This window comes from Balaenoptera musculus, chromosome 12, assembly GCF_009873245.2.
Source record: "Balaenoptera musculus isolate JJ_BM4_2016_0621 chromosome 12, mBalMus1.pri.v3, whole genome shotgun sequence".
Taxonomy (NCBI): Eukaryota; Metazoa; Chordata; class Mammalia; order Artiodactyla; family Balaenopteridae; genus Balaenoptera; species Balaenoptera musculus.
In genome coordinates this window covers 8847679-8919767 of record NC_045796.1, presented here as the reverse complement: position 1 = coordinate 8919767, position 72089 = coordinate 8847679, and the positions used below count along the sequence as shown (strand labels likewise).

The window sequence follows — 72089 nt, the reverse complement described above, 5'->3', positions numbered from 1 at the left end:
TCCCCTTCCGGGACTCAGCCAGCTTCAGGTTTGCTGGTCTGCAGTGGGGTGGCAGAGGCCTGGGGCTGGTGTGTCGGGCCCTTCCTCCTTTTCTCCCCCAGTCTCCCCAACATGCTGTGAACGCCTGTTTCTGACCCCTCCGAGCCCGGGCCAGGGAGGGGGAGACCCCCCCAAGGTGGGCAGCTGTGCTCTGCCATCAGGGCCCTCTGGACGGTGGATGTAAGGGCTTGGCTCTTCCTCTCACACTGACTGAAGAAGTGGGCTCTGCCATCAGCCGCTGGGGTAGCTCTGAGGGCTGGCGGGCCATCCGGGGCTCCAGCCAGCACTTTCGCCTGCCAGATGCTCAAGTCACCGAGCTGTTGGTCAGTGGGGTGGGCGGGAACAAGGGGCATGGTAGGTCCTGCCCTAAAATGTCCTGAGGGGAGTCTGAAAGCTCCTGTCCAGCAGCTTGTCACTTATGACATGCTGTGTAAATCCATTCTTTATTATTTGGTGATACTTCTTAAAGTTTGCTATAAACCCTCCAACGGCAATTAACTCCAACTCCAGGGATTGTGGGTCAAACTCCTGAGTGGTCCCCGGGAAGCCTCCTTCCGGCCTAGAAACTGCACAGCACCCCAGTCACCCCCAAAGGACCCCCACTCTGGGGTACTTGGCTCCCTGCAGCTCCTCGGGGCCCTGCTCCAAGCGCCCCTGCTCCCCAGGCAGTAGCCCTGCACCTCCTGCCTCTTTCTCAGCGGCCTCAGCGCAACCCCTGAGAACAGAGTCCAGTTTACCACCCTGTGGCATGACTGCTTTACAGAGAACACAGAGACTCAACCAAGAGGCAGTTAATAAGTTTACCTTTAAAGCACTGAGTAACTTAGTTTTATCCAACACGGTAACTAACAAAAATGAGTCACTGATTAACTTAATTGCCAAAATTACTTTTGAAACGAGTTTTTTTTTAGGTGATGTTAGTAACACATCCGCAATAGTGTATCTTATTGATTCATCTTATTAAAAAAGTGATCAAGATACTAGAAATTTAGGAAAAACCAAAGTCATAAGAAAGCATGAAAATTGGTTGACACAAAAATATTACTAGGTATATGAAAAAGTAAACAAGGCGTTGGTCATTTGGGCAAGCACTGTTCATACACTACAAGTGTGATGTATGAGTTGAGGTGAATTATAAGAATGGGTACCGGCAAACCAAGGGGTCAGAAAAATACGGAAAACAATTAAATGAAGTGAGCTTGATGTAATAGCTTTGTTGAAGTTTAAGCCAGACGAATGTTGGCTAATCCTTCCTTGGTTTTGTTCACGTGGTGGACATTTGTTGATGCCCACGATGTGGAACCGAAAATTCAAATGCAAAGCATATCTTGGTCCTCAGGGAGCTCACAGTCTAGTGGTAGAAACTGGCTGATGAACAGCGATAACACCACGTGACGGGGGCTGAACCTGAGGTAAGGTAGTGCCAGCAATGGACCTTTGGCCCTGGGGCTGAGCAGGCCATGCTCAGTGTGCCAGGATGACAGGGGTGCCACTGGAGAATGCTTGAGAGCAACGCTGCTGACCTCAGAGAGCCCATTCTCATGGCATCGCTGTGCCCACTGCTGGCGAGAATGGCCACTGACCAACTGATCTCTGTGACTACACGTGACACTTACCCAGAGCAGCCGTCCCCCGGCCCCAGTGTGAGTGGGCAACCTTCCTGTGATGGTGGAATATTCCGGTGGGATATAGGAGCCACCACAATTGCTCAAGTGGCTTCATGCTTGGCTGGGGGTAACTGAGCTGGCAACAGTGATACCGATCTGTTAGCTGTGCTTGGACAAAGAGCCAGTGAGATTTTCCAAGGCATAAAGATCCAGCAGGCTGGCCTGATTCCTTGGCCAGGGTGGTTCTAGATAAGAGGATCGCTCCTGACATTCTGCTGGCTGCCTAAGGCTGTGCCTGTCTGCCCACTGGCCAACACGTCGTGTTGAATGTGGATCGACACCAGCAGTGAGTTGGAACAGTCAGTCTCCCACGTATAAGAATGAGAAGGATGCTTGTTTACGATGTTCCAGGGAACACTCTGGACAGGACTGGCTACATGAGTTTGCGGGTGCAGTGCAAAATAAAAATGTGGCGCCCCTGTGCAAAAACTATTAACAATTTCAAGATAGTGACAACAGAGCATTAAATCAAGCTTGAGCCCCTATAAAAGCAATGGGACACAGGTGCCACACCCGTGATGCTGGCTCTGATCTTGTGACCTCTTTTCTTGCCTGGATCTGGACCTTACGGCCTCTAGGCTGTTCTGCAATGCCTCTTTAGAGTATGTCAAGGACTGGCATCTCAGTCCTCGTGAGTGAAATGGTATGAGATGCTGAAGGAACAAGGAATGAGGCAGCTTTTGGATGTAGGAAGGTGAACTGAGGTAGGGGTCAACCTATCCAGGACTCCGCCTCTGCAGAATTGGCCTTTCAGAGACGGAGTTGGCTTTCCATGGAACAGGACCACTGGGATCTTCGATCTGCGCTAAGGAAACTGGCCACAGCTGGGTGCTTAAGGCAGTGCAGTCAGTCCTGATGGAATGCTGAGTGGCAGATCAGAGCTGGAAATCACGGATCCACCACGTTATACAGCTGCAACTATAAGGCCTGGATCCCAGACCCTGATCATGCTAGCGGAGGGCCTAATACTTACCCTATTATGCAACTGATCAGATGCATGTCATAACACAGGGCTGAGGTTTCTCTCCTGGAGTCTAGTTCCAGCTCTGCTCAATCCCTGTCAGCTACCCCAGATTGTGATGGAGAATGGGGAAACTCTGCACTTTACTACTACTCCTGTTTCTAAGTGTTCCTCCCATAAGTACTATTCAGGCTGGTATGTGTGCTGCCAGAACGCTACAGTCCTAAGGCAGGCTTCATGAAGTGGGGACACTTTAGCTGAGTATTTAAGGATGAGAAGTTTGCTAAACAGGCAAATGGTGTGTGTGTACGTGTGTGCGTATGTGTGTGTGTGTGGCAGTGGTTGGGGGAGGTTTATAGACAAGAGGAACAACACGTGCAAAAGCAGAAAGCAAACCAGAGGAAATAAAAATCAGGAAATCATTAGTAATTTGATTTGGTGAGAACAAAGGGCTATGTGTGCAAGAGTCATGGGAAATGTGCCTGGAAAGATAGGAAGAGGCCAGACCGCAGAGGGCCTGCATGTCCTATTAAGGACTTTATACTTTGTACACTATGGTTAAGATAATGAAGGCTTTTCGGGAGGAAAGTGACACGATCAGATCTAAAGTTCTGATGGACTGCCAGAGTAGAAGTGAGAGGACGCTAAGACTGGAGGCAGGTGGTGGCAATGGTCTAGAAGAAAATGACGGGAGAGGGAACACTGTCGAGTTGAATGACTGCACATGTGATCAAGCCAAAGAGACCCTGAAGCCACAGGATTGTGGAGCCACAAGACAGGAACAGCCTGGATATTTGGTTTATTTTTTTGTAAGGGAGATTCTCAGGAGAGTCACCATCCCAGGAACATCTGAACTGGGTTTTACATAAGAGTAATACAAAGTTTTATTGTGTTTAAGCCATTGAGATTTTTTGATTTGTTTTTAAGTATTTCAGCTTTTCGCCTATATTGATGTATAGAAGTAAGGAAATCAATGGTGGGTAGTACCACTAATTCAATATAGTGAAGACAGAAAGGAACCAATTCAGAAGATGATGATGAATTTGTTTAACTATGTCTTGAATTTGAGAGGCCGGTGTGAGAGCAAAATGGAACTTGTAAAGAAACAATTCTCTATGAGTCACCTGAGTTTCTGTGCATCTTGAGAGCAAGTCATGGACTGTCCTTTGTTTCAGACTATCTTTTCAGGGATGTTTAGATAGCAAATAACCTTTGAAGAAAACTTGAACAACTTTTTTTTTTTTTTAAGATTTTTTTTTTTTTTGATGTGGACTGTTCTTAAAGTCTTTATTGAATTTGTTACAATATTTCTTCTCTTTTACGGTTTGGTTTTTTGGCCGCAAGGCATGTGGGATCTTAGCTCCCCAACCAGGGATCAAACCTGCACCCCCTGCATTGGAAGGTGAAGTCCTAACCATTGAACCACCAGGGAAGTCCCAAAACACTTGAACAACTTTTGAAGAAAAAGATAGTGTCTCCCTCTGGAGCAAAGAGCAGGCATGCTTGCTGCCCACTATAAAAGACTGGAGTTCTCTAAGCTCACGTTCCTCTCCCATAAGGCCACTCACCACATGTGCAAGTTCCATCAGGCCTTCATTTTGCATTGTGGGAACTAGGGTTCCAGAACCAGCACAAAAACGCTGATATTCTGGGTACAACTCTTGCCGTGAGTAACACATCACCCTATGTCTCTGACTCAGGAGTCTTATGCCAAAATTTACCAGCATCCATGAATCTCTGGCAGGCTGATTTGATAACTTGGAAGTAGTTCATAGTTCTGGACAGAGCTATCCAGAGATGGTTAGAGATACAGATTTGGAGCTTAGGCCCGAGGTCTCATCAGAGTGCAGGTGGGTTGAAGTCGTGGGTGCTGATGAGATTACCTGCGATTTGGGGAGTAGAAGCACTAAGTGAGAGATGAGAGAGAAGAGAACCTTGAAGAACACTGACTACCAGCAGAGAAAGGAGGGGAGAAGAGCACATGGGACAGACCAAGACACAGACACGTGAGAATGAGCTTCAGCTTCACACAGGAGGGCTTAGGAGTGTTAATTACTGTGAAAGTCAGTAAGATAAGCAAGTCTGTATCTGAAACTTGAGAAATCACTGGAGACTTTAGGATGACCAGTTTCAGAGGAGTGATGAAGACAAAATCCAGATTGCCATGGGTTTGAAAAGAGTAGGAGGTAAGAATGGGAGGACAAGTGCAGTCCCTGTTTCAAGAAGTGGGTGTGAAGGAAAGGAGGGAGAGGATTGATTATACTAGTGAGGTGTCTAAGGTTTGGAAAAGTGTCTCTGATATGATTTTATATACATATATATATAAAATACACACACACACACAGACACATGGCTATACCTTATCCTTATATCCAAGCTTTTCCAGCCTGGCTCCAATTTACTTTTCTTTTTTCTTTTTTTTTGGTGTGGCTTGCAGGATCTTAGTTCCCTGACCAGGGATTTGAACCTGCGTTCTCGGCAGTGAAAGCACGGAGTCCCAACCACTGGACAGCCAGGGAATTCCCTCTAATTTACTTTTCTAAACCAATTTCATACTGGTTTCCACCATGAAATGTTAGTGTAAGTCTAATAGGTTTACTAACCCCATACTTCCTTCCCAAATATTTTGCTTATTCCTACCTTAAAGCCAATACAAACCCTAACCATTGTTCAAGGCCCTATTAAAATCTCCCCCTCTTCATTAAAGGTTTCCCTGTTTCTCTGCAGTCCACATTGATCTCTCCTCCCACTAGCACTGCAGGCTCTGGTCTCTATCTCTCTTCTGGCACTTCGTATTTCCAGATGTGTCTCATACCTTACAGTCCAAATAGATGGGAGGCAGCACAGTACAGGGAGTTGAGAGCCTGGGCTTGAGGATCCGGCAGAACTGGAATCAGGTACTGGCTCTGCTGTGCACGAGCAGGCCAGCCATAGGCAAGTCACCTAAGTTCTCACAGTCTCAGTTTCCTCTAATGTAAAATGGGAATTCTTATCTTATAGGACTACTGTGATAATTAAATTGATGCATGCAAAAAGGCTTGATATGGTACCTGGCATATATTAAGTATGCAATTTTGTTCTCATAGGTACTCATAAACCTTTGCTGAGTAAACACTTAATTGTTTATTATCAAGGACAATTTTTATAATTTTTGCTTTAAACAGCTATAAAACTTACACTGTATAAAGAATTTAAAAGTGGAAAAAGCAAAAAGAAGAAAATCATCTTTTGCGTGTCTCGATATTTATCCTTTCTCATCCTCTTTATTATTTTTTGAGGATCCAACTTTCTATCTGGTATCATTTCCCTTCAGCCTGAAGAACTTCTGTTAGCATTTCTTGAAATGTAGGTTTCTTGGTGATAAATTCTGTCTTCTTTGGTCTGAAAATGTCTTTATTTCACCTTTACTCTTGAAGGGTATATATTTCCAGGTCGATTGTTTCTTTCACACTTTAAAGATGTTGGTCCATTCTCTTCTGGCCTGAATAGTTTCTGATTTGAACTCATTTGTTAATCAAATCATTTTTCCCCAGTATGTAATGTGTCATTTTCCTCTTATGACTTTCAACATTTGCTATTTAGTTTTGGCTTTCAACAGTCTGACTATGATGTGCCCTGGTGTGAAATTTTTCCTGTTTATTCTGCTTGGTGTTCACTGACCATCTGATATCTTTCACTTTTTTCTCTGTTCTTCACACTGAATAATTTCTATTGATTTCTCTTCAAGTATACTATTTATTCTGTCATCTCCATTTGTCTGATAAGTTCATCCAATAATTTAAAAACTTCAGAAATTCGTCAGTTCTAGAATGTCATTTTGTTCTTTCTTTAATCATTTCTATTTTTCTCCTGATATTTCTTAGTTTTTACTTATTGAAAGCATATTTTATTTTACTTCACTGAAGAAGACAGCTGTTTAAAATCACTGTCTTCTAGTCCCAGTATCTGGAACATCCTGGTGTTGGACTCAGTTGATTTTCTTTTACCTTGAGAATGTGTTCCATTCTCTTGGTTCTTTATACGACAAGTAGGTATCGACTGTACCCCAGTAATGATAAATATTAAATTGGGGAAATTCTGAATTCTGTTATTTTTCTCACATGATTGTTTCTTTTGTTTAAGCAGGCAACTATCTTGTCTGTGCTTGAATTGTAAAATCTATTTTTTGGGTGACAGTTCCAGTCTCAGTTCAGATATTTTGTCCTTAGATGAGCTGCTCAGTTTGGTTTATATATACATGGTTCAGGGGTCACTCAGATGTGAGTAGACATATTTGGTGGAACCCTTTCTTGCTCTTTCCCTTCCAAGATTCCTCTACTCTCTTCAGTGGCCATGATTCTCTGGCCAAAGAGATTGCTGTTTTCAATTAGCACCTCCTCCAAGACCATGTACTACTCATAGACCACATTTAACCCCAGAATAGAAGCCATAAAACAGGGAACTTACTTTGTGCAGCTCCCTCCTCTCCTACTCTGAGCTTGTCCTTTCCACCAACTTCTGTCTGCTCTGTTCACTCTCCAATTCATTGAGATAGTTGCTTTTTGTATTATGTCTAGGGCTTACAGTTGCTTTCTGTGGGGAGTTCTCCAGTCAGGTCTTATTCTGTCATTACTGGAGGTTGAGATTCCTATTTGCCTTTTAGCTTAAAGGTGATTTATTTCAAGAAGGTAAAAATACAACATCCAAATTACACTGACCTTGATGGGAGGGTTAAAAGCTGGGGCAACCTTTCTGGAAAGCAGTTAACATCAATATGTATTGAGCCTAAAGTTCCTCAAGGACCAACAGTAGGACATCATTAAACCAGTAATTGCACTTTAGGTACTGTTTGTAAAGAATACTGAATAAAGTGTGAAATGCAAAAGAGATTAAATGATAACAGCAGAAAATGAAACTATGTTCAACATGATCCCAATTTGGTGGAATTATAAACATACACATTCATGTTTAAAAAAAAAAGACTGGAAGAAAATATTATAGGTGATAACTCCTATTAGCTTTTGGTGGTGAGATTATAGGTGATCTTTTTCCTTTTTAATAATGTTTAATAACTTCCAAATCGTCTCAATGAAATAAAATAATGGAATAAACAACAATAAAATTACTTTTTAAAAGTTTATAGATCCTTGGACAACCTAGAAGAAATGGATAAGTTTCTAGAAACATACTATCTCTTAGACTGAATCAGGAGGAAATAGACAATCAGAGCAGACTGATCACTAGTAGTGAAATTGAATTAGTAATTTAAAAACTCCCAGCAAACAAAAGTTCAGAACTGGATGGCTTCACAGGGGAATTCTACCAAACATATAAAGAAGAGCTAATACCTATCCTTCTCAAACTATTTCAAAATATTGAAGAGGAGGGAACGTTCCCAAATTTATTCTATAAGGCCACCATTACCCTGATAACTAAAATCAGACAAAGACACTACAAAAAAGGAAAATTACAGGTCAAGGGCTTCCCTGGTGGCGCAGTGGTTGAGAATCTGCCTGCCAATGCAGGGCACACCGGTTTGAGCCCTGGTCTGGGAAGATCCCACATGCCGCGGAGCAACTAAGCCCGTGCGCCGCAACTACTGAGCCTGCGCGTCTGGAGCCTGTGCTCCGCAACAAGAGAGGCCGCGATAGTGAGAGGCCCACGCACCGCGATGAAGAGTGGCCCCCGTTTGCCACAACTAGAGGAAGCCCTCGCACAGAAACGAAGACCCAACACAGCCAAAAAATAAATAAATAAATAAATAATTTAAAAAAAAATTACAGGTCAATATGTATGATGAATATAGATGCAAAAATCTTCAACAAACTATTAGCAAACAGAATTCAACAATATTTAAAAAGGATCATATACCATGATTAAGTGGGATTTAATTCCAGGGATGCAAGGATGGTTCAATATCCACAAATCAATTAATCTGACACACCACATGAACAAAATGAAGGATAAAAATCACATGATCATCTCAATAGATGCAGAAAAAGCATTTGGCAAAATTCAACGTTATAAAAATTCTTATCAAAGTTGGTATAGAGGGAACATATCTTAACATAATAAGGGCCATTTATGACAGCTAACATTATACTCAATGGTGAAAAGCTGAAACCTTTTCTTCTAAAATCAAGAATAAGACAAGGATGTCCACTCTTGCCACTTCTAGTTGACATATTATTGGAAGTCCTAGCCACAGCACTCAGACAAGAAAAAGAAAAGTCATCCAAATTGGAAGGGAAGAAGTAAAACTGTCATGTATTTGCAGATGACATGATACCTTATATAGAAAACCCTGAAGTCTCCGAGTCTCCACCAAAAAACTATTAGAATTCAGTAAAGTTGCAGGATACAAAATTAATATACAGAAATCTGTTGCATTTCTGTACACTAATAATGAACTATCAAAAAGAAAAAGCAATAAAACAATTCTGTTTAAAATTACATCAAACAGAATAAAATACCTAGGAATAAACTTAACCAAGGAGGTGAAAGGCCTATACTCTGAAAACTACAAAACACTGATAAAGGAGACTGAAGATGATACAAAAAAATGGAAAGATAGCCCATGTTTATGTATTGGAAGAATTAATATTGTTAAAATGCCCATACTACCCAAAGCAATCTACAGATTTAATGCAATCCCTATTAAACTTTTCACAAAACTAGAACAAATAATCCTAAAATTTATCTGGAACCAGAAAAGATCCTGAATAGACAAAGCAATCTTGAGAAAAAAGAACAAAGGTGGAGGTATCACATGCCCTGACTTCAGACTATACTACAAAGCAACAGTAATCAAAAAGTAATGGTACTGGCACAAAAACAGATACGTAGATCAATGAAACAAAATAGAGAGCTCAGAAATAAACCCACACAATTATGGTCAATTAATTCATGACAAAGGAGGCAAGAATATACAGTGGAGAAAAGACAGTCTCTTCAATAACTGGTGCTGGGAAAACTGGAAAGTGAATGAAATTTGAACATTTTCTCACACCACATACAAAAATAAACTCAAAATGGATTAAAGACCTAAATGTATGACCTGAAACCACAGAAGAAAACACAGGCAGAACACTCTTTAACATAACACGTAGCAATATCTTTTTGGATCTGTCTGCTCAGGCAAAGGAGACAAAAGCAAAAATAAACAAATGGGACCTAATTAAACTTAAAAGCCTTTACACAGCAAAGGAAATCACTGACAAAATTAAAAACAACATACGGAAAGGGAGAAAATATGAAAATATTTGCAAATGATATGACTGACGAGGCATTAATATCTAAAATATATAAACAGCTCATAAAATTCAATATAGAAAAAAACAAACAACCCAATTAAAAAACAGGCAGAAGACCTTAATAGGCATTTTTCCAAAGAAGACATACTGATGGCCAATAGGCACATGAAAAGATGCTCAACATCACTAATCACCGGGGAAAAGCAAATCAAAACCATAATGAATATCACCTCATACCTGTCAGAATGACTTTTGTCAAAAAGACCACATATAACAAATGCTGGCAAGGATGTGAAGAAAAGGGAACCCTAGTTCACTGTTGATGGGAATGCAAGTTGGTGCAGCCATTATGGAAAACAGTACGGAGGTTCCTTAAAAAACTAAAAATAGAGCTACCATATGATCTAGCAATTCCAATCCTGGGTATATATATCCAAAAACCCCACAAAAACACTAATTTGAAAAGATACATGCACCCCAATGTTCATAGAGCATTATTTACAATAGCCAAGATATGAAAGCAACCTAAGTGTCCATCAACAGATGACTGGATAAAGAAGATTTGGTATATCTATGATGGAGTATTATTCCGACATAAAAAAGAATGAAATTTTGCCATTTGCAACAACATGGATGGACCTGGAGGGTATTATGCTTACTGAAATAAGTCAGACAGAGAAAGACAAATACTGTGTGTTATCACTTATATGTGGAATCTAAAAAATAAAACAAATGAATGAACATACCAAAACAGAAACAGACCCACAGATATAGAGAACAAATCAGTGGTTACCAGTGCGGAGAAGAATGGGGAGGGGAGGGGCAAGGTAGGGATAGGGGATTAAGAGGTATGAACTACTATGTATAAAATAAATAAGCTACAGGACATATTGTACAGCACAGGGGATATAGCTAATATTTTATAATAACTTTAAATGAATTACAATCTATAAAAATATTGAATCATTACGTTGTACACCTGAAACTAATATAATATTGTAAATCAATTACACTTCAATAAAAAAGTCTATAGATCTTGAAAGTGATACTAGAAAGTAAAATTTCAAGCCTCCTCTCACTCCCAATGAAAAGAATTTCTGCTAATTTCATTTATAGGATAGGAATTATCAGGAGTTATTAATATATGTACTCTACTCAAGAGACGAGGGAGGTCTGGACAAATATTCCTACATTTTTAGATTCCACAGACTCATAACTTTTAAAAAACAAGTTTAAGAATGCACATGTAGAGGGAAAAATCCCAAGCAACTACCCTCTGTTACCTTTATTTCAATAGCTTTCATCACCCCCTTCCCAAATATAATCTCAGAATTAAAGATCTTTAAACAAAAAACTCATAGCACTGTCCTTATTTTTCGACGTTTGCCATGCTTAATGAAGAGTTTTTGAGGACTAAATCGAATTTTGAGATCCACAGGATTAGACAGGTTCTCAAGTCTCTTTCTGTGCTATGATTATATGGTCTTCAACTCATTTTTAGGGCCTGAAATCCATACATGATCAATGTCCTGTCATAAATCATTAACTTTATTTGCTTGCTGAATTTTGATGGCCACGAAAATTCTTTCACCTTGAAATGCAGAAATTCTTCTGGTAGACTCACAGTGAACTCATAGTAGAATGGGTTAGAAACCATCATGTGGCAAGAAGGATTGACTTGTAAATAAATTGGTATTGTATCTCAGCCATCTCTAGGGTTTAAAACTTTAAGTTTTTCTTTATTTTTTTGGAATTTTAATAATATTTACTATTCTGACAGTTGGAATTTCCTAATGGATTTAAATATTTCCTAAATGACTGAGACATAGTCATATACCCTAAGTCAGCATAGAATATTTGCAAAAAAACAATTCCACTTGTAGAAAATTAAAAGCAGTGTGTTTGCTGGGTTTTTTCCCCATGTATATTTTGTTGTTTTAAAGGGGAGAGCTTTTTAGTTATTGGTTACTTATTAGGTGGTGGAAATCTGCTCTTTTGAAATTCTTTCATGGAACTCTTTACCCTAAGGTAGGTATATCTGAAGGAGCAACAATTCAAAAGACTGAGAATATGATGCTCTTTCTTTGTGCGACAGCAAAAACTAGTTTATCTATAGGAAGCCTCAATTACTGAACATATTTGGGGCAGAAAAACAGTCTTTCATCTATCCAGGAAGACTGAAGAATAAATTATTGTGGACAGCAAAATTGTGCAGTTGTCTGATCTTCAAATTTTTCTATAGAGCATTACACACTAAGAATCTTACATGGAATGCACTGAACATAATTTCACTAATTTTTTGATGCTTCAAGGTCATCTTTATAAACATTAACTTTTTTATGCCAGCTGTATGGAGACATAACTTACATATAATAAAACTCATCCTTTTAAAATGTACAACTCGGTGCAACTATGACCATTATTTAGAGCATTTTCATTACTTAATACCCATTAGCAGGCATTCCAGTTACACCCTCTACAGCCTCTGGCAACCACAGATTTACTTTCTGCCTCTAGCATTTGCCTATGCTGGACATTTCATATAAATAGAATAACATAATGTGACTTATGACTGGCTTCTTTCTACAGTATAATTTATTTTCAAGGTTCATCCATGTTATAGCATATAAACAGCACTTCATTCTTTTTATTGCCAAATAATATTGCATTGTTTGGATATACTACTTTTTGTTTATCTATTCATTGATGGATATTTAGATTCTTTCCATTTTTTGGCTTTCATGAATAATGCTGCTATGGACATTCATGTACACATTTCTGTGTGGATATGTTTTTATTTCTCCTGGGTGGAGAAATGGAATACCTAGGAGTGGATTGCAGGGTCATACGTAACTCTATGTTTAACATTTTAAGAAACGGCCAAACTGTTTTCCAAAGTGGCTGTACCATTTTACAATCCCATCAGCAGTAAATGAGCTTTCCAATTTCTCTTTATCTTCATGATCTCTTGTTATTGTCTGGCTTTGATTTTAGCCATCTTAGTGGGTATGAAGTAGTATAATAATGTGATTTTGATTTGTATTTCCTTGTTGACTAATGACATTGAACCCCTTTCATGTGCTCATTGCCCATTTGTTTAAATTCTTTGGAAAAATGTCTATTCAAATCCTTTGCTGATTTTTAAATTGGGTTGTCATTTTATTGTTGAGTTGTAAGAGTTCTTTGTATAGTTTGGATATAAGTTCCTTATTAGGTATACGGTTTGAACATGTTTTCTCCCATTCTGTGGTTTGTCTTTTTACTTTCTTGATGGTGTCCTTTGAAGAACAACATTTAAAATTTTGATGAAATCAAATTTATCTATTTTTTTCTTCTGTCATTTATGCTTTTGATGTCATATATAAGACACCATTTTCTAAACTGTGGTCACACAATTATACTCCTATGTTTTCTTCTAAGAGTTTTAAAGTTTTAGCTTTTTACATTTAGGTTTTTGACCTAAATCCACATGAGTTCATCCATTTTGAGCTAATTTTTGCATATGGTGTGAAGTTGGGGTCAAACTTCATCCTTTTACATGTGGATATCCAGTTGTCCCAGCACTATTTGTTGAAAAGACTATTCTTTCTCCATTGAATAGTTTTGAACACTTGTTAAAATGAATTGGCCATAAATGTATGGGTTTATTTCGACTCTCTGTTGATCTATACATCTATCTTTATCCCACACTACACTGTTTTCATTACCGTAGCTTTGTAGTAAGTTTTGAAATTGGGAAGTGTGAGTCCTACGACTTTGCTCTTCTTTTTCAAGATTGTTTAGTGTTTTTTTGGTTCTCCTGAAATTCCATATGAATTGTAGGATAGGCTTTTCCATTTCTGAAAAAAAGATTGTTGGGATTTTGATTGGTATTGCATTGAATTTGCGGCTCACTTTGGGGAGCACTGCCATCTTTCCAATATTGTCTTCCAACATGAACATACAATGTCTTTCTATTTATTTAGGTCTTTGATTTCTTTCATCAGTTTTGTTGTTTTCATTATGTACGTTCTGCATCTCTTTGGTTAAGTTTATACTTCAGTATTTTATTCCTTTTGATGCTATTATAAATAAAATAGCTTTCTTAATTTCCTTTCAGATTGTTCATTGCTAGTGTATAGAAATACAATTGACTTTTGCATACTATTGATTTTATAGGCTGAAAACTTGCTGAACTCATTTATTAGTTTTAGTCGTCTTTTCGTAGATTCCTTAAAATTTCTGTACACAAGACCATGTCTTCTGCAATTAGAGATAGTTTTACTTTTCCTTTCCAATCTGGATGCTAGATGCCTTTTATTTATTTTTTCCCGCCTAACTGCCATTGCCAGAACTTTCAGTACAATGTTGAACAGAGGTGGCAAGAGTAGACATTTCTGTCTTGTTCCTGATCTTAGGGGGAAAAAGCATTCAGTCTTTCACATTACGTTATGATGTTAGCTGTGGGGTTTTCCTAAATGCCTTTTATAGGGCTGAGGGAGGTCTCCTCTATTCCCAGTATTGTTGGCTGATTTAATTTAAAAAATTGAATTTTGTCAAATGCTGTTTCTGCATCTATAGAGATGATCAGGTTTTGTTCTTTATTTTATTAATATGGTATATGACATCAACTGATTTTCAGATTTCACAACTTTGCATCCTTGGGATAAATCCCACTTGGTCATGATACATAATCCTTTTTATATGTTGCTGGATTCAATTTGCTAGTATTTTGTTGAGGATTTTTGCAACTATGACTTTAAAGGATGTTGATCTGTAGTTTTCTTTTGACGTCTTTGGTAACAAGGTAAACTAGCCTCATACGATGAACTGGGAAGTATTCCCTCTTCTATGTTTTGAAGAGTCTGTGAAGGATTGGTATTACTTTTTCTTTAAATGCTTATTAGAATTCACCTGTAAAGCTATCTTAGCCTGGGTTTCTGTGAAAAGTTTTAAAAATTATTAGCTCAGTCTTTTTATTTGTTATAGGTATATTCAGGTTTTCTATTTCTTCTTAAGTCAGTTTTGGTAATCTGTGTCTTTCTAGGAATTTGTCCATTTCATCTAGGTTATTTAACTTTGTAGCATACGGTTGTTCATAATATTCTCATAATAATCCTTTTTATTACTGTAGAGTTGGTAGTGATATCCTCTCTTTCATTTCTAATTTTAGTAATTTGAGTCTTCTTGGTCAGTCTAGCTAAGGGTTGTCAATTTTGTTGATATTTGCAAAGAACCAACTTGTGGCTTTATTGATTCTATTGTTTTTCTATTCTCCATTTATTTCTACTCTAACCTTTATTATTTTCTTCCTTCTGCTTCCTCTGAGTTTATTTCACTCTCCATCGTCTAATTTCCTAGGTGGAAGGTTAGGTTACTGACTTAAGATCTTTCTTCTTTTAAACAAAGGGAAATCCCTGGTGGTCCAGTGGTTAGGACTCCACGCTTTCACTGCTGAGGGTACAGGTTCGATCCATGGTTGGGGAACTAAGATCCCACAAGCTGCGCAGCGTGGCCAAAAACAAACAAACAAACAAAAAAAGTAGGTGCATCCCATAAATTTTGGTAGTTATATTTTTGTTTTCATTCATCTCAAAATACTTCCTAATTTTCCTGTGATTTCTTCTTTGGCCTATTTATTTAGGGGTATGTGTAATTTCCATATTTGTGAATTTCCAAAATGTCCTTCTGTTATTGACTTCTAATTTAAATGTATTGTGGTTGGAGAACATACTTCGTACGACTTTAATATTTCAAATTTATTAAGGCTTATTCTATGGCCGAACATCACCTATCCTGGAGAATGTTCCAGGTACACTTGAAAAGAATATATATTCTGTTGCTGGGTGGAGTGCTCTATGGATGTGTAATCCTAGTTGGTTCATAATGCAGTCCCCATGTTCTATTTTTTTGTTGATCTGCTGCCTAGTTGTTTGATCCATTACTGAAAGTGGGGTTTTGAAGTCCTCAACTGTTGTTTTTGAATTGTCTATTTCTCCCTTTAGTTCTGTCAGTTTTTGCTTCATTATTTTGGGGTTCTGTTGTTATATTCCTATGTGTGTATAATTGTTATGTCTTCCTGGTAATTGATACTTTTATCATCATATAATACACTTCTTTATCTCTTGTAACAATTTCTGTCTTAAAGTCTATTTGGTCTGATATTAGTATAGCCACTCCAGTTCTCTTTTAGTTACTGTTTGCATGTCATATCTTTTTCTATCCTTTACTTTCAACCCATTTGTGTCTTTCAATCTAAATTATGTCTCATAGATAGTATAGTTAAATTGTTTTTTAAAAATCCATTTTGCCAATCTCTGCCTTTTGATTGTAGCATTTAACCCATTTAATTTTGATGTAATTACTGACCAGTTAGCATTTCCATGTGCCATTCCATTGTTTTTTAAATGTTTTTCTTGTGCCTCTATTCTTCTATTACTGCCTTTTTTTTTTTTTGGTATTAAATGGATATTTTTTACTGTACCATTTTAATTTTATCTTGTTTCTTCTAGTATTTTTTTAAAAAGTTATCTTCTTAGTGGTTTTTCTGGGGATTATAATTAACATCTTAATTTAACACAGTCCAGTCCAGATTAATACCAATTTAATCTCAATAGTATACAAAACATTTTCTCTAATATCACTCTGTTCCCTCCCTCTCCTTGGTGTTATTATTGTCCTATAAATTGCATCTTTATACATTAGAAGCCCATCAACAGTTTTATAATGATTGCTTTATGCAGCTGCCTTTTAAATGACAAAAGAGTGATAAAGAAAAATACATTCCTACTCTTTTATATACATATATACTGTCTTTATTGCTGCTCATTACTTCTTCATGTGGATCTGAGTACTGTCTAGTGTCCTATTATTTCACCCTGAAGGACACCCTTAGTATTTCTTGTAGGGCAGGTCTGCTAGTGACAAGTTCTGTTTTTGTTTATCTGGAAATGTCTTAATTTCTCCTTAATTTTTAAAAATGTTAATAACATTTTAAAAATAGATTTTATTTTTAGAGCAGTTTTAGGTACACAACAAAATTGAAGTGAAGGTACAGAGATTTTCTGTATCTCCCCTGCAGCCAGACACGCAGAGCTTCCCCCATTATAAGCTTCCCCCTCCGGGGTGTTACATTTGTTACAACTGATGAACCTACATCGACACATCATCACCCGAAGTCCATAGTTTACATAATGGTTCACTCCTGATGTTGTACATTTTATGGGTTTGGACAAATATATGACATGTATCCATCATTATGGTATCATGTAGAGTATTTTCACTGCCCTAAAAATCCACTGTGCTTTCTATCCATCCTCCCTCCTCTCTAAATCCTGGCAACCACTGATTGATACATATATATATATATTTTTTTTTTTTTTGATGTGGACCATTTTTTTTTTTAACCTTTCATTTCTTTTTTTAAAAAATTAATTAATTAATTAATTAATTAATTAATTTATTTTTGGCTGTGTTGGGTCTTCATTTCTGTGCAAGGGCTCTCTCTAGTTGCGGAGAGCAGGGGCCACTCTTCATCGCGGTGCGCGGGCCTCTCACTATCGCGGCCTCTCTTGTTGCGGAGCACAGGCTCCAGACGCGCAGGCTCAGTAATTGTGGCTCACGGGCCCAGTTGCTCCGCGGCATGTGGGATCTTCCCAGACCAGGGCTCGAACCCGTGTCCCCTGCAATGGCAGGCAGAGTCTCAACCGCTGCGCCACCAGGGAAGCCCGATGTGGACCATTTTTAAAGTCTTTATTGAATTTGTTATAATATTACTTCTGTTTTCCGTTTTGGTTTTTTGGCTGTGAGGCATGTGGGATCTTAGCTTGCTGACCAGGGATCGAACCTGCACCCCTGCATTGGAAGGCCTTCGAAGTCTTAACCACTGGACTGCCAGGGAAGTCCCACCACTGATATTTTGCCTTAAGTCCCCATGATTTTGCCTTTTCCAGAACATCATATAGTTGGAATCATAGGTATGTACCCTTTTCAGATTGGCTTCTTTCACTTAGTAATATGCATTTAAGGTTTCTCCATGTTTTTTCATGGCTTCATAACTCATTTCTTTTTAGTGCTGAATAAAATTTCATTGTTTGGATATACCACCATTTATTCATCCATTGACCAACTGAAGGACATCATTTTTGCTTCTAGTTTTGGCAATCATGAATAAAGCCACTATACACATTCTTGTACGGTTTTTGTGTGTGAACATAAATTTTCAACTCTTTTGGGTAAATATCAAGGTGCACAATTGCTGGATTGTATGGTAAGAGTATGCTTAGTTTTGTAAGAAACTGCCAAACTCTTTTCCAAAGTGACTGTACCTTTTGCATTCCCACCAGCAATGAATGAGAGTTCTTGTTGTTCCACCTCCTCACCAGCATTTGTTGTGTGTTCTGGATTTTGGTCATTCTATTAGGTGGGTAATTGTATCTCATTATTGTTTTAATTTGTAATTCCCTGATGACAAATGACATGGAACATCTTATGCTCATTTGCCATCTATACATCTTCTTTGGTGAGGTGTCTGTTAAGGTCTTTGGCCCATTTTCAATAAATTGTGTTGTTTGTTTTCTTATTGTTGAGTTTTAAGAGTTCTTTTTATATTTTGGATAACAGTCCTTTATCAGATATGTCTTCTGCAAATATTTTCTCCCAGCCTGCGGCTTGTTTTTTCATTTTCTTGACAGTGTTTTTTTTTTTTTTTCAGATCAGAAATATTTAATTTTAATGAAGTCCAGATTACCAATTCTTTCTTTCATGGATTATGCTTCTTGTAGTATAGTAAAAAGTCATCACGAAACCCAAGTCAACTAGATTTTCTCTTATATTATAGTTTTATAGTTCTGCATTTTACATTTAGGTCTGTCATCCATTTTGAGTTACTTTTTGTGAAGCATGTAAGGTCTGTGTCTAGATTCATTTTTTTACCTGTGGATATCCAGTTGTTTCAACACCACTTGCTAAAAAGGCTATTCTTTCTCCATTATATTGCCTTTGCTCGTTGTCAGGATCAGTTGCCTATACTTGTGTGGGTTTATTTCTGGACCCTTTATTCTGATCTATGTGTCTAGTCTGTTACCAATTTCAAATTGTCTTGATTAGCTTTATAGTAAGTCTTGAAATTAAGTAGTGCCAACTTTGTTCTTACCCTTCAATACTGTGTTGGCTCTTCTGGGTCTTTTGCGCTTCCATATAATCAGTTTGTTGATATCTGCAAAATAATTAGTTGCGATTTTGATTGGGATTGCACTGAATCTATAGATCAAGTTGGGAAAAACTGACATTTTGACAATATTGAGTCACCCTATTCATCAACATGAAATGTCTCTCCATTTAGTAGTTTGATTTCATTCATCAGAGTTTTGTAGTTTTCCTCATACAAATCTTGTACATATTTCGTTAGACTTATACCTAAGTATTTCATTCTTTGGGGGGGGGATGCTAATGTTAATGGTATTGTTTTAAATTTTAAATTCCATTTGTTAATTGCTGGTATATAGGAAAGTGATTAATTTTTGTATATTAACCTTGCATCTTGCCACCTTACTATAATCACTTATTAGTGTCAGGAGTCTTTTTGTTGATTCTTTCAGATTTTCTACATAGACAATCATGTCATCTGCAAACAAAGACAGTTTTAATTCTTCATTCTCAATCTAAATACTTTTTATTTCCTTGTTTTATTGCATTAGCTAGGACTCAGTATGATACTGAAAAGGAATGGTGACAGGGGACATCCTTGCTTTGTACCTGATCTTAGTGGGAAAGCTTCTAGTTTCTCACCATGGTGTTAGCTGTAGGTTTTTTTTTTGGTACATATTCCTTATAAAGTTGAGGAATTCCCCTCATTCCCAGTTTACTGAGAGGTTTTGTTTGTTTGTTTGTTTTTTCAAATCATGAACGGGTGTTGAATTCTGTCAAATGCTTTTCCTGCATCAATTGATATGATCATGTGACATTTCTTTTTTAGCCTGTTTCTGTGATGGATTACATTAATTGAATTTGAAATGTTAAACCAGCTTGGCATTCCTGGGATAAATCCAACTAAGTCATGGTATATAATTCTTTTTTTTAAAAAATAAATTTATTTTATTTTATTTATTTATTTTTGGCTGCGTTGGGTCTTCATTGCTGTGGGCGGGCTTTTCTCTGGTTGTGGCGAGCGGGGGCTACTCTTTGCTGTGGTGCGCGGGCTTCATTGTGGTGGCTTCTCTTGTTGCAGAGCAGGGCTCTAGGCGCAGGCTTCAGTAGTTGCGGCACACGGGTTTAGTTGTTCCGTGGCATGTGGGATCTTCCCGGACCAGGGCTCAAACCCGTGTCCCCTGCATTGGCAGGTGGATTCTTAACCACTGTGCTACCAGGGAAACCCTATAATTCTTTTTATACATTGTTGTATTCAGTTTGCTAATATTTTCCTGCAGATTTTTGCAACTAGGTTCATGAGAGATATTGGTCTGTAGTTTTCTTGTAATGTCTATGTCTGATTTTGGTATTAGAGTAATGCTGGTCTCATAGAGTAGGTTAGGAAATATTCCCTCTGCTTTTATTATGTGAAAGAAATTGTAGAGAATTGGTATAATTTGTTAAATGTTTGGTAGAATTCACCAGTGAGCTCATGTGGGCCTGGTGTTTTGTTTTGTAAGGTTATTAACTATTGATTCAATTTATTTAATAGATATAGGCTTATTCAGATTGCCTACTTCCTCCTTCATTTTTAAGAACAGTTTTGTTGGATATAAAATTCCTGAATGACAGCCTTTTTAGCACTTTTGAGTACATCATTCTACTGCTTTCTGACCTCCATGGTGACTGAATAAAAATAAGCTGTTAATATTGAGGAGCCCTTGTATATGATGAGTTATTTTTGTCTTGCTGCTGTTGAGGCCCAGGGCATGCTGCCCCCAATTATGCCTCAGTGGCATATTGATTATTTTGAATTAAAGTTACTTGAGAAACAGTCAGTGAAAAAAATGATATAAAAAACCCACTATGCCCCCAACTCCTTACCCCCTAAAAGTGGGAAATAAATCTCCCATGTGAAGAAGGTATCCTCCCTGTACCAGCAGGATAGAAAGCATCCTTAACAACGGAGTTAGGAAATTCAAGGTTAAGTAAGCGTTGTAAACAAACTTTGTTACTTCCTTTCTTTGCTACTCCAAGCACAAGCCCCTTTATCTTGTTAACAGGCACAAATAATTGTTTCTTTGTCTAAAAATGATATTTAAACAATCTGCTTTGGTGACTTTGGGGGTCCCATTTATATGAGACCTCTGTGCATACAAATTCAACTGATTTTTTTTCCTATTAATCTGTCTTATGGCAGTTTAATTATTAGACCAGCCAAAAGAATTCAAGATGGGTAGGGGGAGAATTTCTCCCTCCCCAGCACTGTCTCAGAATTGTCTTTGTCTCTGTCTCTTGGCAGTTGGACTATGATGTGTGCAGTTGTGGATCTCTTTGAGTTTATTATACATGGAGTTTACTGAGCTTCTTGGATGTAAATATTAACTTTTTTTTCCATCAAATTGAGGACGTTTTCAGCCATGGTTTCTTCAAGTGTTCTTTCTGCCCCTTTCTTTCCTCTCCTTCTGGGATTCCCACTATGTGTCTGTCAGTGTTCTTATAGTGTCCCACACGTCTCTGAGGCTCTATTCGTTTATCTTCATTCATTTTTCGTTCTGTTCCTCAGAATGGATAATCTCAATTGATTTAACTTCAATTTCATGGCTTCTTTCTTCTAACAGTTCACATCTGAGGCCCTCTGGTTAATTTTTCATTTCAGTTATTGTACTTTTCAACACCAGAATTTCTATTTGGTTCCTTTTTATGATTTCTATCTCTTGATATTCACTCTTGGGTGAGAATCATTCTCATACTTTAAGTCTTTAGACATGGTTTCCTTTAGTTCTTTGAACATATTTATAATTGCTGATTAATGTCTTTGTTAAACAGGTTCAAAATTTGGACTTTCTCAGGGACAGTTTCTATTGACTGCTTTGTTTTTTCTTCTGCATGGGCCATACCTTCTTATTTTTTGCAAGTCTTGTATTTTTTTGTTGAAATGTGAACATTTTATTTTATTTATTTATTTTTAGCTGTGTTGGGTTTTCGTTGCTGCGTGTGGGCTTCTCCCTAGTTGCGGTGAGCGGGGGCTACTTTTCGTTGCGGTGTGTGGGCTTCTCACTGCGGTGGCTTCTCTTGTTGCAGAGCATGGGCTCTAGGCGCACAGGCTTCAGTAGTTGTGGCACGCAGGCTCAGTAGTTGTGGCTCGCGGGCTTAGTTGTTCCACGGCATGTGGGATCTTCCCAGACCAGGGCTCGAACCGGTGTCCCCTGCATTGGCAGGTGGATTCTTAACCACTGCGCCACCAGAGAAGCCCGAACATTTTAAAGAATTAAAATGTGGTAACTCTGGACATCAGATTCTTGCTCTACCCCTTCAACCTGGGTTTTTTGTTGGTGTTTGTCTGTTTAATGACCTTCCTAAACAAATTCTGTAAAGTCTGTATTCTTTGTGCTGCCACTGAAGTCTGCTCAGTTAGCTTAGTGCTCAGCTAATCATGAGAGAGATTTCTTAAGTGCCCTGAACCAGTAAGTCTTACACCCTTTGCTGAGGGGCTCTATGTGTGTCGAGACACACCCTCAGTATTTCAGCAGTTTACAACTCTGACTTAGCTTTTAACTCCTGCTTGTGTAGATCCTCAAGGTCAGCCAGGGATGAGAGATAAGGGCCTTCCCAGGTCTTTCCTGGGCATGCAAACAGCCCTACAAAGCACCCTATACATATAGATTCCCAGGAATATGTTGAAGCTTTTCAAAACCTCCTGTGGACATCTCATTCCTCAGATTTCCTTTTCAAGTTTTTTGGCCAGCCTCCTGTTTGCTCCAACTGGCATTTCCACCTCAGCCAGCTGTGATGTTGGACAATTACTGCTGATTATTTATTTAGTTTTAAACAAATGTCCTGGTGTTGGGACTTTCCTCACCGAGCAAGCTCTGAGTCAGGTCAAACAAAGATAAGCCCTGTAACAGGACTTATCCAGGGAGCTAGCCACCAGACAGGTCGAATACTGACAGTTTTCTGGGGACATGGCTTTTCTGGAGAGCTCTAGGCATGTTTTGCCCCCTCCAGTGGCTGACAGGCTGCTTGTTTTCTCAGTTACCATGGTTTTGAGTCTGTTGGTTTTCAAGGCTATTGTGGAGCTGGGAAGAATGAGATGGGAATTGGGCAAGTTAAAATGCCACAAAGCTTACTCCTCTGTGATTCAGCTACTTTTCTTGAATAGATACTCTTCATTGTTGCAAGCCTTTGGTTAATTTCCAGAGTTCTGAAAATGTTATTTTTTTGACATTTTTTGCCTGTGTTCTCATTGCTTTTATGGAGGAGCTGAGTTTCAGAGGTCCTTACTCCACCATTCCAGAAGGGCTTCTTCCATAAACATTACTTTCTGTACTGTGTTGTAATGTAATCATGTATTCAAGAGCTGATGAGGAATATTCAGTTTTGGCCCCAGACTGCTGTGCCTTTTGAGCTATCTATTTTTTCCTTTCTTCTACCTTTTTTTTCTTATAAATGTCAGCCCACGGTCTTCCCACAGCAGTCCCTCTCTCCTTGTCAACATGCTACTTCTAATATGCTGTGGGGTTAATAAACAGCCAAATTGGGTAGCAGTGTTAGAATAGCTTTGGATGGTCCATGGCAAAATGTGTGGACTCTGACATTGCGACTGCTCAGAAGTCACTTTGGCTTTCTCTCTCTTATGCTCTAAAAATGAGGTTTCTAGATACCTGAATTTAGAAGAATTGAGTTGGTGATGTCCAAATCACGGGAGATAATAGTCCCACAATACTCCTTGCTGAGTCAGATTATATCTATAGTGGTATACCTAATTTTGGGAAACATGTTTTAAGATGGCTTTGACCAAATAGGAATTTCAAGGTAACAGTAACCAGGACGGAGAGTGAGTAGTTCTAAAACTATGCCATACAAGGAATAATTGGGAAGAGTGGTGGTACTTCATTGGGAGAAAGAAAAACTTGGAAAAAAGAAAAAACTATTGGAGTACAGGACAGGGCTGGTATGGTAATAAAATTATTCTGTCTCCCTCTACCATAATCATGCCAATTGATTATAGGTTATAAACGAAAAAGAATAGGTTATAATGGGACAGATTTTGACTCAATATAGAAGAGATTTCTAATAATGAGAACTGTCCAACAATGTAATTGACTAAGTATTTACCATAGCTTGAGCCTGGGGAGACAAAACTAAATAAGATAGAATCACTATTCTAGGGCAGCTCATAAAGGGAAAGCCTCATCCTTCGTGATTAAACAAAGACTAAGTGACCACCTGTTAAGGATGCTGCATTGGATAGAAGACTGGAGTATATAGAGCTAAAGTCCATTCTAACACTACCATGTTAAGGGTCTGAGGTACAGGGTGGAGTCTGCTGCAGACCCTACAGAGCTGGCAGATGACTTTAGGGCAAGATAAAATACTCAGTGTGAGTCTAGAGCAGCAGTCCCCAACTTTTTTGGCACCAGGGACTAGTTTCGTGGAGGAGAATTTTTCCAGGGATGGGTTGGGAGGTGTAAGATGGTTCAGGCGGTAGTGCGAGCGACGGGGGGCGGCAGATGAAGCTCCGCTCGCTGGCCCGCTGCTCACCTCCCGCTGTGCGGCCGCTTCCTGGCAGCCTGAGGACCGGGAGTGGTCCGCGGCCCAGGAGTGGGGGACCCCTGGTCTAGAGTCTCCAAGGAGTACAATATATTTTTGAACTCTTTGTCTACCAAGGTCTCTTTACGGTCATTAAATTATGTATGACGTTGGAGGCAAGTCAACTTTACTTTAGGGATTTACTGACACCTAGTGGTAGAAATAGATATCAAAATAATCCAAAATGTTGGAAGACCATACACACAAGTTCATTATCAAAAATAAAGATGTATAACAACAGAATGTATAATTTACAAAAATTATAAATGCACATTGTGATAAAAATGTATTAATGTTTCAAATTCTATTTTCAAAAAGAATTTTAAATTCTTTAAATGTTATATTTTTATACTGAAATTTCAAACTTCAATACCTTGATTGATTTTATTTATAAGCAAACCTATAATACCATTACTGTATCTTTTAACTCATATATTTCATTTATGCCATTTTCATGGTTTATGAAAAACAGAAAAACATCACCTAAGCTATCAATTTATTAAATTTTAATTTGTAAGTTGAAAGCACTAAAACAGAAAGGTTAATATGCTCTAATTCAAAGGGAGAATTATAGACATCAATCCAATACCATTAACAGTAGTTTTGCATGATAGTGACACCTGATCTGTAACATTTTTGTTTGGGTCTCTGTGAACAAACTTGGAGAAGCTTGGAGAAGGTTGCTTCTGGTTAGACCTAGGAGCTATGGCTAAAAAACAATAATTAATTGGGCTATGGAGAAATCAAACCCATATTTGGGCCTCTTCAGAATGCCTTTATGCTAAATAAACTCAGATAAATGGCTATGGCTATTGAGCTATAGAATGCATAATAAAACTTTCTGTGATTTACCTACAAACAAAAGAGAAAAGCAGAATGTAACAAATTTTGCATAGTAAATAAAACTTATGAAAACTAAAATTATAGATAAAAAATTTAGCTGATGTGGTTAATATGTTTTAACAACATGACAAGAAAATGAAAGTTTTTTAGGTTAGAAGAAATGAGTACCATTAACATTCTGATGGTTATGGTACCATAACATTTTGATACGATATGCAAAATGCCACTTCTCCCACATGCATTATGAGATTTAAAGGAACTATCCTCTCCAAATACTTCTTCCTTCTGCAAAACCTCCACTCTCCTACATGTTTTCAAAATAAACCACAGTCTGATAAACCAGTTCTTTTTCGTAACTACAGAGGCAAACCCCTTATGTGTGGTGAAGAACTCAAGACCAGGCAGTCTGGCTCTGGTGTCTGCCTTCAGTCACCACCCTGTGATGCCCTGAGTGACTTCTCAGGCCACGCCAGTATTCCTCAGCTCAACAGAAGTCAGAATGGCTTAAACACCATGATACCTACACTAGAGAAAATTACTTCTACCTTTCAGATCTATTTCAGTGATATGGGAATTTTTGTCAGGGATGACAATCTCTATAAACTTATTACATATTATCTGTTTTATTACTATTTAGCTTCTGTTAGCTTAGTGTTGGTTGAAAATAGAAAGGAACAGAACTCGTAAGAAGAGTATTAGAAAATGTGAGCATAGCCAATTTAAAGTTTCCATTCAATATTTTTTTTCTACAGATAATATATAACCAGCTTCATGGGACAGTGCCCTAACTTCTCAACTATTTTTTTTCTCTCAAGGATGGAACAGGATGGCAGTTAAGCTTAACTAACTTCAGTGTGGGGTCTACAGATGTAGGGATATTTAATAAATTGAATTAACTTATGGAATTGTAGAGCTCAGAACTGGATGGTTAGCAGAACATCTGCGAAGTGTTTAATGCACTGGCTTACTATAAAGGAAGGTTAGAATTGTAGAAGATAATCAACCTCAAATCCATCTTGAAAGCATCCTTAAAATTGTGAGTATTTAACAATCCATAATAAAAGTGATCCACAACAACCCCAATTAAAAAACATTTCCTGCTCTTACTACCAAAATTAGTATTTTGTAAATTTTAGGAGGATCATAAAGACTGTTTAACAAGATGGAACCAACCCAGCAGTGAATAACAGGAGTGATTCCAGTTTTTAAAATGCTGTTAATGCAATAATTTACTTGAAGTTATTCTTTGTACCTCACAAAGGTTCAAGGTTGTTCAGAAGAAAGTATAGTAGATTAGAAGGAAGGAGATTTGGGCTCCAGGTTTCATCCTATTACTTACTAGGCTTGTCACTTAGGGCAAATCACTTAAAACCCCTGAGCTGTGGTTTCCTCATTTTACCCCTGCTTCATTCAGCTCCACTGCTAGGCTGTATCTGCAGCCTCCTCAAGGTGCTCCACACCCAGCAGGCACTCAGTTAATGTTTGCTGGCTGAACAAACCAAAGACTGATTGAAAATGAAAATAAAAATATTGTCACATACACCGCAGAAGTTGCTCTGAGGTTAAAATGATGTGGGGTTATAATATGTGGGGAATTAGCTTGAGAATCATGAAAAATGCTATAGAGACATACAGTGCAGTTCTTTTTACAAATGGAGAAGATGTTCTTATATATTTTTAATACCTAATTTAGAAAGAAACTAAGGTTGGGACTTCTCTGGCGGTCCAGTGGTTAAGACTTCGCCTTCCAATGCAAGGGGTGCAGGTTTGATCCCTGGTCAGGGAGCTAAGACGATACATGCTTTGTGGCCGAAAAACCAAAACACATAAAACAGAAGCAATATTGTAACAAATTCAATAAAGACCTTAAAAATGGTCCACATCAAAAAAAATCTTTAAAAAAAAAAAAAGAAGGGCTTCCCTGGTGGCGCAGTGGTTGAGAATCTGCCTGCCAATGGGGGACACGGGTTCGAGCCCTGGTCTGGGAAGATCCCACATGCTGCAGAGCAACTGGGCCCGTGAGCCACAATTACTGAGCTTGCGCGTCTGGAGCCTGTGCTCCGCAACAAGAGAGGCCGTGATAGTGAGAGGCCCACGCACCGCGATGAAGAGTGGCCCCCGCTCGCCGCAACTAGAGAAAGCCCTCACACAGAAACAAAGACCCAACACAGCCAAAAATAAATAAATTAATAAATTAATTAAAAAAAAAAGAAACTAAGGTAAGTGTGTTAATAACTGCAAGCTATTTCAAATAGCTTATATACTTATATTTATATATATTATATAAAGTATTTAAGTATATACTTAAAAATATTTATATATATTATATAAAACTTTATATATAAAGTTATATATATATAACTTTAGAAATAAAATATCTGTGATTTTCAATAGTACAGGTAAATTCACCACAGAAGTTCAGATTAAAAAGTCAAATGGTAATTCCCTATAACACAGTCATACTAGGTAATAGCTTACCATATTTTAAAAAGAGATTTATATGTACTAATGTTGAAAGGTCTAAGATATACTGTTAGGTGAAAAATGCAAATAATACAACCCATATATTTCCAGGTGTTCAAATCTATATCTATAAAACTATCTTGAAAAAGGCCTGGAAGGTACACACCTGACGGATGACAGTGGTCGTCTCTGAGGAGGGACTTTTAGCTTTATTGGCACTGCCTGAAATTTTTTAATAGCAGGAATGTGAAAAAATAGATGAGAGCATATTACTAATTCATAGAATCCCTTGAGCATTACTTGAATATTGAAGATTGAAGGGGTAACTATCTGTTTAATTTTATACAAATATGGGTATACTTCTTGGTCTTTGCAAGGAGAGAGCACTATAGCTTTCAGTTACCCAACATTTAGGGATTCTTGGTTAGAGTAAGTTAAACAGTTTTTCTACAGAGAAGAAAAGCTCAATGGCTGACAGCACTGATATCTAGCATTAAATAGCATACTTACTAAAAAAAGAACTAAACCACAAAACTAAGGAAAAATATATTAGCTATATATAGTGGTAATGGGAAGAGTAAGTAAAAATATACTAGTTACACAGTGGCGATGGAAGGACTAAGGAAAAATACATTCATTAGTTATATATACTGGTAATGGGAAGCTTGTAATTAGACATAATTCTCATTAGAGTTATAATATAGCTTCTAAATAGTCTACTATTAAATAAAGTTTCATTTTAAAAATTAGTTTTATTATTTCAACGTATTTGATTTGCTCAGTCCATTAGACAAGAAGGCAGGTTGACTAAACACAACCTAATGCATAACCTGAGGGGACTCGCGCATCATTACCTGACTGCTCGCAATGCTGACTGGCTGCTGATGGGTTCCACGGCTCCGAAGCTCCCCTCTACTGCAACGGTTCTTCACTCCTGAAGGATTTCCTCATTTCTGTTTGCTCAACCTCTTCTTCCATAAGCTTCCTGTCTTGGGACGACACTCTCTCCATATACCTTGCATCATACGGTGTTCTTTGCGGGGAGTCTCTGTCCGGAAGTGGCCTCTGTGCCTGTGATGCACCGTGATCCTGGGATTCGTAGCCCACCAGTGGATCTCTCATTCCTCCAGGACCACTGAGCCCATCCTCAGGTTTCAGAGGAGAGTGCTTGTCCTCCTTACGCTCATACAGACTCAGTCGTTTCTCAACCACCTCACGAATCAACACTGAAAAATTATACGTGCAGAAATCACTGTGATTTTCCGTATTTTAGTAGTTATAATGCTGACTTACAGATGAGTACAAAATATTCACCAGCCCTCGTCCCTTCCCTGCATCATGACCTTTTATATAAACTCAACATACTTACCTTCTGTGCCACTTAATGCACTAAATATGTATTATATTCAGTGCCCGTTTTAACAGAATATAATTTATAAAGTAATGACAGAAGATATTAATTCTGATCAAATTATAAAAGAACCAAAATTAATACTGAGGGTAAAAATATGTACCTTTGTTAATATAATTGATATACTGAAAATTTAAGAACCAAAACTTTAAAATATCTTTTCTTCTATATATTCTTTCTACTGAAAAATTTCAGAGATGACTTTTCAATAATAAAATAAAAGAACTTACTGTCAACCACTGTTCTTCCAACCATGCTGCACTCCATGGTTTTGTCAACTTCATTCATTAGCCATGGAAGGAATCCTATCTCAATATCTGTAATTTAAAAAGTTAACTTCATTAAGTGATTTTTAGGAATCATTATAGATTGGAAGAATCTGTGCTTTCCCCTAATGTTACAGATACATCAATATTGTTTTCTTATTATAAAATGTCAAATAGACTCATACAGCATCACTTTTGCTGTTACCACATTCTCTGTATATCTTCTGGTCTATTTCCTTTCAATTGCAGTAGAAATAGTATTTTTAGAACTATGAGGCCTTCCTTGGAGTCAAAGCTGTTAGAACTGACTTTATAGGTGCAACGTGAGATGAATCAAGGAGGCGGGGGGTGGAAGCATGGGGTGTGGAACTGGGAGCAGAACTCCAATCCAAATGTAATGCAAAGCCAGGACTGAGCAATGCTGGCACCTCCACCTGAAGCCCAGCTGAAGCCTGGGGTCTGACGGAAGCTGATCAAGATTCAGAGGTAAGGGTCAGAGGGCATCTGAGAAGAAGGCCATGTAGAAATGGGTCAGAAACAAGGTGTTTCCATTAGTGATAAATTTGTTCAAACTGAAATGGAAATCTACTCTATGGTGTAAGCCTTTAAAAAATATGGTCCCTTACAATATACATTTTAATGTTTTAAAATGGCTGTTTTGGGGGACTTTTCTGGAGGTCCAGTGGTTAAGACTGCGCTTCCACTGCAGGGGGCACAGGTTTGACCCCTGGTTGGGGAACTGCGATCCCACATGCCATGCGGCATGGCCAAAAAAAAAAAAAAACAAAGGCTTTTTTTGGGGGCAGGCATCTAATTGTTATTTTTCAATGGGTGACAAGAGAGAGTGTGATAGAATATATATTCACTACTATAGTAGTCTTAATCTGAAGCATGAATCTCCTTTGCAAGCTTTTACATGATCTATAACTGACTTTTCCAGCAGCCCATGAATGCAGAAAAGGTTGCTGGCCTCTGTGACTAACAGCAAGAGGCCCAGCTGGACCCCGGGCAGCTGGCAGCACGGCAAGGGCACTGGACCTGGAGTCAGAGCCCCAGTCAGTCCAGGCCTAAGCACCCCCGAGTGTCCAAGAGCAATTCAAGTTCTCTGAGCTTCAGTTTCTACTTCTGAAAAATGGGACTTAATCTGCCGTACTCCCTCCCTCACAGCCCTTTCGGGTGCGCCAAATGGTATCACGTGTGAAAAACACGACAAAAATTGCAAAGTACAATAGAAATGTAAACTAATAATATCTGTCTGTAACCTGACCCTTATGTATTGAATTGAGTGCGTCATCGGTGAAAACTGACATTGCGAATATCTGCCCTCAGACAGTATTAGCCATTTGAAATAGGACCTGCGTACAAAGCAACATGGATGTAAGTGCTTTTGAACCCGAGGAAGGAGGGCGGCAGTGAGAAAGTGCCAATTTTTCCCCTCCGTTTGGCCATGCTAAGCTGAGGAGAGTGGCTGTGAGGGGATGCTGGGAGATGGCTAACAGGTACGGGTTCTATCAAGGCCGAGATCAGGTTGGTTTGGTTGTTGTTGAAGCCTCCAACAATTAATACAGTGCCTGGGATAGTATAAACACCTCATTACATAACCTCACTAGCTGTCCCCAAAGAGATTTTGATTGGAATAGGAAGTCTACTGAGAAAAACTTAGCGACAACTACTTACACATACAGATTACATATACAACTGACCCCTGGAGGACATGGCGGCTGGGGCTGCTGACCACAGGCACAGCCAAACATCTGCGTATAACTTCACAGGGAGACCTCTGTATCTGCAGGTCTGCATCTGCGGCTTCAACCAACCACGGACCGTACTATGCCGCAGTACGTACTGGGTGAAAAAAGTCCGCGTTTAAGTTTTATTTACATTATGACATTTAGCTCCTAAATAATCCTCGTGTCACACAGGAGGAGACTGAAGGTCATAGAGCTAGTTAATGATAAACTGGGATTCAAGCTCAAGTTTTTGACATCAAGTCCATATTTCTTTCTACTATCCAATGTTGTTTCTCAATGAAAGTAAACATCCTAAAATCAAGATCTTTATAATGCACCTCTTACTAGTAAAAGTTCTTTCTTAAAACAACTATAATTGATTTTAAAATTTGTTTCAGAGATAGAAAGATTCCAATTCAAACTAAAAATGGGCACGCGATAAATCTGAACCATGAAGAGGATGCTTATTGTGACAGTTAATTTAACAAAGACCTCCACAGACCTCTTTCAACAGGATCATAAAAGTAGCCACCATCCCTGAGGCTGCTGAAAACAGAAGGGAGAAGGTCGGCCAGGTAACGCCGTGCAAACGTTTGGGCGGCGATTTTCTGTGCAGTCTCGTTATGCTTGTGAACCACTTGCCACTGCTGTTGCTTACGACGCTCCTGCCCAGAGAAAAACGCCACCACAGGTGGTTATTCAGCTACTACGTCTTCCCCAAATACTGACTCTAGTGAGCGGAAGAATTTGGACTTATATTTGTATCCAAAAATGAACAGCGAGGTGTCTATTACCAGTTCATGTTTTTCATCAAGATTTTAATGAATTTCAACAACTAGGTAGGTACTAAATTCAGAGGAGATGAAGCTTAAGGTAAAATTCATTTCCTGATCCATTTTCAAGTAAAATAACTTCAAGATATATGTGTTTGACTGTATGGCTGACACCAAAGAATAATAATAGTTATATGTATTTTTAATTAGTATTATAAAGTATTGCTGATATGAAAATTACAGTTGCTTAGACATTTTTGATTAAAAAACTTGGGCCAATAAATTATCTCATTTGTAATGATTCTTTGAGTTCATAAAGTTCAGAAAATTATAAAACCTCTTTTTGTTGTTGTTGCTTCTTGTAGCTCCTATGAAATCTGTGAAGCTAATGAACTATTCTCTACTCCTATGTACAAGTGGGAACATTAATATATTTTCTAATTAAATCTATTTTCAAAGTTTAAGCAAATATAAATCTAGATGATTTGTAGACTTCATTTTTTATAATATATTTCCTAACAGTAAATAAACAAATTTAACTATTTTTTTATAAAGGCTTCACCAATTATTTCAACAAAGCTAATTCTGTCAGTGTTCATTTTATAATTGTGAACAAATAATCGTGCATTTGCACAATCTTTACCATCAGCCCCATGCTCTTTACACAATTAATTATTCACTTTGGAGGAGAACTGAAAGTCCGTTTGACTAGGTTTTGAGTAGAATGTCCCGACAACAGAGCTATTCTGTGTGGTAAGCTAGACTCTTTGAGCCCTTTCAGGTGTTTGGGAACTCTTTTATCATTTATCCAGCCAGTGTTTACCACAGGGTGACAGTTGTTGCCAGCCCCAGACAGACTCTTATCTAAAGATTACTGAGCCTCGTGCTTCCTAACTAGAGGTTTCTGGCATATTTTAAAAATTGGATTCTAAAACTTTTCTTATTAAAGGTTCTAAAAACCTATAATCTGGAGAAATATTCTATAAAGACCCAAGTAGTAGACTCTACAGATGTGGAGCAGGGCTCACCACAGAGAATAAGATCCAGAATTCTAGGCAGATCCTCTGCTTCTTACCACCCACCTACCCAAAGATACTCCACTTTTTCCTGCCACCTTCTCTGCCACTGACTTGGGGCAAATCGACGTTCTTTCTTTCTCTAGCACTCTTGATACTTAAGAGTGCCTTTCACTGGAACCTATGTAATTTAAATTGTTACATTTAGGAACTTTGGGAACTCTATGTAGGTACATTTATGTAAACTGGAATTTAAAAACGTAATTCAGTCCAGGAAAGATCTGTGATCTACAGGAGAGACCTGAGCAACAATTACTACAGGTCTTTCCTATATGTTTGCAAAGATCTTTAGCTCTGTTCATACTACATGTGATTTTGAACGTAGTCTATTAAATAACCAAAATCTAAGAGAGAAACTAAAATTCTATACTTTTTCCTCTCGGTGTCGTCTCTCTCGCTCTTCAAGTCGCTGAACTTCCGCAAGCTCGACATTGCGTAACTCCTCATGTGCGCGCTGACTGGCCCGCAGGTTTGCCAACTCTTCTTCTTCCATTACTTCCAGAAGAGACTGCTCGATGGTCTTTCCCACCAAAACTTCTAACATTGGCTTAACTTCAAGATCAAAGTCAAAGAGCTTAAACACACAAAACAAGGCAAGTTTAAAATTGTAATCATGAACCAAAGGCTCAGTGAAAAAATATCCAGAAGAGTAGCAATAACAGTATACTATTTATTGTCTTCTGTGTGCCAGACACCGTGCTGGTGTTTTATTTATGGTTTCTAATCCTCAAAATAGCCTGAAGGGCACACAGGCTGTTTACAAGCAAAAACTGATTGAGTCAAAGTTATAAAAAGACCTATGCAATCATCAGAATGAACCTCGATACTCAACAATTTTCAGATCAAACTCTGAAACCCAAGGGAAATATCCGTCTTTCTTATTCTCTGCCTTTTCTGCTCAATTTTTACTGGTTGTTTTGATAACAGTTTGAAGAATAATGGATATTATGGTGATTCATCTCTAGGATTTCGAGGCAAATATACCCTTCTATGTAGATTATGAAAACTTACTTTATTTCCCAATTTCAATGACAGTACTTTCAAGTTCCTTCGAATCTTAAATCTCACTGAAGTCATTATGTACATAAGGATTGCCTTCTCTTCTTCAATTTCATAAACTGGCCTATCTATGTATTCCACACTGATATGAAAATGTAATTATTTTAGGATTATTTTCCTACCATAGATTATCCTCATAACATTTATATAATCTACAAGGAACTAACAGTGGAACTTTTTATACCAGAGATATTATTTTTCTTTATTTGGTACAAATCTACCTTATATTCATACATTAAGCAAGTATGCAAACACACAAAAATTAAATATGTAAATATTCTAAAAACATTTATAAAAATCTTTATTTCTGAACAGCAAAGAGGGAAAATGAGATCATGGTATTTAAAATCATGCAGACCTACTAGAGAATGGACTGGAGGACACGGGGATGGGGAAGGGTAAGTTGGGACAAAGTGAGAGAGTGGCACGGACATACATACACTACCAAATGTAAAATAGATAGCTAGTGGGAAGCAGCCGCATAGCACAGGGAGATCAGCTCGGTGCTTTGTGACCACCTAGAGGGGTGGGATAGGGAGGGTGGGAGGGAGGGAGATGCAAGAGGGAAGAGATATGGGAACATATGTATATGTATAACTGATTCACTTTGTTATAAAGCAGAAACTGACACACCATTGTAAAGCAATTATACTCTAATAAAGACGTTAAAAAAATAAATAAATAAAAACATTTCTGGGTAGCTCAGGATAAAACTATTATAGATAAATTTGGAAAGAAATGCAGTAAATAGAATCTTCTTGACTGTGAAGTGGTTTGTATTCATGTTAAGCTTTTAACTAAACCTAACTTTAACTATTTATAAAGAAGATAGAGGAAAGTCCAATAATGTACTATACCTCTCCTTCTAGAATTTGGGTGGCCATATCTTTGCCAGTTTTGGCAGGAATAAAGAGCGGTGTTGGTGGTTTGTCCAAAAATGCATCTGTTTGGCATTCCATATCAACTTCTATTATGCGGTCAGCAATTTCTTCAAGGTATAATTCTAAGAGAACACCATATACATTGAGTTAGAAATTCTGGTCAATTTCAAGTATTTGAAACTACAGTCCCTTCAAAATAGAATTGAATGGATCAGAAAACAAGTCTTGGAATAAAAGTACTCAAATGTGGGGTTCAATTCACATAGTGTACTAAGCGTTTTTATGATATTTGGAAGACTATAGAGTCACTCAGGCTAGAACATTAATTAAATGTTGAGAAAGCACTGAGCTTTGTATTTGAAAACAGAACTAAAGAAGAGCATGAAACCATAGATGTATATAAGACACAAAGTATAACACAGGATGCAAAGTTAACAATCCATTTATTTAACGAGTCCTAAGATAGCCAACTTATAAAGATTTGAAAATTCCTGGATATTAAAAAAAACTATGCACCATGTCACTGTGTTACTTGATGTTCCCTCTAGCCTACATATTATAAACAGACATATGAAACCAAATTTCACCTTAGGAATAATTTATATGAGGCAAGGGCAGTATGGTATCATGCAAAGAACATGAGAACCGGAGTCAGATGTTGAACACAGAAACTAGCCAAATTACATCCTCTTCGGGCCTGTTTCTTTATGTGTAAAAGGGATCATAATTATCAGTCACATGGAGTCTTCTTTCTAATAAAGGAGATACATAGGAAAAGGACCTGGTATAGTCTCTGAGATATAAGAAATACTCAACAAAAAGTAGCTGCTATTCCATCACTTAATATTCTGATGGTATAAATAAACACTAAAATTTAGCTCTCTCAGAATTACAACTATGTTCGCTAATCACAGACATATACTCATTCTAGACTTGGCCTCAACGTAGGGAAAAAACACGGAATGGTCCTCTTCCTTTCATCCTTATTATCCGGAAATACCTCAGATGAATCCACTCACCATCTTGGCAGGGTGCAAGGTGAATCCCGAGTAGTTACACTGGTCCAAGGAGAACACCAAGTATTGTTTGACTATCAAGATTCTGTCAACAACACAGCTAAACCCTATAGGTCTAGGTAAGCCTCCACAGCTGACAACAGTCAAACAAGCAGGAAAAGCCTGGCACTAGCCTAGGAGAGCCCGCATGGCCCTGGGGAGTATGCAAAGCGAATGGAGAACAAAAGGAGAGACAAGCAGAGGCCATGGTGAGAGAGGTGGGGAACTCAGATCTAAATGGGTTTACGCCCCTCAAAAGACAAACACCAAAATAAAACTAGATTGCTGTCCTCTCCTGTTGGTCCAACACTGATTCATGTTGGGCTATAAAAAGTAAGAAATAATGCCAGTTTGAGAATAGAATATGTGAAAAGGGCTAAGAGAGAACTTAATTTGGTCATTAAATTCTTTTTTCAAAAACCCCATCTCATACTTTCAGCCATACCCAATATAATAATAATATATAGTCTATGAGTTTGTTTAATGAAGGAACTTCTCCCACCATGTGACTGGGGAAGTACTGGACAGCATAACAGATACATAAATAATATAAAGGCCACATAAAATGAACTGACTTAGAAAACCAAGCACACCCAGGAGCCACCATGCCAATGGCGGGCCCACATACCTGTCTGCACATCTACATGCTTTCTGCCTTCCACGGGTTCGGGCGTTCGTGGTCTGAGCTGTTCTTGGGCTCGTTTTTTGGCAAGAGCTCTCCTCTTAGCCTGCTGCTGTCTCTGAATCTCTGCAAGATCGGGCTGCCCAGGCTGAGTGACAGAAAAGGCTTCTAAAATTTAGAAAATATTTTTCAAAACATATAGGACTGCTGTTCCAAAAGTGATTCCTGGATGGTATAAAAGCATCTGTCATAGAATGCCTCCTGATTATCAGTGACTTGATGATTAAAAATTTATTTGAACTTTGTCTGGTAATTACAAAGGTATCTGACAAAACATATAAAGTAACTTCAATTTATGACTGTTAATTAAAATGGGTGCAGAATCCCATCTAACAAATTGTTTTTCCTCATTCAAGGATTTTTACCATGAACTCCTCTGGTGCCTAGTAAACTGATATAACCATTCAGTCACAGTAAATTTTAATGTATAGTTAAGAAATTGAAAAGCACTCGAATTTTTTAAAAATCTGATTTCATGGACAGAATTTCCTTAAAAAATTTATTAGCTCACAAAGAAAATATCCTCAGTCCAAACGAAGCCTGTTCAAGTGCACAAAATAATAGCTGACTCAGGGATTAAAAGTATAATTATTCACAGTAGTTCTGCAATATGTGGCAGTCCTTGATTTTGTATCCATATCTAATTTTGTAGTCCTTCTCTATAGCTAACTTGTCTTATCTCAAGGTAAATATGAAAAGAAAAGGAGAAATATGAAAGTACTTTACATGAAAATTTTTAATATTTAAAATTAGACTTCTAAAAACATTTTAATTGAAATGAAATTGTAGTTTTTTTAAAAAGAAAAAAGAAAATTACCTATAATCCCATCTTCCTAATACAATGGCTATTGCTATTTAAATGAATACAGTTTTTTTTAAATTGTGATGATACCATACATTTTATACTGTTTTCCTAACTTAACACTACCTATTGTAAATTTTCCCCATATTCACATTATATAGTGGAAAGAAGAGCATTGGCCCTGAAGCTCAAATTCCAACTCCTTAATTTATTAATTACTAGGATTAGTAAAGCTTGGACTATTAACCCACATTTTCAGATATTCAGTCTTCTCATCTGTACAATGGGAATAACGTCTGTTAAGTTTTAGATTATAAGGAACAAATCAGATGATAAGCTAACAAGTCTAACACAATACCTGTCATAGAATAGCTCTTCCCCTACATAGTTATCATTTCCTTTTATTATAAAATAACCACCAAAAAGAAAGAAATATCTTTACCAAATATCTTTACCAAAAAGAAAGAAATATCACCTACAGTTTTGTTTTTCTAATACAATTACTAATATCATTTTGGGATTATTCAATGGAGGACTTTTCGTTTGTATAATGTGTATATTCTACATTATTATAAATATCATGCTTGATTTATTTCTATTTTTTTAATGTAATAGAATTATAAATGTCAGCCTTGAAAGATTTAGGGTAACAGAAATACAACAAGTTCATTTTAGAAATGCATTGCCTAACTTAACTGTTTCAGATCTAGTTATAATCTCTTTTTTAAAAAGTTTTACTTTGAAATAATTCACAGAAATTTGCAAAAACTATATATAGCATCCTGTGTATGCTTCACCCAGCTTCTTTCAGTGGTGACATTTTATACAATTATAACAAAATACCAAAATCAGGAAATTAACATGTAAGATATTAACAGATCTTACTGGGTTTTCACAATTTTTACATGCATTGATTTGTGTCTGTGTATACTGTTCTATGTGATTTTATATATAGATTTGTGTAACCACTACCACAATAAAGATAGAGACCTAACTCATTGCCCCAAAGGAGCCTCCTTTATATTTCTCCAAGTTCCACCTTCAATTCTGTTCTCCATCTCTAGATTTTGTCTTTTTAATAATGTTATATACAAGGAATCATTCAGAATGTAACCTTTTGAGATTGCCTTTTTTTCACTAAGCATAATGTCCTTGAGGTCCACCCAGGTTGTTACATGTATCAATAGTTCATTCCTTTTTTTTTTTTTAATTTATGTATTTAATTTATTTATTTTTGGCTGGGTTGGGTCTTCGCTGCTGCACACTGGCTTCCTCTAGTTGCTGCGAGCGGGGGCTACTCTTCGTTGCGGTGCGCAGGCTTCTCATTGCAGTGGCTTCTCTTGTTGCGGAGCACGGGCTCTAGGCGCATGGGCTTCGGTAGTTGCAGCACATGGGCTCAGTAGTTGTGGCTCACAGGCTCTAGAGTGCAGGCTCAGTAGTTGTGGTGCACGGGCTTAGTTGCTCCGCGGCATGTGGGATCTTCCCAGACCACGGCTTGAACCTGTGTCCCCTGCATTGGCAGGCAGATTCTTAACCACTGCACCACCAGCGAAGCCCTCATGGCTTTTTGTTAGTAGTACTTGATTGCATGGACGTACCAGGTTTGTTTAACCATTTACCTACTGAAAGACACTTGGGTTTTTTCAGTTTTTTGGCTATTATGAATAAAGCTGCTATCAATGTTCATTTGTGAACAAGTTAATATGTGAACATATGTTCCTATTTCTCTGGGATAAATGTCTAAGAGTTCAATTGTGGACTTGAACGGTAGGTGCTTGTTAGTTTTTATAAGCAGCCACTTAACAATTTTCTAGGGTCAATGTACCATTTTACATTTCAAACTGCAGTCTACCAGAGTTCCAGTTGCTCTACATCCTCACAAGCACTTCTTCTTACTATTATTTTAAAATTTTAGCTTTTCTAACAGGTGTGTAGTTACATCATTGTGGTTTTAATTTGTATTTCCCTAATTTGTATTTCCCTAATCTTGGTTTCAAGACTTTTTTTGTTTTTTGCTTTTGGAAGTTTGATTTTGATGTGTCTTGGTGAAAATTTGTAGGTTTATGCCTTTTATCAAACTTGTGGAATTTTCAGGCACTATTTCTTTGAGTATTTTTTCAAATCCCATACTTTTTCTCCTTTCCTGGGACTGAATTTAGATATTTTATAACATGAATTTAGATATTTTGTTATTGTTCCTCAGATCTCTGAGGCTTTTTTGGGGGCAGGGGTCTATTTTCTACCTGTTCTTCAGACCAGGTAATTCCACTGATTTGTTTCTATATTCACTGATTGTTTCCTATGTCATCTCCAATAAGTCCATCTGAGAGGTTTTTATTTTGGTTATTGTATTTTTCAGTTCTGTATTTTCCATTTGGTTCATTTTAATATTGTCTATTTCTTTGCAAAGATTTTCTATTTTTTTCCATTTGTTTCAAGAAAGTTCATAATTGTTCCTTTTTTATTGAAGTAATTTTATGATGACTGCTTTAAAAGTCTTGTCAGGTTACTCCTACATCTGAGTCATCTTGGTGTTGTCATCTCTTGATTGATTTTTCTCATTCAAGTTGTGACTGTCCTGGTTCTTGGTACAATTGAGTGATTTTTAAATTGTATTCTGGACATTTTGGGTATTATGTTGTGAGACTATGGGTCTTAATCGTTTTAGCAGGAAATCACCCCTTTTGTTTTAGTGCACAGGTGTGAGTGGAGAGGGAAGTTTACCACCACGAAGTGAAAGCAGGGTGCCAACCTGTATCACCTCATTGGTGCCAGGTGGGGGTGATAGCTCAGCTCCTTGCCATACTCCGCTGACACGAGTGTTGGAGTGTAGGGGAGCTGAGTTCTGGCTAGCACTGCCTCTTACTACCTTGCCCCTCCTTGTTGCTGTCATGGAGGGTTGAAAATTCAGCTCCCTCCTGGCTCGGCTGATGCCACCCCAGAAAAAGTAGGAGATCCATTTATACCATCTCTTACCACCTCACTGCCCCTGGGTGAGGGTGGCACTTCAGCTTCCTGCTCTGCCCTTGTTGACACCAACTCCATGGATGAATCAGAGGACTGGTTCGTATTGTTGCTGTCACGTGGAGATCAAGGTCCAGCTCTCCACCTTAGCCTCACCAATGGCCATGCAGAGGGCAGGGCGGTTTACCCATTGGTGTGTGGCTGGAGGAGGGGTACTATGGTAAGAAGGTTTCTGTTCCACGAGGCCACCCTCTATCTTTGGACAGAGGGAGCGGGCTTTTCTTAGGGTGTGCCAGGTTCCAGGGTGTTCATGGTTGCAGGTTGCAGGCTTCTCTGGCACTCTGGGATATGTGAGAGGCAAAAAGAAAACCCATGGACTCATTGCCATGTTGTTCAAGTCCAGAGGTCCCTAGCCAGTCCACTTTCTTCTTTCCACCTTTCAGAATCTTCCTATGTTTGTTTGTGGTGCTACATCCAGGGTTTTTTAGTTGTAAGAGGAGGAATAGGAAGGAATTGGTGAATTCCTACTTGTCTGGAACTGGAAGTCTGAGTATACTTTTAAAGTGAGGTGTTGATGAACTGACTAAAGAACTAAAAAAAAATGTACCAAATCATCATAATATTAATTTTTTAAAAAAGGACTAAAAAAGCAGTGATTCCCCATTCTACTCTTGTTCGAGGTCTGGCAGTATTCATTGCTACTGCCACAAGAAAATGCTGAAACATGTCTATATCACATGTTTGAGCTATTGTTTCTAAATGCTGGCCCCTGAACTGGCTGTACCAGAATTGCCCAGGGAAGTTTATTAATACTACATACCCCTGTGTCCAACTTTTGGAGGTTCTAATGCAGTAGATACATGGTATGCTGAAGCATATATATTTTTGAGTTTCCTAGATGATTTTGATATATGCTGATTCAGAATGTCTAACATCCCATATATCCCATGTGGTGTTAGGCATTTATATGTCAAATAGTGTTTACAAGTTAACTATATTTCATTTCTGTGCCAAGAAATCATTCTTCTTTTTAAATTAAATTTAATTTTTTTAATACAGCAGGTTCTTATTAGTTATCTATTTTATACATATTAGTGCATATATGTCAACCCCCAAGAAATCATTCTTAATATCACACTACATCTTACTCATCTCTGTATCCTACATACCCAGCACAGGACTTAAAACTCAATAAATATTTGTTGAGTGAACTAAAGAAAAGAAGCATAATTCAGACTTTTTGATTAAATAATGATAACAGTATTGGAGCATGAGATAATTTAAACAAACCTAAATATATTAGACCAATGTTACTGAAAGTGTGGTCCTCAGACTCGTGTTGTCTGTGAGCTATTTGAACTGGTCTATAACAATTTAATTACAGAAATTGAGAGTAAACATTTGGAAACTTTTAGAATAGTTCTCCACAGTTCTATTAACCTAGTAAAAAATTGGGGCTTGTATTTTTTAAAATACTTTTAATTGTGGTAAAATACACATAACATAAAATTTACCATCTTAACCATTTTTAAGTGCACAGTTCAGTGGCATTAACTACATTCACATTGTGCAACCATCACCACCACCCATCTCCAGAACTTTTTTCATCTTGTAAAACTGAAACTCCGTACCCATTAAATAACGACTCCCTATTCCCCCATCCCTGGCAACCACTATCTGGCTTGTATTTTGCATGTCTTTTTTTTTTTTTCATTTCATTTTTCTAGCAATTCATCTTTATTTTATTTCATAAATGTGTTAGTCTATAACAGATTAGAAATTAAAAGAAACAAAAATTGGTCCTTCACCACAGGTAGTTTGGAACGCTCTGTGTTAGACTATTCAAATTATACTTACCAGTGGTACTGTCTGCAGAGCATAGGTGTTGCCTCGGATCACCCTTCTGTCATACATTATGTTTCCGTAACGCATAGGTTCTTCAGCTCTGTAAAAAAGCAAATTCTAAATAATCACTGTAATAGAGTATTGGTATCTATGAAGTCAATTCATTTTTTAAAATTGAGGTATACTTGATTTACAGTGTTGTGTTAGTTTCAGGTGTACAGCAAAGTGATTCAATTATACATATATATATGTATTTTCAGATTCTTTTCCATTATAAGGTATTACAAGATATTGAATGTAGTTCCCTGTGCTATATAGTAGGTCCTTGTTGTTTATCTATTTTATATATAGTAATGTGTATTTGTTAACCCCAAATTCCCAATTTATTTCTCTCCCCCCTTTCCCCTTTGGTAATCATAAGTTTGTTTTCCATGTCTGTGAGTCTATTTCTGTTTTGTTAATAAGTTCAATTGTATCACTTCTTTAGATTCCACATATAAGTGATGTCATATTTGTCTTCCTCTGTCTGAAGTCAACTCATTTTTAATAGGATTTAGAAATGAAAATATTTTAAGATGAAAATATTTTAATTGATTTTTTTAGCACAGTCCATAAAATAAGGAGACAAATGGCTGCCATTTATGGAATGTTTATTATAAAGCCAGGCGCTTCACAGGTATTATTTATTGCTCACAATAAGCTTCAAGTTGGGAATGATGGTTGCCATTTGACTGAAGGGGAAGTAGACCCAGAAAGGAATCTGACCGAGGTTACCTAGCTAGTGAGAGGTGGAGCTAGATTTAGGATGTAAATCTGTTAGACTACTTAACAAACCTGAAAAGAGCCCAGGTGAAATGGGGCTTGCTCTAAAGGACTGAAAAAATTTTGATTCCAGAATTGAAAAGTTACATTAATAGAATCAGGCTTAAAAAATAAGTTAAATTTCTTATTGTTCTTTAACCTCAAAGATATTTTTAAAATGATATTGTTTTAACTATTAATAAAATTTAAATTTCAGAGGTCAGAATGATCAATAGTGAAAAATACCCAGCTGATATTTTCATTTGAAGTTCTTCAAACGATATGCCATTTGTGGCTATGAAACCAAATAGCGACCTATACCAATAACAGTACTCTCTCAGAAATGATTCTGTTAGGGGTAGTAAATTGCTTGTTTATCACATATTGAAACCACTACTGGATAGCCTGACATCATATTACTTAAAACCCAGACATGCCTCACTGCTCGTCTTACTTGACCTCTGGACAGTGTTCGGCTCAGCCGGCCCCTTCCCCGCTGAAGTACTCTCCATCCCAGGCCTCCCTGATACCACCATATTATTCTGAATGCTCTTCTGCTTTTTCTGACTCCTTTCTCAGCCAGGTGTTTGTTAGTTCCCCCCACTGGAGAATTTCCTCATGATTCAGGCTTCTCTTGTCCTGAGTTGACCTCATCCACTCTCAAGGCTTCACTTAATGTCCATATACCTAAAACTTCCAATTTTATCTTTAGCTCAGAACTCTCTTCTGAGCTCCAGACTGTACAGCCAGTTGACATGCCTGATGACATCTCACTCAAATGTCTCAAAAGCAACCTCAAAATTGAACTAATTATCATTTTCCCACTCCAACTTGTTACTTCCATAGTGTTCTCTATTTCATTAAATGGTACTAACCACCCAATTGGTTTAGAAGCCTGGGAGCCATCCATGACTCTTCCCTCTTCCCCATTTTCTACAACCAGCAAATCCTATTGATTCTACCCCCCAAATCTTTCTGGCATCCATCCACTGCTCACCGCCACCACTATCATTTACTGGGACTGTTGCAGAAGTCTCTTAGTCTCGTAACTGTGTGGAACAACATTTCTTTCCAAAATTTCTATCCACTGTAGCCAGTGATCTTTCAGAATGGAAAAATCCAAACATAATGCTTACTTGATTAAAGCCTCCTAGTGCTAATTAAAAGTGATAGTGAGGATAAATTTTGTTTTTTTTATGATATCAAAAAGAAAAAAAATCCATAACACCTATTGCTGGAGAGGATGTGGGAAAAAGGATACGTTTAAACATTTCTGGAGGAAAGATACTTTGTTCCATTTGTCTGTATTAAAAAAACACATGACTTAACAATCTCATCCTGGGAATCTGCCTCATAGATATAAAAAAGCCAGTACATAAGGCTGTTTACTGAAACTTCCTTCTTTGTGGTAAAAACTTGAAGTGAACTGAATATCTATCAATAGTGGAAAATTTTAATAACATATGGTATCAGGGATATCATGCGGCTATTAAGAATAATTGGAGGAATTTCCACAAAGAATTAAGTGAGCGAAGGAAGATGTTGAGAATTGTGTATGTTACCTTTGCTATGAAGTAAAGCCCTTGTAGATGTGTATCTGTATGTATATATTTATACATGTGTACATAAACATGTGAGCCTGGAGAAAAGTACAAAAGTATTCAAAGTCATTAACATGGTTTGGGGGCAGGAGAGGGAGAGTAGGTTTGCAGGGGAAGGGGCTGGGGAATAAGGCTGTACTAAGAAAACCCACAGGCATGAGTGATAGGATAATTATTAAAAGATTAAAGAAATTAGGGAAAAAAGGAATTAGAGCTTATAAAATGGGGGGGAGCCAACTGCAGATTAATATGTGTAGTATGATTCTACTTTGGAAATAAACCTTCTATACATATGTGCATATGCTCCTGTATGTGTGAACAAGCAAGGAGGCGTGAAAGAATAATAAAAGATTTTTTTAAAAATTTATTTATTTTATTTATTTATTTTGGCTGCATTGGGTCTTCTTTGCTGTGCACGGGTTTTCTCTAGTTGTGGCGAGCAGGGGCTACTCTTCGTTGTGGTGCGCAGGCTTCTCATTGCAGTGGCTTCTCTTGCTGTGGAGCACGGGCTCTAGGCGCGCAGGCTTCAGTAGTTGTGGTGTGTGGGCTCAGTAGTTGTGGCTCACGGGCTCTAGAGCTCAGGCTCAGTAGTTGTGGCGCACAGGCTTAGTTGCTCTGCGGCATGTGGGATCTTCCCAGGCCAGGGCTCGAACCCGTGTCCCCTGCATTGGCAGGCGGATTCTTAACCACTGCGCCACCAGAGAAGCCCAAGATTGTTAAATTTGGTCACAACAAGGAAGTGGGAGTAGAGGTCAGTGGGAGATAATTAACTCTGCCTTTATTCCCCTTTATTTTGTATTTTTCATTTGCTTCAACAAGCATATATTACTTTTATAAATTGAAAATCACCAATAAGGATAATTTTAAACTGAAAAATCAAAGACATAATATAAAAGAACTCCTGTCAAAGGCTTGAATCAACAGATTGAATATACCAATCAACTAACTCTATAGAAAAAAGAAATTGTTCCTACTGAACCACCATTCTTATTTCATCTGTTGGTGTGATTTAATAGGAAGGATTTGTAAGCAACCACTTAAAGGCACCAGGAAGTATTTCTCAAAGGAGTCCCTTTTAAAATTGAATCCTTTTATAATATAAATAATTTAAATTTAAATTTTCTTGTTTTGGTTTTCTTAAAGTGGTAGACATTTCTTATAAAAGAAGTCTTTACTGTCAGAATAAGATAATCATGAATTTAGACTCTGTTTGAAATAAGCATCAAGAGCTACACTGCTCCTGTTGTTATTAATTCAACAATTTGTGTTGAGTGCTATGTGTCAGGCACAGTCTTAAGTGAACAAAAGTCACAAAGGTTCCTGTTTGCATGGAGCATGCATTCTTGGAAAGTTCTGCTGATTCCAAAATTTGAGGCTTACGGCAAGAACTTTAAGAGAACCATAACATTTAATGCCCTTTCCAAATATGGATATTTGAATATTTGCAAATACTGATGAATGTAAAAGTACAATTTGGGGTCCAGCATGTTAGGATAACCTGATTCCTGCCCGAAGACTGCTGTGAAACAGCTTTAGTTGGCTCCCATTTTGGACACGCTATTGTGACCCCTTTTTACCTCAGTTTCTTCATTTTCATAATGGAGTTATAGAACCAAATTCACAGCACTGGGGAGTACGTAAGAAAATGTCTGTAAGTGCCCCTAGAAGGTGCTTGCATGGCACATAGTCGGCCAACAATAAACATCACTTGACTAAAACTTAGTGAAATAAGTCGGTTCCGTCCACCTGTTATCAATCATGCCAGCATCATCATCAGTAAGAGTTAACTAATGCCTTCGTGCTTGTCCTCCACACCACGGGAGAGTTCTTTAGAGGAGGAAATTTTATACTTCGCAGAATGTAGAGAAAGGAAAGCAGCATAGGCAGGTTTTGCCAGGGCGAAGGGGCCAGGATCCCGCGTCCCCGGGACGGGGTTGGGGGGGCGGGTGGAGACCACAGAGGGGTTGGTTGGCTCACTCACGGCTGCATCTGGTCGTCCCGGTAACGGCGGCGCTGACAAGGCAGGGCCCGGGGCTGGCTGGTGTAGGTGTAGGTGGCCATGGCCGGGGAGGCGCGGTCCGTCAACGTGCAGGCCACGCCCAGGGTCAGACCGCTTCGCTTTCGGTGAAGCTTGGCTTCGAAGCAGGTGGGCACGAAAGTGTCGTAGGAGCCGGAGAGGTGCACGTAGTGCCAAGGGCAGGGATTCCGCGACGCAAGGAGAGGCGGCAAGAAGGGAAGTGGGCGGGACGGGAAGTTGCCAGGGCAGGAGGTGGGAGCTACGCGCGGCTTACTCGGTGCAGCACTGAGCCCGCCGGCGCCACCCGCACCGGTTGCCCAGCAACCCAGCGTTCCGGCTGGAAGCGGGACCTCAGAGAAGTTCCTGCTGGCCGGTTTCGGGGGAAGACCGGTGCGCCGGGGAACTTCCGGCTCTTGACTCCGCCCACCCAAGCCTTCCTTATAGATGCGCCTGCGCGTGAAAGAGGCGGACATGGCGGCCCCCGCGGAGGCTTGAGGAAGACGGCGGCGGTCCCCGGCCCCACTTTTGAGTGTGGCTTTGCGGGGCCTGTGTTGGCGCCGTTCTCCCAGGCCTCGTTCCTTGGGGGCCGCCCTCGGCTGCTTCTCCCGGCACTGACGCCGCGCCTCTACTCCGGGCTGTCCACCTACGATCGCACACGCGTGGCACCCGGGCTCCTAGCTCTGTTACGTGCCAGGGCCGGGCCAGGGCTTCCCTGGTGCCTCCCAGCTCCGCCACCTCTCCCGCCCCAGGGGCCGCCTGCCGCCGTCCTCCGCAGCTGGTCTGCATTTTCCGCCTTCTCCGCTTAGCGCTCTGTTGCTAGTCCTTCAGGGGACCCTCGGGCGCACGGAGCGTGAAGGCCTGCCCCACGGACGTCTCATTTTGGGAAAGGGTGGGCGCCTTGGGTCTTTTAGGCCTCCTTTGCCCTGAAGAATGAAGCATCATGGGGTGGGTCTGCCCTTAGAAACGCAAATGGATTGGTTTTAGTATTGGCAATGTAAAAATATTGGTTTGTGTAAGTGAAGTTTAGGCATCCCTGAGTGATCGGTTATTTGCATTTGTGTTTGCGTTCTTCAATTCAGTTAAGTGCTGTGTGGATTTAAATCCAGGTTCTGCAATGTACTAGCCCTGTAACGAATGGCAAGTTAATGTTTTTGTGCTTCATCTTGCTAATTTGCAAAATAGGGGTAATAGAATTTATCTCTTAAGAGTTTGTCATGAGGATAAAAAGAGTTAAGTGTAAAATACGTAGAACTGTATCTGGTAAATGATAAGGTCGAGATCCCTCCTGTGCTTTGAAGCTTATGGTCTAAAGCAGATGTAGGCGTTGTATAAACACTAACATAAAGGTATATGGTAAATGCTAGAGGTAAAAACACTGGATGAAGATTTTAGGTCTGATCTCTGAATTTTGAGGTGGTTTCTGAATGGGCTAAAGGAGAAAGTGACATTTAAATTGTGTTTGATGTGCGTAGAAACAGATGGATTAGAAGTGGGGGGCTAGAGAAAGAAAGGAAATAAAGATCACTTTAAGGGTTTTGATTAAATGTTGGACATTGTGTAGAAAAAAAGGCAGAGACGCTCTAGCTTATGTTGTTTTCCTTCAGAGGATTTAATTTTATTCAATTGGCAGAGTTGACATTTAATAAAGGATTCAGGCTTTGGGAGGACTGATCGATTTCTGGTTTGCCCTTATTCCAGACCATAGGCCTTTAAGAATCTCAACAGAAAACCTAGCGTTTTAACAGGTCCCCATCTTGGGGGACCTTGAACTCTGTAAGTTTGTATTCCCAGCTCTTTGAGATTGTGGAAAGGTCTACTTAGCTTTTTGACCACTTAGCACCTGCTTGGTATCTTGATTTCTAGTGCCCTTGCAGCTTAGAATTAAGCAAATGTCTCAAGGATAAAAGGATAATAGTCAAGCAAATTGTCCAATTTACTTCTCTGTGGTCCCCCTATCTCTGGGGTCTTGTCCCTTCAAGACCTGTCTAAAGTTCTCAACTCTAACTTTTATCTTCCCAGATCTGAAAGACTCCCGACACTTCTAGGTCACTGCTTTCTGCTTGCACTAAGTGCTGTGCTCAGAAACTCAGTAAATGCCCCAGGAGAAAAAGCAATGGAGAAATTCTCTATCACTATGTATTTTTCTTCTCCCTGGGATCCCAATCCCTTATGTCCTCACTGGCTTGGTTGCTCTCTAGTGCCTTCAAATCGCCTGTGTGATTTTTGTTTTGTTTTGTTTTTAAATGTTTTCAGCTTTTTTTGGTTTTTGTTTTACTCGTATCCTTTGGTTTTATTTTTCTTTTCAGCAACAGATATTCCTAATTCCTATAGAAGTGTTGGTTTGATTCAAGCTCCTAAGTCATAGCTAGAAGTTATGCCAAGAATGAAGTTTCCATTTACTGATACAGGGAACACTGGGAAGGAGCAGATTTTGGGGGCAGCATTGGAAGCTCAGTTTTGGGCACATTAAGCTTGAGAAACATGTTAGTCATCTGAATGTAGAGATGTTGAGTAGTAGTTGGATATGGGAGTCTAGGGTTTCAGGGGATTGGTCCAGCGTAGAGATGTGGATTTTTGACTCAATAGCATATAGATGGCATTTAAAGCCATGAGACTTGATGAGATTATCAAGGGAGTATAGAGAGATGAGCCTTGAGCATATTTAGAGGTTGGAAAGTTAAAGAATAAGCAAAGGAGACTGAAGAAGGTGATCAGAGAGATGGAGGAAATTGCAGACAGTTTGGTCACCTGGGAGTCGAGTGATGAAAGTGTTTCAAGGAGAAGGGAGTAGTCAGCGATGTCTGATCCTATTCAGAAGTTAAGCAAGATGTGAACATTGGATCTAGCAACACAGAGGTGATCTGGGAAAGCACACCTTCGGTAGAGTTATGGAGAAGAAAGGTCAGTTATATTGGATTCAGAAGAGAATGGGGGGAGAGAAATTTGTGACTCAAGGAGGTTTGCCACAAAGGAAAAGAAGGAACTAAGGTGGTAGCTAGAAGGAAGTTGGGTCAAGAGAAGGTTTTCTATTTTTTAATGGGAGAATTAACTGTATATGTGTTTATTTAAAGGAGTGATTTCAGTAGAGAGGGCAGAATGGATGATGTAGGAGAGAGAGGGAATGGATGTAAGGATGTAGGCAAGAAGGGATGGGCTCTTACCCACAAGTAGAGGGATTGGCCTTGTCTAGAAGCATGGACAGTTCATCCATAGCAATTGGAGAAAAGGTAGGTATATGATCACAGATTCAGGTAGATTGGAAATACAGATGGTCCCCAACTACAATGGTTCAACTTATGATTTTTTGACTTTACAATGTTGTGAAAGCAATAGCATCCAGTAGAAACCTTAGTTTGAATTTTGAATTTAGATCTCTTCCCAGGCTAGCAGTATGTGGGACCATCCTCTCTCATGATGCTGGGCAGAGACAGTGACGCACAGCTCCCCGTGAGCCGTGATAGGAGAGTCAACAACTGATACAGTTACAACCATTCTGTTTTTTACTTCCAGTAAGGTGTTCCACAAATTACATGAAATATTCAATACTTTATTGTAAAATAGGCTTTGTGTTAGATGGTTTTGCCCAACTGTAGGCTAATGTAAATGTTCTGAGCACGTTTAAGGTAGGCTAGGATAAGCTGTGATGTTTGTTAGGTTATGCATTTTCGACTTATGATATTTTCAACTTACGATGGGTTTCTTGAGACATAACCCCATTGTAAGTCGAGGATCTATAATTTTAAAACCCCTTTAACAATTCATGGAGATTTCTGATATAGCAGGCGCTATGCTAAGCACTTTGCATACATGATTTCATACAATGACCCTTTGAGGTTAGTTGTCATATTGTTTCTATTTAACTTACAAGGAAATTGAAGCTTAAGGATTTTAATGTAACCAAAGTCATGCAGCAAGTAATTGACCGAACCAAGATTTAAACCCTTATCTGTCTGACTCTAGAACCTGTGCACTAACATATCAGCTTACGGTGGTTGTTCTCTTCCCATCCCTCCACCTCTTTTGCTGTGTTTCTCTCTCTCTCTAAATATATATATATATCTCCCAAATAATCATCAAGCCGTGCCCATTTTACCTCCTAAATTCTTCTTGATTCTGAGTCCTCTTCTTTGCATTCTTACTATTCTTACCAGCCTTTGACCAGACCCATACAGCCTAAGTTGGATCTTCTGTGCAACCAGAGAATGGTCTATCTGAAGTGCAACTCTGATGGTGCTAGTTCCCTCCTCAAATATTTCTGTCACCACTTTGCCCTATGAGTTCAAACTCCTTCAACATGCTGTGAGCCTTCACTGTCTGGTTACTGCCTGTTTTTCCAGTCTCAAGTATTGTTAGACTCTCCATAGTCCTCAACCATATTTCTATCTTTTACTTATCAAGTGATAGTCATAATGATGTGTTGACATGTTTGCCTCCACACCTAGGCCATGAATTCCTTGAGGGTAGGGATTGTGTCCTATTTGTGTTTGTAATGTTTGTCTATAATAGTTTGTTGAGTGAATGCGTGAATGAATGAATGAATGGCACAGTTGTATAGTTTTTCCAAGGAAAAGAAAAGGAAGCACTAAAAAATTTAGAGTTTTTAAAAAATGAGTGAATGGCTGTGGTTTCTGAAATTTTCTGAGCATAGGTAAGAGAATGCAAGAGAGAACTTACGACAGTTCATTATTCAAGAAACATCAAGCACCTTCCTTTTACCAGGCACTTTAGTGAGAGCTAGGGGTAGGTAGAGGCAGATAACAGGCAAGTAAACCAAAAAAGAAAGAAAGAAGAAAATTTGGGGGGAATGATAAAAGCTGCGATGGAAACAAAGCAGGGTGTTATGATAAGGAGTGCCTGAGCAGCTGCTTTAGATTAGCTTGAAGACAAGGCCTGAGGAGGTAATACTTACCTTGAGACCCGTATGACATAAGAAGGAAGCAACCACATGGAGTTAGGGGGACAGCAGCACAGGCAGAGGGGAGGAGCTGGTGCACGGTCCCTTCCTGAAGGCAGGACCAAGGGGAAGAGAGCTGGGCAGTGAGTTTTTAGAGGTAGTGAGGAGTCAAAGCATGTTAGGGCCTTGTAGGATGGGGGAGGACTTTGGATTATGGGGAGCTGTTCAAAGGTTTTAAGGTGGGGGGATGACCCGATCTGAGTTAGTGGGTGAAAGGTCACCCATCACTCTGTGAAGAAAGGATTGTAAGAGGTAAGGGTAAGAAATGAGTCAGGAAGGCATTGCAGGTTAGAGAGAGGGTGTGGCTTGAGTCAGGGTGATGGCAGGGAAGGTGGAGAGAAGGGGTGCATTTGGGATACTTTGGAGAATGAATTTAGGTAACTTACTGATGGATTAGATGGAGGGGAGGAATAAAGGAGCAAAGGTTGACTGCTAAGTTTTTGGCTTGAGCAAAATGACGTGATAATCATGTCATTTACGGAGACGCAGTCGACTGGGTGGAAGGAGTAGGAAATCAGGAGTTCTGTTTTGGGCATGTTCATTCTGAAATGCTTTGGGCATCAAATGGATGTGTCACGGTAGTAGACTAGAGATGTGAGCCTGGAGTTTGGTGGAAAGGTTGGGGCTAGAGATAAGAATTTGGTGCTCATGAACATTTAGAGGCTTTAGAGACTTTAGAAGTTAAAAAGAACCAGTGTGGTCTTGCTGAAGCCAAAAGTTTCAGGACCGGTGGGGTCAGCCGGGTCAAATATGAGAAGTAAGATGAGAACTGAGAAGTAACCATCGGGTTTGCCAACGTGGAAGTTGTCTGTGAACTTGACAAAAATAGCAGTTTCCGTGAAGTGGTGGGAACTGAGCCCAAGTGGAACAAGGGGAGGACAGTTTTAGTTGTGAGAAGCAGAGTCTATAACCATAGATTACTCTTTCCAGAAGTTTTGCTATTGTCTTAACTACTTCGTGAAGGGCATAAGGCCTTTGGACAAGTCTCTCAACTGAAAATGGATGGTAGTAGCTCACAAATTAATGTGTTTTTGCCACAAGGTGTCACTAATTCTTTATTATCTTCTGGTAAGTAAAATTATTGCAGCACAAGCATACCTTGTATTAAGGAAATACTGTTGTTGTTGTTTTTTTTAATCACATTTACAAAATAGGCCAATTAGAAGGTAGTTATTTACCCTGTGGAAAGGTTTCCTTTCAAGAGCCAGTCTCTCTAGAGTAGTCAACATCTGTGCACAGGCCTAAAGGGACACATTGAACACGAGGCTGGGAATCAGAGGGCCAGGATTCTGGACTTAGAGCACTGGATTGGGAGTTAGAAGACTGGGGTGCAACACCAGTTTTGCGCTCACTAGCTGTGTGACCTCAGGCAAAATTTAAATGATTCTTTGTCTTATTTATTTTTTAATCTTTCATTATTATTTTAAAATAACAGAGTAGAGGCCACTTTACGCATCTCACCCAATTATTTGTACACGTCAAAAGAGATGTGTATAACAGAGATGCTTAGAAAATGGTGAAGTGCAATGTAAATACAAGATTTAAAACAATTTTTATAAAAATCATTTATGCCCAACTTTATAGCAATGTAGGTATAACATTAGGCAGTTACATTAGTGAAGACTCTTGGTGGCAAATGGTAGAAACCCAATTTGAACTTGCTTGGCAAGCAGGGTATGTTTTGATGTTTCTAAGGGCAGTTCATGTGACTTCCGGAATGGCAGCGCTGCGGGGATGGGAGGGCTTCGGGTGTCACTGGAATCAGGGATTTGAATGACAGCAACGTGGGCACCCCTACTTTCCTCTTTCGTTCTGTATGATGTCTTTATCTCTTTGGTTCCAGCTTGCTTCCTCCACCTAATAGGGAACATGTTGATATTATGAAGGTTGTGGGACATCCACATGACAACATCCTGTTGGTTGAGAAGGTGAGAAGACAGCTGAAGAAGTAGATGCTATAAATTACCTTGATTTTGGTGAAGAGAATGTGAATTTCAAATTTATGAAAGCTATTGTCAATACTGACTTTCAAATTAAAAAAAATAAAAACCAAATGTTCTGAAACAGTCTAGTATCTTTGGGTCTACATGTCTTTATTTTAAAAAATTAGACAGTCTTTCATTATTCAATAAATTCATATTATAAAGAGTTAAGATAACGGGATCAATGTACCTAATTTAAAGAAATCAAAGTTTTTTTTTAATTACCAAAAAATGAGATAGGTATAATTTTTTAAAAAGAAATCTTCATTTTAAACATTTCAGAATGGTATTCTTTTAAAAGGCATTCTGATCTGGAATATATGTTAATTAAAACCTATTTTTACATAACTCTTCAAGAACATATGTATCATAATTTTATGAGGTGTATTTGCTAGTCATGTATGATCTATTTAATTTCTTTTAACCCCCCCAAGTATGCCAATTCCTTTTAACCAAAAAAATCTTAAAAAGAACTATTACTGAATTTTTTCCCTGCATATGCATTAATTAATCAAAAGTCACTTTAGTTATCCATGAGATTTTATCTGAAAATAAATTCTCCTGAGCTGAATTCCCTTAGCAGAAGCAGAAGCAAGTTTTATAAACTTTCTTATATTGAATGGATGGAATCTCTCTTCCCAGCCCTGAGATTATATTGAAATCCAAGAAATGCAGACACTAGCACTTCAAGTCCCCTGTTTTGAGGGAAACATCTCAAAAGCAGAGACCATTCCCTTTCCTGGGAGACTGGTGTCTCCCTGCTCTTCATACAGCTCACCCAAACATTGACAACATCGGTAGGATTGTGCTTTATTGTATATATGCCCCAGCTGTTTATGAATATTGTTAAATATTTAGATCTCTATAAGAAACTCTAATACAACATAGGGCATAACTAGGTCTTCTAAACTGTTCAAGGATATTTCCCGAAATTATAACATCCTTGACCCTGAGATTTGTTTTAAAAGCACAGTGTTGGGGACTCTTGGTTTAAAATGGCATTGTCTGAAGTGGGAATTTCTTCCAAGTACTAGCTACATATCCATGGCAGCAGTGATAGGGTTTGTTCATTTCTGTTTAGAAGAGCGCAGTAGATGTAAGCAAGGGGCAGGGGGTAGAAGTTGTGCATAGCAGTCTGTTTCAGCTTGAGAAGGAGATTTAAAATGCACCCAGGTAGACAACGAGTGAGGCCGGGGGGCAGTTATGATGCTGTTTGTTGGCAAAGCACCAAGTCTGGATTTATTCCCTTGCTGGAAGGTAAGAGTGAAGAGGAAGAGGAGAAACATGGAGCTTCTGGAAAAAGTGCTGTCAAACAGGGGAAAGGAAATATGTATTTGGACAGTCAGAGGAAGACGCGTCTCTAGAAGTGAGACTGTTTGGCATCCCTAAAGACATTGGCACCACCCATGAATAAGAGCAGGAAGCCACAAGAAAAAGAATACTTGAAAGACAATAGATGCGACTGAAAGGGAGTGATATCATAGGCAAAAATACTTTCTGAATGCCAGGGATTGTGCTGGGGGCTGAGAATAGGATGATGAATAAAATTGCCATGGTTCTTGCCCTCACGAGTCTAGTGGGGTAACCCAGGGGAACAGAAACTTCCAATCCTGTGTGATATGAGTGATAACAGGGTGGGACAGGGTGCAAGCACGAGGACCCCTAACCCATGCTGGGGTCATAGCAGGCTTCCTGCGTGACATGATGCTGGAGATCAGGCCGTATGAAATTGTAGGAGTTTGCCAGATGAAATGAGGGGGAAAGAATACCATGTGTGAAGCCCAAGAGGTGAGAGAATGCCTAGAATTTTGAGGATCTGAGAGCTCAACGTGTCTGAATCAGAATATGAGGCAGGGGGTATTAAAAATATGTGATTAAAAAGAGATTAAACATGCAGTTACAGAATTCAAATCCACATTATGGAGAATGTTGTCGAACGTCAAATCAGTGATTTAAAGAACATCCTGAGAAATGTTCCCAGAACTAGAGGAAAAGATTAAAATATTGACCCAGCATGGGAGATGATAGGTATTGATATATAAGAGAGCAGATAACAATTCAACCTAAAACTCATTCCTATGGGACCATAGAAGTAACAACGAAAGATGTAATTTAACAAGTGTTCCCTGAGTTGAAGAAGTACTTGAATACACAGATCAAGAAGGTTCTCCACAATCCAAGAAAAATGAATGGCAACATTTTTATACTACAGGGATATAGAAAACAGATCTTATGAGCATTCAGGCAAAAAGAAGCAAATTACCTTGCAAGAATGAAAATCCCACTGACCTTAGGCTTTTCTGCAACAAGATCAGAGGACAATTTAACAACATCTAATAGAGTTTTCAGGGAAAATGTTGGCAACAACCTCACCCTCAAAAATTCCATTATTTTTCAAGGCAAGAGCATTGCCTTTCAGATTTGCAAAGCCTTGCACCATAGACCATCCTGCCCCTCATTAAAAAATACTCACAAAAGAGCAGTCAAAATGAAGAACTCAGTAATGAGGAAATGATGATTCACAAGGACTTATGAGACCAACCTTACTCACTTTGGACCAAAATACAGCTACTTGGTTGACCTCCATGTGCTCCGGTCGGTTCTGGGGACTGAGGGTGAAGCTTGACCTGCAGAACTTCCCTGAGCTATTCCTCCTGAGTCAACTCTCATGTCCCAGAAAATGAATTTCTTGCCTCACATGCTTTACCCCTTGTTTCAGAAGGAATGTCATGTTTGATGACCGCTTAAAACTGATTTGGTGGGCTTCCCTGGTGGCGCAGTGGTTGAGAGTTTACCTGCTAATGCAGGGGACACGGGTTCGAGCCCTGGTCTGGGAAGATCCCACATGCCGCGGAGCAACTAGGCCCGTGAGCCACAACTACTGAGCCTGCGCGTCTGGAGCCTGTGCTCCGCAACAAGAGAGGCCGCGATGGTGAGAGGCCTGCGCACCGCGATGAAGAGTGACCCCGCTTGCCACAACTAGAGAAAGCCGTCGCACAGAAAACGAAGACCCAACACAGCCAAAAATAAATAATAAATAAATACATAAATAAATAAAAAAAAAAACTGATTTGGTTTCCAACGTCTACTAATATTGGCTTAGCTACTTATCTGGTTGAGATAAAATGTCGAGAAGAACTAAACACTCCCCTTTTCTCAGAGCAGAGTCGTGTAGCTTATTGATCATTTTCATGTCCAAGATCTTGCGGTTCTTTTAATTGGGCAAGACTAGTAAACTGTGTTTTAGCAGCGGTTGAGTCCTGAAGCTTCGCTTTATCTCATCTGGGACTTGTGAATGTCCCTGTGTTACCTATGGTTGGAACCAGCATGTTCATTATATACATATGATGCTGACGTTTAGAAAAGTAGTTTATCTCTTTTTCTATTTCTTACAGAAAATCTCAGAAGCAGATAAACAATTTATCATTTCCTTTTGATCAAGGAAGTTAGTGACTCACTTCAGTAAGAGAGGTATTCTTAAAGGCACAGAAAAAAACCTGAAAATCATAACATTTCTAGTTACTATTGCTGTGTAACTAGTTCCCCCAGAAATGAGTGGCTTCAATAATAACCATTGTCTCATGCTCCCAGATTTTGTGGGTCAGGAATTGGAACAGGATGCAATAGGGATGGTTTGTCTTTACTCTGTGAGGCCTGGGACCTCAGCTAGTAAGACTCAAACTGGGGATGACTTGACAGCTAGGGGCTGGAAACATCTGGAAGTTCTTCCACTCTCCTGTCCGGTGCCTGGGTTGTGATGACTTAAATACTAGGACCACTGAGCAAAGTAGTTGCTACCTTGCCCAGACTCAAGGAAAGGGGACGTAGATCCCACTTTCAATGGGAGGAGTGTCAAAAAATTTGTGGCTCTATTTTAGAAACTACCTAATAATAAATTGCTAACATTGGTTTTCTTTGGCTCACAGGTTTTGGAATGGTGTTATGGGTTGAATTGTGTCTCCCCACAAATTCATCTGTTAAAGCCCTAACCTTCAGTACTTTGGAAATAGGGTCTTTTCAGATACAATTAGTTTATTTAGAATGATGTCATACTGGAGTGGGGGTGGGCTCCTAGTCCAACATGATTGGTGTCCTTTTAAGAAGGGGAGTTTGGACACAAACCCCACCACACAGGGAGAAACCCTGTGAAGCTAAAGACAGAGATTGGTATGGTGCTGCTACAAGCCAAGGGATGCCAAAGATTTCCAGGGAGCTACCCGAAGCTAGGGGAGAGGACTGGAATAAACTCCTTCACAGCCCTCAGAAGGAACCAACCTGAGTAACACCATGAACACCATGATCTTGGACTTCTAGCCTCCGCAACTGTGGGACAATAAATTCCTGGTATTTAAGCCAATCGGTTTGTTACAGCAGCCCTAGAAAACTAACACAGATGGTTTTTAAATGATTTTTTTTTGTTTTGTTTTGTTTTGTTTTAATTTTTATTTATTTATGGCTGTGTTGGGTCTTCGTTTCTGTGTGAGGGCTTTCTCTAGTTGTGGCAAGTGGGGGCCACTCTTCATCGCGGTGCGCAGGCCTCTCATTATCGCGGCCTCTCTTGTTGCGGAGCACAGGCTCCAGACGCGCAGGCTCAGTAATTGTGGCTCACGGGCCCAGTTGCTCCGCGGCATGTGGGATCTTCCCAGACCAGGGCTCGAACCCGTGTCCCCTGCATTGGCAGGCAGATTCTCAACCACTGCACCACCAGGGAAGCCCCAGATGGTTTTTAGTTTCTTTATACTTTTCAATAATTTTCATATTTTTTACAAGGAACATATTTTTCTTTAAAAGTGAGGGAAATAGATTTATTTAATGTAATAATGTCAATTTCTAGGTTCCATAAAACATGGAAATATACTTTGGTTGTATCTGGGTAATGCAACTATAGGTAATTTTTTAAAAAATTCCTTCTACTTCTCGATACTGAAAATGTTTTCTATCATAAGTGTGTGTCATTTTATTATGGGAGGGAAAAGAGACCGCAGGAAGCAGCCACTGAAAGTAGAAAGAGTAAGGGCTTCAGGGAGATGACCCTGGGTCCTGCTCTGCTACTTAGTAATTCTGAGCCTGTTTCCTAATCTGAACATGGGAGGACTACTTCTCAGTGTTGCTGTGAGATGTCAATGAACGAACACGTCTGAAATCACCTAACCTGGTGCCTCATAAGCTTCACCTTCACTCTCTACAGTCTAACTGACAACCTCCGTGACTGTGATTATGGGGGTGGGTGGAAGACTGAAGTAATTTAAGAGCTCATGCATGATTTTCCCTGATTGTTAGTGGGAGACTAAGGGCGTGAAAAGCTAGGAAGCCTAGAGGTGGCTTTTACTGTGAAGCAAAGGCCGCTTGAGCTAATAGTCTCTACTTACCCAGGTCCCTCCTAAGGCTTTGGGAAGGGTCAAGGTCAAAAATGGATCAAATGGTCATGTGGCTTTGAAAAAATCTGCAAAAGATATTTTAACCGCAATCAGTTAGGACTGCGGTCTCCTTCCACTCTGACCCTCTGCCCCGACCCCCAGCCACTTGGATGGCCTTGGAGTGGCCATGGAGATTTGGGGCCTGGGCTAAGGGAAAGTTGACTTATGGATACATTTAATTTGGGTTCAGTGAGATGTATTTATGTGGTTTGCAGTCACCTCCTTGAATACATAAGCTGTTAATAGCTGATCTGGGGTACAAGGGCCTTGCAGAGGTATTCCCACTGGCCACTGTGCCTACTCACCCAGCTTTTGAGATGAATAAGAACACGTATAAGGGGCTTCCCTGGTGGCGCAGTGGCTAAGAATCCGCCTGCCAATGCAGGGGACACGGGTTCAAGCCCTGATTCAGGAAGATCCCACATGCCGCGGAGCGACTAAGCCCGTGCGCCACTGCAATGAGAAGCCTGCGCACTGCAACGAAGACCCAGTGCAGCCAGAAATAAATAAAATAAAATAAATAAATTATATATATATACATATATATATAATATGTTAAAAAAAACACATATAAGAACACTTTCTACAGAGCCTAGCACTGACTCAGTATGTGGGTACTGGAGGAGAAAAAAGGTTTGAAATATATGGAGCCAGAAAGTTGCCTGTGGAAAAAATTTCCAGATTTTACAGCTTCTATATGAAAGAAACTTGATAGAAATTTCTCCAAGTTTGACAACAGTCTTAAAAATTTAAATGACATTACCAATAATGAGTTGAGAAGCTGAAAAAATTATTCTAAACTATTAATGTTGACGAGAACACCATTTTAATCAAGTAAGCTAAAAAAAATCAGATATAAGTTTTATTCTTTCTACACAAAATGTTACAAAATCTTTATTTATAAGAAGAAGTGATTTAAAAGGGTATGCAGAAAAAATCTTATTAAAAAGTGATTAAAAAACTACAATGAGGTATCACCTCACACCAGTCAGAATGGCCATCATCAAAAAATCTACAAACAATAAATGCTGGAGAGGGTGTGGAGAAAAGGGAACCCTCTTGCACTGTTGGTGGGAATGTAAACTGATACAGTCACTATGGAGAACAGTATGGAGGTTCCTTAAAAAACTAAAAATAGAATTACCATATGACCCGGCAATCCCACTACTGGGCATATACCCTGAGAAAACCATAATTCAAAAAGAGTCATGTACCACAGTGTTCATTGCAGCTCTATTTACAATAGCCAGGACATGGAATCAACCTAAGTGTCCATCGACAGATGAATGGATAAAGAAGATGTGGCACATATATACAATGGAATATTGCTCAGCGTAAAAAGAAATGAAATTGAGTTATTTGTAGTGAGGTGGATGGACCTAGAGTCTCTCATACAGAGAGAAGTAAGTCAGAAAGAGAAAAACAAAAAGCATATGCTAACACATATATATGGAATCTTAAAAAAAAAAAAAGGTTCTGAAGAATCTAGGGTCAGGACAGGAATAAAGACGCAGACGTAGAGAATGAACTTGACATGGGGAGGGGGAAGGGTAAGCTGGGATGAAGTGAGAGAGTGGCATGGACATATATACACTACCAAATGTAAAATAGATAGCTAGTGGGAAGCAGCCGCATAACACAGGGAGATCACCTCGGTGCTTTGTGACCACCTAGAGGGGTGGGATAGGGAGGGCGGGAGGGAGACACAAGAGGAAGGAGATATGGGGATATGTGTATATGTATAGCTGATTCACTTTGTTATAAATCAGAAACTAACACACCATTGTAAAGCAATTATACTTCAATAAAGATGTTTAAAAAAGTGATTAAAAATGTATGCAGAAAAAGGAGCATTAATGAAATGTGTCTAGAGGTTATTAATCAAAATATTAATATTATGTAATTTTAAGGGGGGATTTTATTGTCAAACAAACCAGTGCTTCATTAACTTTATAACTTATCTAATGTGAACATTAAATTTATAATTTGTGATTTGTTTCTCTATATAAATATTTGTATTCATTTTTAAATTTGTATTTGTAAGTTTGCATCCTTTTTCTCCAAAATGACAGAAGGCCCCTCAATACCTGGGTCTGGCTTAAAAGAGCCCAAGTTTCAGATTAATCCTTGTTCTTCCGCTTCTGCTTTTCCATTTCCTACAGCAGAACTGAAAATTGGAGGAGCTATTTACCGATCATTTCCTTTTGATCTAAAAGGTTTCAGTGGCTCTGCCTAGTAAGAGTTTGAGGATGCTGTTCACCTAGTCAGAGTAAAACCATGACTCAGAGTGTGAGAAAATGGCTCTCATCTTCCCAGGAAGCTTTAAATATAAAAACATGCTGTGCTTTTGAATAAAAAGTACAATTTAAAGCCAGTGGATGGAAATTTCTTGTAAGAAGATATCAAAACCCCCTCACTCTTCCTATTCTTAAAAATAAGAGTTATTTTTGTCACAGGAGCTGAGACCTGAATACATTTTTGGAAATGAATTTAGCAGATTGTGATAAGGCCCATGACTCCGTACATCTTTCCTTGGGGCAGCCCCTCCGCTACCCCCCTTTTGCACCCACTGTGCTTGGGTGTCTTGCTGTTTCAAAACACAGGAAAAATGGACTTGCATAATAAAATTACTTTTGTACATATATGATTTTAATTTAAAGCCAGGAACTACTCTGTTGTTTTAAAAATATTTCAGGTCTGTGAAGCTCTATTACAGATTTATTTATAGCAGATTTATTACAGAAAGAGCATAAAACCAGTATCCAGCCTCGAGTATGCTCCTCACCCCCCATGCTGGTATGGAGAAAAAGAGCGCATTTTCAGAATATCCATGTTCAAATGCCGACTTCATTATGGGGCAATTTACTAAATTTTCTCATCTATAAAACATAGATATTAATATTCACCCACAAAGTTGTGAGAATTAAATGAGATAGAGGTAAAAATTTTTTAAAAACCTTCCCCATCTAGTCCCCTGGCACCAAGAAGGAGCTAAGTAAATGCTTAAAGGATAAGAAAGATAGTGTCTTAAATCTCCTTCCAAAGAGTTTGGGATCTAGAATATAGCAGAAAACAAGGATCAAAGGAAAAGGATTAAATCATGGAGCCCTTGAAGCTGATGAATATTGAAGGAAGTTGTAGAAAGATGAATGATTATAGTTTGGAGAAATTCTACTAAGATGCAAGCAGATAAATGATGTGTAAGGAACCACTGTTAGATTTTCCTGCTTGAGTTAAAGTTTTCACATTCATTTATTTGTTTGTTCTTTCATTAACTCAACAAACATATAACGAACATTATAACATATGCCAGGAAGGTTTTTAGGACAGGGAATACAAAGAGAAACGCAACCCGTTTTTGCCCTCAGAGAAGTTACGGTCTACATGGGGGAGAGTAACGTGACAAAAATAAGGACTTTAAAACGTGGCGTACAGAAGAGGAAGGATCAGTTTTACATCAGAAAGGAGGCGGGCTCAGCGAGGGCTTCATGGCAGAGGTGATTCTTGAGACGAGAAGGTGTCTGCACAGCAGAGGAAGTGGAGGAGTGTGGACGGTGTAGAGCGCAGGCAGAGGAGCCGGAGTGAACAAAGGCGCAGGCATGAATCAGCTTCGCTCGCGTGTGGGAGGGGCAGGTGGGGTGATGGCAAGTGGTGCAGGGGCGCCTGGAGCCGTGGGCTGGAGGAAGAGGCAGGGTCAGATGATGGAGAGCCTCACCCGCTATGCTTTGTGGCAGGGCCATGAGGGGCCCCATGAGGGGGTAATGACAGTGACGATGGAGGGGACTCCAAGAGCAAAGAGACCACCTCTAGTGGGCCAGGCAGGAGAGTGGAATGTGAAGGTTTTGATAAACATGATGAAGTGAGGTTTGGAAGGTGAGGCTTCCCATCACTGCTCGCTGTATCAGTTGCAGGGGGAGCACACTGAGGCATCGAGCACAAAACTGAGCACTTCGGCCCGGAAGACAGCCTCTCAGATCGTTCTAAGGGATGGCTCCCGAGAGGTAAGGGAGGAGCCAGGATATAGAGGAGTTTTTGCAAGAAAGACCAGGTATTCAGAACATCAAAAGATTACTGTTAATTAAAGAAAACGTGCTTTTCTATATATGGGAAGATGCAGGAGTCTGGGCTCATTGAAATCCTTCCTCTCATAGGTACCTTAGGACCAGTATCCTGCTTTTCCCCAGCCTGAATCCCTTCAGGCAGCACAGCTGGGGGCAGCTGCAGTGGCTACTGGCTTGATGGTCACAACATCCTTTGTATAATGATACGTCAGGCAAAATTTTTTCATCCACAGAGGCAAGGATATTAAATAAGATGACATTTTTAAAGCCTGGGCATTTGATGATAGGGACTTGGACCAGTAGACTGTAGTTTAAATTTTGCCTAATTTCTAACTCTTTGATTTCTAAGAATGGCCGGAAAATTTGAAAAATTACCATCTCTGCTAGGGGGTTGCATAGTCAGATACCAACGTTCACAAATTAGATCTGAAACATGACTCAAACAATTTGTTTAAAAAATGATGTAACAAGAGGAACTGCTCACATGCAAATGAACACCTGTGAAAATTCTTAGGCAAGAACTGCTAAGTTTAGCAACATCAGTTTAGCAATTTGAGAGAAGGGATCTCTTTTGGGGCCAGATGCCCAGTTTTACAGATTGCTTTGCTGCTTGGCTCTGCTGGAATGTTTGTTGAACAAACAATTCCTGTCTTTAGAGGAGTTATTGAACTTTATAATTAATAATCCTGGAAGGAATAAATTTAGATCGTGTGCATCTCAGTGTGTTCTGAGGCCTGCAGATGTTTGCTGTACCTTTCAGGATTTAGACATATAAACCTCGCTGTATAAAATTTTTCTTAGCAACTAAGTGCATGCAATTCAAGTGTTGTGTTACCTACAAGTCTGCCAGAAACCAAGCTACACTTTTTCTTATTTCCAATACAGTGAAAACCCCATCACTTTTTGCTACAGATTCACAGATAAAAATAATTGGGGTCACGAATGAAATGCCCAGATGACTTCCCTGTCACTCTACAGAGAGGGCCCCCACTTGACGTGTTTCTGGTTCCTTAAGACTTTAAAATATTTGTCTTTTTTTTTTCTTTTTTTCATACTTTCCTAAAACTAAAAAAAGAAACAGAAAACACGGAAAGAAAAAAATAGAAGATATATACCAAGGAAATATTAACCAAAATAAAGCTGATATTGACACTATTAATATTATACAAAATAACATCAAGAAAAAGCAGCATTAAGGACATTATAAAATGATTAAAGATTCAATTCATCAAGAAGGTATAACAATTCTGAACTTGTATTCTTTTTTTAAAAATTAAAAAAATTTTTTTGATTACCAAAGCAAAGGCATTGATAAGGCAAATACAATCTGCAATAATAAATACATCTGCAATAGATGCTAAATATCATTAAATTATTATATAATTTAGACAGTAAACATGGTCTATTTTTGCTTCTTTCCGATAGAATACATTTGATCACTTTTTTTTTTATACAGCAGGTTCTTATTAGTCATCCATTTTATACACATCAGTGTATACATGTCAATCCCAATCGCCCAATTCATCACACCTCTCCCCCACCCCCCCGCCGCTTCCCCCCTTGGTGTCCATATGTTTGTTCTCTACATCTGTGTCTCAATTTCTGCCCTGCAAACCAGTTCATCTGTACCCTTTTTCTAGGTTCCACATATATGCGTTAATATACGATATTTGTTTTTCTCTTTCTGACTTACTTCACTCTGTATGACAGCCTCTAGATCCATCCACGTCTACAAATGACCCAATTTCGTTCCTTTTTATGGCTGAGTAATATTCCATTGTATATATGTACCACATCTTCTTTATCCATTTGTCTGTCGATGAGCATTTAGGTTGCTTCCATGACCTGGCTATTGTAAACAGTGTTGCAATGAACATTGGGGTGCAGGTGTCTTTTTGAATTGTGGTCTTCTCTGGGTATATGCCCAGTAGTGGGATTGCTGGGTCATATGGTAATTCTATTTTTAGTTTTTTAAGGAACCTCCATACTCTTCTCCATAGTGGCTGTATCAGTTTACATTCCCACCAACAGTACAAGAGGGTTCCCTTTTCTCCACACCCTCTCCAGCATTTGTTGTTTGTAGATTTTCTGATGATGCCCATTCTAACTGGTGTGTGGTGGTACCTCATTGTAGTTTTGATTTGCATTTCTCTAATAATTAGTGATGTTGAGCATCTTTTCATGTGCTTCTTGGCCATCTGTATGTCTTCTTTGGAGAAATGTCTATTTAGGTCTTCTGCCCATTTTTCGATTGGATTGTTTGTTTTTTTAATATTGAGCTGCATGAGCTATTTATATATTTTGGAGATTAATCCTTTGTCCGTTGATTCGTTTGCAAATATTTTCTCCCATTCTGAGGGGTGTCTTTTCGTTTTGTTTATGGTTTCCTTTGCTGTGCAAAAGCTTTTAAGTTTCATTAGGTCCCATTTGTTTATTTTTGTTTTTATTTCCATTACTCTAGGAGGTGGATCAAAAAAGATCTTGCTGTGATTTATGTCAAAGAGTGTTCTTCCTATGTTTTCCTCTAAGAGTTTTATAGTGTCTGGCCTTACATTTAGGTCTCTAATCCATTTTGAGTTTATTTTTGTGTCTGGTGTTAGGGAGTGTTCTAATTTCATTCTTTTACATGTAGCTGTCCAGTTTTCCCAGCACCACTTATTGAAGACTGTCTTTTCTCCATTGTATATCCTTGCCTCCTTTGTCATAGATTAGTTGACCATAGGTGCGTGGGTTTACCTCTGGACTTTGTATCCTGTTTCATTGATCTATGTTTCTGTTTTTGTGCCAGTACCATATTGTCTTGATTACTGTAGCTTTGTAGTATAGTCTGAAGTCAGGGAGTCTGATTCCTCCAGCTCCATTTTTTTCCCTCAAGACTGCTTTGGCTTCGGGGTCTTTTGTGTCTCCAGACAAATTTTAAGATTTTTTTTGTTCTAGGTCGTAAAAAATGCCATTGGTAATTTGATAGGGATTGCATTGAATCTGTAGATTGCTATGGGTCGTATAGTCATTTTCACAATGTTGATTCTTCCAATCCAAGAACATAGTATATCTCTCCATCTGTTGGTATCATCTTTAATTTCTTTCATCAGTGTCTTATAGTTTTCTGCATACAGGTCTTTTGTCTCCCTAGGTAGGTTTATTCCTAGGTATTTTATTCTTTTTGTTGCAATTGTAAATGGGAGTGTTTCCTTAATTTCTCTTTCAGATTTTTCATCATTAGTGTATAGGAATGCAAGAGATTTCTGTGCATTAATTTTGTATCCTGCAACTTTACCAAGTTCATTGATTAGCTCTAGTACTTTTCTGATGGCATCTTTAGGATTCTCTATGTATAGTATCATGTCATCTGCAAACAGTGACAGTTTTACTTCTTCTTTTCCAATTTGTATTCCTTTTATTTCTTTTTCTTCTCTGATTGCCGTGGCTAGGACTTCCAGAACTAAGTTGAATAATAGTGGTGAGAGTGGACATCCTTGTCTTGTTCCTGATCTTAGAGGAAATGCTTTCAGTTTTTCACCATTGAGAATGATGTTTTCTGTGGGTTTGTCATATATGGCCTTTATTATGTTGAGGTAGGTTCCCTCTATGCCCACTTTCTGGAGAGTTTTTATCATAAATGGGTGTTGAATTTTGTCAGAAGCTTCTTCTGCATCTATCGAGATGATCATATAGTTTTTATTCTTCAATTTGTTAATGTGGTGTATCACATTGATTGATTTGCATATATTGAAGAATCCTTGCATCCCTGGGATAAATCCCACTTGATCATGGTGTATGATACTTTAATGTGTTGCTGGATTCTGTTTGCTGGTATTTTGTTGAGGATTTTTGCATCTATATTCATCAGTGATGTTGGTCTGTAATTTTCTTTTTTTGTGGTATCTTTGTCTGGTTTTGGTATCAGGGTGATGGTGGCCTCATAGAATGAGTTTGGGAGTGTTCCTTCCTCTGCAATTGTTTGGAAGAGTTTGCGAAGGATGGGTGTTAACTCTTCTCTAAAGGTTTGAGAGAATTCACCTGTGAAGCCATCTGGTCCTGGACTTTTGTTTGTTGGAAGATTTTAAATCACAGCTTCAATTTCATTACTTGTGATTGGTCTGTTCATATTTTCTATTTCTTCCTGGTTCAGTCTTGGAAGGTTATACCTTTCTAAGAATTTGTCCATTTCTTCCAGGTTGTCCATTTTATTGGCATAGAGTTGCTTGTTGTCGTCTCTTAGGATGCTTTGTATTTCTGCGGTGTGTGTTGTAACTTCTCCTTTTTCATTTCTAATTTTATTGATTTGAGTCCTCTCCCTCTTTTTCTTGATGAGTCTGGCTAATGGTTTATCAATTTTGTTTATCTTCTCAAAGAACCAACTTTTAGTTTTATTGATCTTTGCTATTGTTTTCTTTGTTTCTATTTCAGTTATTTCTGCTCTGATCTTTATGATTTCTTTCCTTCTGCTAACCTTGGGTTTTGTTTGTTCTTCTTTCTCTAGTTCCTTTAGGTGTAAGGTTAGATTATTTATTTGAGATTTTTCTTGTTCTTGAGGTAGGCTTGTATAGCTATAGACTTCCCTCTTAGAACTGCTTTTGCTGTATCCCACAGGTTTTGGATTGTCATGTTTTCATTGTCATTTGTCTCTAGGTATTTTTTGATTTCCTCAGTGATCCCTTGGTTATTTGGTAACGTATTGTTTAGCCTCCATGTGTTTGTGTTTTTTACGTTTTTTCCCCTGTAATTGATTTCTAATCTCATAGCGTTGTGGTCAGAAAAGATGCTTGATATGATTTCAATTTTCTTAAATTTACTGAGGCTTGATTTGTGACCCAAGGTGTGATCTATCCTGGAGAATGTTCTGTGCACACTTGAGAAGAAAGTGTAATCTGCCATTTTTGGATGGAATGTCCTATAAATATCTATTAAATCTATCTGGTCTATTGTGTCATTTAAAGCTTCTGTTTCCTTATTTATTTTCATTTTGGATGACCTGTCCATTGGTGTAAGTGAGGTGTTAAAGTCCCCCACTATTATTGTGTTACTGTTGATTTCCTCTTTTACAGCTGTTAGCAGTTGCCTTATGTATTGAGGTGCTCCTATGTTGGGTGCATATATATTTATAATTGTTATATCTTCTTCTTGGATTGATCCCTTGATCATTATGTAGTGTCCTTCCTTGTGTCTTGTAACATTCTTTATTTTAAAGTCTATTTTATCTGCTATGAGTATTGCTACTCCAGCTTTCTTTTGATTTCCACTTGCATTCCCCCCCGCCCCCCGCCCCGCCTTCTGGATTTTAAGTCATGTTATAAAGGTCTCTCCTACTCTGAGATTGTATATGAATTTTTCCTTATTTGTCCTAGAAATGTGATTCTTTCACTTCCCACATTTAAATCTTTGATCTATCTAGAATATATGCTGGCATATATTTGAGATATGGTTCCACCCTTTTTTCCCCAGATGGCCACTCATTTATAACCAATGCCATTTATTGAATTACCCTTAGAATCCTCACTGCTGTGAAATGCCACCTTCATACACTAAAGTCCTGTGTGCACTTGCCTCTATTCTTGGGCTCCCTGTTCTGCTCTGTTGGTTTGCTGCCTATTCATGCTTCAGGACCAACCTGTTCATGGACTGAGCGTGCCTTAAAATCAGCAGGGCTCGTTTTCCCTCACTGCTCGTGTTTCCATGGTTCTCGTTCCTATTTGTTTACTGCTTTTAAAATATGACGTTCAGATTCAGTTTGTTTGGTTTCAGCAAGCAACAAAAACAACTCCCCCCCAAAAATTAAAAAACCTCCTGTTGGTTCCTTTATTACCATCACCTTAAGTTCATAAATTAACATAGGAAAACTTGACATATTTTATGACTTTGAATCTTACTAAGAATATAGTAAATTCTTCTATGTTTATTCAACTCTACTTCATTGTCCTGCAGGAACATTTAAAAATTTGTGTCAAATTGGTTTGGTTAAGTTTATTCCTAGATATTTTATCTATTTGTGGCTAATGTACGTGGAGTGTTTTCTTTCATTGTATTTTCTGACTCTTGTTAGTATGTGTGGAGGCTTTTGATTTCTGTAATTAATTTTACACCATTCTAGCTCAGCTTGTTTTCTTATTATTTCTAGTAGGTTTTGTTCTTAGTTGATCCTCTTTAATTTTCCAAGTATCTAATCATATGATCTGTGAACAGTAATAGACTTACCTCTTCCCTTACAATATTTATTCCTCTGATTTCTTTCTCTTGTCTGGTTGCTTTAGAGAGTACGTCCAGAACACTTTTAGGTAAATGGAAATATTACCAACCTGACATTTTCCCAATTTCAGTGGGAGAGTCTAGTGTTTCCTCATTCAGACTTTTGGTTTGAGATTTACAACTTTAAAAAAAATCATATTCACTGATTTCTATTTCATTAAGCATTTTTTAAAAAATTTAGTAATGGAGATTAAATTTTGAAGGTGACTTTTTGGTATCTATGGGGTTGATTATATTTTCCCTGTAACTTACTAAAATGATGACTTACATCAGTAAATTTCCTACACTGAATTACACTTGCATTCCTGTACTAACTCTACTTGGTTCAGACATTCCATCTGCTAATACTGGGTTGGCCAAAAGGTTCGTTCGGTTTTTTTGTAAGATGGCTCCAGTAGTGCTTAGTTGTCTTTAATTTCATTAGAAACAATTTTGTTAGATTGTATCGTGACAGCTATCATATCAGGATGCATTTAAAAAAAAACTTATCAAAATTGGTGGATTTTTGTGTAGCTATTTTAATATTGAAGATGGAAGAAAAAAGCAACTTTTTCGGCTTATTATGCTTTATTATTTCAAGAAAGGTAAAAGCGCAACTGAAATGCAAAAAAAAAAAGATTTGTGCAGTGCATGGAGAAGGTGCTGTGACTGATCGAACGTGTCAAAAGTGGTTTGCGAAGTTTCGTGCTGGAGATTTCTCGCTGGACGATGCTCCACGGTCGGGTAGACCAGTTGAAGTTGATCAAGATCAAATCGAGACATTAATTGAGAACAATCAATGTTATACCACGCGGGAGATAGCCGACAGACTCAAAATATACAAATCAAGAACTGAAAATCATTTGCACCAGCTTGGTTATGTTCATCACTTTGATGTTTGGGTTCCACATAAGTTAAGAGAAAAAAACCTTCTTGACCGTATTTCCACATCCGATTCTCTACTTAAATGTAAGGAAAACATTCCATTTTTAAAACCAATTGTGACAGGTGATGAAAAGTGGGTACTGTACAATAATGTGGAATGGAAGAGATTGTGGAACAAGCGAAATGAACCACCATCAACCACAGCAAAGGCCGGTCTTCATCCAAAGAAAGTGATGTTGTGTATACGGTGGGATTGGAAGGGAGTCCTCTATTATGAGCTCCTTCCGGAAAACCAAACGATTGATTCCAGCAAGTATTGCTCCCAATTAGACCAACTGAAAAGCAGCACTAGACGAAAAATGTCCGGAATTAGTCAGCAGAAAACACATAATTTTCCATCAGGATAACACAAGACCGCATGTTTCTTTGATGACCAGGCAAAGACTCTTACAGCTTGGCTGGGAAGTTCTGATTCATCCACCGTATTCACCAGACACTGTACCTTCGGATTTCCATTTATTTTGGTCTTTACAAAATTCTCTTAATGGTAAAGATTTCAATTCCCTGGAAGACTGTAAAAGGCACCTGGAACAGTTCTTTGCTCAAAAAGATTGAAAGTTTTGGGAAGATGGAATTATGAAGTTGCCTGAAAAATGGCAGAAGGTAGTGGAACATAAGGGTGAATATGTTGTTCTGTAAAGTTCTTGGTGAAAGTGAAAAATGTGTCTTTTATTTTTACTTAAAGACCAAAGGCACTTTTTGTCCAATCCAATATTTTATTTGGAATGTTTGCATCGATATTCATAAGATCGATCTGTAATTTTCTCTGTTTCTTATATGAAGTACATCTGTTTAGCTTTTCTCTCTTTTCTGGAATTATGTTGGTAAATTATGTTTTCCTAGAAACTTGATCATTTCATTCATATTTGCATAGAGTTCAGCAAAGGAAGGCTTTGGTTCTTCAGACTTTGTCGTGATTTCCCATGATCATTTCTCATGTTGTGCAGGTTGGATTTCACCCTTTTCCTTGCGTAGGGTAGGCAGAAGTTTGTTTTCAGAGAGCTAGTTTGGTTTTATTTTTCAGTTCTAATCTTTTTCTGTTTTCCAAATGATTAATTTCAACTATATTTTTATTATTCCCTTTCTAACTTCATGAATGGTATGCTGAAGGCATTCATTTTAATTTTTGTTTATTAATATAATTTTTTAAGGACAAGAATTTTCATCTGAACACCACTTTAGCTATCTCTCAGGTTCTGAAAAGTAGTCTACACATATATATTTCATATTAGCTACTGCTATTATTATTATTTATGTAGAAAGCCACTGGAGAGTTAAGGAAAGAAATAAGTTTGGTTTCCTAGGATAGGGCTAGATTAAGGTGGACCTTGAGTGGGAGGTGTTGGTTAGAGATTTTTAACTTGATAAAAATAGTATTAAGAAGCCACTGGGGAGCTTTGGAAAGTAACATGATATAAATGTTGTTTTGAAATGATGAACTCTCACATATTAGCATTACCTTATCTAGTACTGTCTTTTCCAAAGCAATTTTGGATAGGAAATGCCTTTTTCAACAAAGATGGAAAAAAGAAGTCTTATCTATCTCCTCTCAAAGATGATATGGTCCAATCCCATAAACGAATACCTACCTAGAACTTCTCATGATTGTTTTGAATGTTGTACATTGGCTGAAATCT

The 72089-nt window shown here is 38.6% G+C and overlaps 1 protein-coding gene across 1 annotated transcript; it reads right to left on the bottom strand.

The window, feature by feature from the left end:
* Nucleotides 1-28637: 28637 nt before the first annotated feature.
* RSPH3 (radial spoke head 3) lies at nucleotides 28638-52358 on the bottom strand. The gene is made up of 9 exons (XM_036872112.1): nucleotides 52209-52358; nucleotides 46833-47542; nucleotides 42462-42549; nucleotides 36785-36926; nucleotides 35078-35223; nucleotides 33532-33735; nucleotides 31815-31977; nucleotides 29547-29633; nucleotides 28638-29131 (listed from the first exon to the last, which is right to left on the bottom strand). The coding sequence occupies exons 1-9, from the start codon at nucleotides 52356-52358 to the stop codon at nucleotides 28818-28820; spliced, it is 2004 nt and encodes a 667-aa protein (XP_036728007.1). The 3' UTR covers nucleotides 28638-28817.
* Between the last annotated feature and the right edge of the window lie 19731 nt (nucleotides 52359-72089).

Excerpts from the sequence above, each read along its gene's own strand:
- RSPH3 (XM_036872112.1), bottom strand. The coding sequence starts at position 52,358 with ATGCCCAAAACAGAACTCCTGATTTCCTACTCCTTCCACCCAGTCGAC. Across the intron at positions 36,927-42,461 it reads CTCTGCAGACAGTACCACTG|CCTGGGCAGCCCGATCTTGC; the intron begins GTAAGTATAATT and ends TCTGTCACTCAG. Across the intron at positions 31,978-33,531 it reads GACGACACCGAGAGGAAAAA|GAGCGTCGTAAGCAACAGCA; the intron begins GTATAGAATTTT and ends TTCTCTGGGCAG.